Here is a 72,089-nt window from a genome sequence, read left to right as displayed (position 1 = left end):
CTCAACACTAATCTTTATTATATAACTCACGGACTCGATTACATAGAGAGATCATAAAGCAAAACTCAAAACTAGATCATGCCATAAACTTTATTCTACTAGATCAAGATACTACTAATAGGATCAAACTAAGAAAAACGGTAAAGATAGGAGATGTGGTTGTGATACGATACAGGTGCACCTCCCCCAAGCTTGGCAGTTGCCAAGGGGAGTGCCCATACCCATGTGATCATGTCTCCTTCTTTGTTGTTGGTGTAATATTCTTGGCGATGATTCCTCTCAGGATACTATTCTCCTCCTCGAGCTTGTTGACTTGCTGCTTGAGGTCCATTATTTCCTTACGAAGCTTTCCTATAACGGCTAAAGCTCCTTGCACCCAGGGGTGTTTCATAGCTGCGGGAGAACAAGTGACACTCCTCTTCATATTTTCATAAGAAAGAAAATCTAACATTGGAAGGGATAACCGAGTTTGGAATTGCTGAGCTCTGTAATTCTCCCATCGTGAACCCAGCTCAGAAGCGAGAGGTGGCTTCTTGATCCTCCATGGCATCTACCCTCGTCAAGTCAGCCTCCATCTCTTCCTCTGTTGCTGGCCCAAAGTGGTCGGCATCGCTGTTTGCCCTTGGTTCCGATGCCGGATGAGACACCTGACTCTCCCCAACTGACTCTTGGGAAGACATCTTGCTCTAAACTGCAGCAGCAACAGCTCGAAACAAAAACAGAGGATATTTGCGTGATACGGGAGTCAAAACCTTCGGGAGTATATATAATGAATTTTTACCGACCAAAATACGTAACGTGCAAGAAAACGGAGTCTCGAAGGCACACGAGGTGCTCACGAGGTAGGGGGCGCGCCCACCACCCTCGTGGGGTCCTCGTGTCCTTCCCGGACTGCTACTTATTTTTCTATTTTTCTAAATATTCCAAAACAGAGAAATATTGCCTTAAAATTTGTTTTGGAGTCGGTTTAGTTACCGTACCACGTACCTATTCCTTTTCGGAGCCTAGAACGTTCTGGAAAGTGTCTCTTATGTATTCCTCCGGGGTTACGGTTTCAATAACATTGGTTTCAACATTTATAGGATTACCTGAGATATAATGTTTAATTCTTTGGCCGTTTACCACCTTCGGATTTGTGCCTTCGAAGTTGTTGATTTTTATGGCACCGGAACGATAGACCTCCTCGATAACATAGGGGCCTTCCCATTTAGAGAGAGGTTTTCCTGCAAAAAATCTTAAATGAGAGTTGTATAGCAATACATAATCACCTACGTTAAACTCACGCTTTTGTATCCTTTTTTCATGCCATCTTTTAACTTTTTCTTTAAACAACTTGGCATTTTCATAAGCTTGGGTTCTCCATTCATCAAGCGGGCTAATATCAGATAACCTCTTCTCACCGGCAAGTTTAAAATCATAGTTGAGCTCTTTAATAGCCCAATATGCCTTATGTTCTAATTCGAGAGGTAAATGACATGATTTTCCATAAACCATTTTATATGGAGACATACCCATAGGATTCTTATATGCAGTTCTATAGGCCCATAATGCATCATCATGTTTCTTGGACCAATTCTTTCTAGAACTATTGACAGTCTTTTGAAAAATTAATTTAAGCTCTCTATTGCTCAATTCTACTTGATCACTAGACTGCCGGTGATAAGGGGATGCAATTCTATGATTAATATCATACTTAGTAAGCATTTTACGGAAAGCACCATGAATAAAGTGTGAACCACCATCAGTCATTAAATATCTAGGGACTCAAAACCTCGGAAAAATAACTTCTTTAAGCATTTTAATAGAAGTGTTATGATCAGCACTACTAGTTGGAATAGCTTATACCCACTTAGTAACATAATCAACAACAATTAGAATATGTGTGTATCCATTAGATGCAGGAAAGGGTCCCATATAATCAAAGCCCCAAACATCAAACGGTTCGATAACAAGTGAATAATTCATAGGCATTTCTTGACATCTACTAATATTACCAATTCTTTGACATTCATCACATGATAAGACAAACTTACGGGCATCCTTGAAGAGAGTAGGCCAATAAAAACCGGATTGCAATACCTTATGTGCAGTTCTATCTCCAGCATGGTGTCCTCCATAGGCTTCGGAGTGACACTTGCGTAGGATCTGTTCCTGTTCATGCTCAGGTACACAACGTCTAATAACACCATCTACTCCTTCTTTATAAAGATGTGGGATCCCAAAAGTAATGTCTCAAATCATAGAAGAACTTTTTCTTTTGCTGGTATGTGAAACTAGGTGGTATGAACTTAGCAACAATATAATTAGCATAATCAGCATACCATGGAGTACTACAAGAAGTACTTATAACATTTAATTGCTCATCAGGAAAGCTATCATCAATAGGTAGTGGGTCAACAAGAACATTTTCTAACCTAGACAAGTTGTCTGCAACGGGGTTCTCAGCTCCTTTTCTATCAACAATATGCAAATCAAATTCTTGTAGCAAGAGAACCCACCTAAAAAGTCTAGGTTTAGCATCTTTCTTTTCCATGAGATATTTAATAGCAGCATGATCAGTGTGAATAGTTACTCTAGAATCAACAATATAGGGTCTAAACTTATCACAAGCAAATACAACTGCTAAAAGCTCTTTTTTAGTTGTAGCATAATTTCTTTGAGCATTGTCTAGAGTCTTACTAGCATAATGGATAACATTTAATTTCTTATCAACTCTTTGACCTAGAACAGCACCTACAGCATAATCACTAGCATCACACATAATTTCAAAGGGCAAATTCCAATCAGGTGGCTAAACAACAGGTGCAGAGACTAATGCTTTCTTAAGTATCTCAAATACTTCTACACAATCATCATCAAAGACAAATGGTATATCCTTTTGTAATAAATTAGTCAGAGGCCGAGAGATTTTTGAGAAGTCCTTAATGAACCTCCTATAAAATCCAGCGTGACCTAGGAAACTTCTTATACCTTTGATGTCCTTGGGACATGGCATCTTTTCAATAGCATCAACCTTGGCTTTATCAACTTCAATACCTCTTTCAAAAACCTTATGCCCCAAGACAATTCCTCCATTAACCATAAAGTGACACTTTTCCCAATTCAAGACAAGATTAGTTTCTTCACATCTCTGCAAAACTCGATCAAGATTGCTCAAGCAATCATCAAAAGAGGACCCATAGACGGAAAAGTCGTCCATGAAACCTCACAAATCTTTTCACAAAAGTCAGAGAATATAGCCATCATGCATCTTTGAAAGGTAGCAGGTGCATTACATAAACCAAAAGGCATAGGTCTATAAGCAAAAGTACCAAAAGGGCATGTAAAAGTAGTCTTTGATTGATCTTTAGCCGACACAGGTATTTGAGAGAAACCAGAATAACCATCTAGGAAGCAATAATGTGTATGTTTGCATAATCTTTCTAGCATTTGATCAATAAAAGGTAATGGGTAATGATCTTTCTTAGTAGCTTTATTTAATTTGCGTAAATCAATTACCATCCTATAACCTGTAATAATTCTTTGTGGAATTAATTCATCTTTATCATTAGGAACAACAGTAATACCTCCCTTCTTAGGGACACAATGGACAGGGCTTACCACTGACTATCAGCAACGGGATAAATTATACCTGCCTCCAGAAGCTTGAGTATTTCTTTTCTTACCACTTCTTTCATCTTAGGATTCAGGCGTTATTGAGGATCACGAACTGGTTTAGCATCCGCTTCCAAATTTATTTTATGTTGACATAGAGTGGGCCTAATGCCCTTAAGATCATCAAGAGTATATCCGATAGCAGCACGGTGCTTCTTTGGAGTTTTCAATAATCTTTCTTCTTCATGCTCTGAAAGGTTAGCACTAATAATAACATGATATATCTTGTTTTCATCAAAATAAGCATATTTAAGATTATCAGGCAACGACTTACACTACTGGAATCAGCTACTTTGCCATCTGCCAGCTCTTTGCCGTCAGCTAGCGGACGTCAAAGAAGCTCTTTGCCATCAGCTACCAAAAAGCAGAGGCAAAGAACTGGCTGATGGTAAAGACCTAATTTTCCATCAGCCAATTCTTTGCCGTCGGCTAGCAAACGGCAAAGAATCTTTGCCGTCGGCTAGCAAACGGCAAAGATTCTTTGCCGTCGGCTAGCAGACGGCAAAGAGGGAGGGGCCCCACTGACGAGCTGCTTAAAAAAACCTAGCGGCCCCCCTCTTTGTCGTTCGCTAGCGGACAGCAAAGAGCAAAACAGCGGACGACAAAGGGGGGCGGATGGCAAAGAGGGAGGGCCCCACTAACGTTAACAGTCGCGCCCCACCCTGCCCCCCTCTCTCTCTTTCTCTCCCTAGTACTCGCCGCCGCCCCGTCGCCCCACCACCCCGCCGCCGCCCCGGTGCCCCCCCGCCCCGTCGCCCCCGCCGCCCTGCCGTATGGGCGCCGCCACGCCCCGGTGCCTCGGCACCCCCGCGCCCCGCCGCCCTGGCCGGGCCCGGCCCCGTCGCCACTGCCGCCCGGCGCCGCCGCCCCAGGCCGCCCCGCCCCCCTCCTCTGCCGCCCCAGGCCGCCCCGCCCCCCTTCTCCGCCGCCCCAGGCCGCCCCGCCCCCCTCCTTCGCCGCCCCAGGCCGCCCCGCCCCCCTCCTCCACCCAGGTGAGCTCTCTGCCTCCTCTTTTTTTTCCTTTTTTCTGTTTTTTTAGTTTTAGGTTTATGTTTAGTTTTGATTTAGTTTTAGTTTTAGTTTTAGGTTTAGTTTTAGTTTAGTTTAAGGTTTAGATTTAGTTTTTTCCTTTTTTCTGTTTTTTTAGTTTTAGGTTTAGGTTTAGTTTAGTTTTAGGAAAGAAGAAGAAGAGAAAAAGAGGAGAGGAGAAGAAGAAGAAGAGGAGGAGGAGAAGAAAAAAGAAGAAGAGGAAGAAGAAGAAGAAAAAAGAGGAGAGGAGGAGAAGAAGAAGAGGAAAAAGGAAAGGAGGAGGAGGAGGAGGAGGAAGAAGAAGAAGAAGAAGAAGAAGAAGAAGAAGAAGAAGAAGAAGAAGAAGAAGAAGAAGAAGAAGAAGAAGAAGAAGAAGAAGAAGAAGAAGAAGAAGAAGAAGAAGAAAAAGAGGAGAGGACACCGAGACCCCGACCCCGACACCCCGACCCCGACCCTGACCCCGACCCCGACCCCGACACCCTGACCCCGAGCCTGACCCGACACCCCGACCCCGACACCCCGACCCCGACCCCGACACCCTGACCCCGAGCCTGACCCGACACCCCGACCCCGAGCCTGACCCGACACCCTGACCCCGACACCACACCCCGACCCCGAAACAGCACCCCGACACCGACACGGCACTACCCCGACATCGACACGACACCCCTACCCCCCGACCCCGAAACAGCACCCCGACCCCGACACGGCACCCCGACACCGACACGACACCCCGACCCCAGACACCTCCTGAAAAGGTGTTCTTTGGCCTTCCAGAGGCCGACGGGGTCATATATTTGTGAATTATTAGTTAGGTCATATATTTTTCGATTTTGTTATGAAAAACATCATATATAATTGTGTTGATCGTGTAGTTTTAAATGTGCAGTTGTTTCATCGGCGAGGTTTGGTGTTCGACGACCTCGCCGTGCGATTGACGAGCTCTGCCCCTTCGTTCGTGGGTGAGCACAAATGACAAGTCCTCCTCCCCCATTAATTATTTGATCTATTCTGATGAAACTTGATAGCTAGCTATATATGTGTCTTGAATCATCAGTATGCGTAACCAATATGTGTCTCCTGTTCGAAAGTGTCATAGTTATAAATATGCATGCATTTGCATATTTATAACCTTGATTCTTTCGAATTGTCCAACGCTATCCATGGACAGCCCGAGTATGTGTAGATTGGGTTCGTTTTCCCATATGCTTTGCTCCGAATCCGACGCATAAATTTCGTCAGTGCCTCCCCTGTTTTTCTCCGGGTACACATCCTCTCTGTTTATTGCAGAGACGTGTATCAGGAGAACAGCGGGGAGGTGCTGCCGAAATTTTGCGTCGGATCCGGAGCATAGCATGGGAAAATAAACCCAATCTACACATACACGGGTGGGATTAGGACCTATCATTACCCATTAGAGTGTAGGTTGCACGGACGTAATAAAATTGACAAAGTAGATCAACTGATGAATATATACATGGTGAATTACATATATAATTGTTGTGTGTCCAGTAGCTCTGAAAGTCAAGATGAGTGACCGTGCGTGGATGTATACCGGTCACACTGGTCAGAACAAATGGAGCGCTGAATGGTTCACAAAAACCAAGGGGTTTGTGCAAGCCGCATTTGCAAATGGCCAAAAGAAAACCTGGTGCCCCTGTTTCCGGTGCGGCAATTGGGAAAAGAAGACAGAGGCTGAATGGGCAAACACCTGCAAAAGAGTGGTTTTACGCCCGATTATACGGTGTGGACATTTCATGGTGAGTCTGCCCAACGTGACCGAGCTGAGGTGGATCGTCGTCGCACCGACGAGCATGGTACCGGGATGGAAAACATGGTGCAAGACTATGATGATGCTCAGGATTCGGACGAGGAGATGGAGGAATCTGCAAAGGCCTTCAATGAAATGTTGGAGTCTTCAAAACGTCCGCTCCACGAGCACACTGAGCTTTGTCAGTTGGATGCCATATCACAAGTAATGGCTCTGAAGGCTCAGTTCAACTTGGGCAGAGAATGCTATGACGCAATTATGACAGTATTTGGACGCTTTCTACCCAAAGGCCATGTAATGCCTGCAAACCTGTACCAGTCGGACAAAATCCTCCGTGCACTGAAGATGCCCTATGAGAAGATACATGCCTGTGAGAAAGGATGTGCCTTATTTAGGCTTGACTATGCGGACTTGAACTATTGTCCCATTTGCAAGTCTTCCAGGTATATTGTGGTAGACAATGGTATGGGTGAGAAGACACAGACCAAAATCCCCGTTAGTGTTCTTCGGTATATGCCAATCGTACCAAGACTTCAACGTCTTTTCATGGTCGAAGAGATGGCCAGACAGATGACATGGCACAAAATAGGCAAAAGAACCGAACTAGATGCAGATGGGAATCTGATGATGGTACACACATCGAATGGTGTTGCGTGGAAAAAGTTTGATGAATTACATGCTGACAAAGCGGCAGATCCAAGGCATCCTCGAGTCGGCATCAGCACGGATGGGTTCAGTGTGTCTGGTATGATGGCAGCCCAATACAGTTGTTGGCCCGTATTTGTCTTTCCACTCAATCTCCCCCCGGACAGATTATGCAAATAAAGAATATTTTCCTGACGTTGATAATTCCAGGGGCCAACTATCCGGGGAAAATATGAATGTGTACATGCAGCCGCTTAAGGACGAATTGCAAGAAGCCTGGGATAATGGGTTCAAGACATACGATGCCTATAGCAAACGGAACTTCATAATGCGTGTCTGGTACATGTACTCGACGCATGACTTGCCGGCGTATGCGCTATTCGTTGGCTGGTGTGTGCATGGAAGGTTCCTGTGCCCCACATGCAAGGGAGCTCTTGAGTTTCGTTGGCTTCAGGTCGGTCGCAAGTTTTCTTGCTTCGACATGCATAGACAGTTCCTGGATCCTCGCCATAAGTTCAGGAAAGACAAGAAGAACTTCATCAGGGGTAGAGTTGTCAAAAACTCTCACCACCTGCATTGACAGGCCAACAGACCCCGGATCAGTTAAACACTCTCGAGCCAGATCCACAGCGTCCAAGGTACTTCAAGGGGTATAATAATAAGCACGCGTGGACTCACAAAACATGCTTATGGGATCTGCCTTACTTCAAAGACCTCCTTTGCCCACACAACATCGACATGATGCACATTGAGAAGAATATCGCTGAGGCACTTTTTGGTACATTGTTCGGCATAGATGGGAAGTCAAAGGATAATACTAAGGCTAGAGTCGATCTGGAGGCGCTATGTGATAGGTCATTACAAAACATGAAAGAACCGAAAGGAAAGCAGAACTGGACGAAGCCAAAGGCATGGTTCAATCTTGGAAGGCCAGATATGAGGGAAATTATCTTGTGGGTGCAACAGCAGTTGATGTTCCCCAATGGGTATGTAGCGAATCTAAAGAGGGGAGCGAATCTTGATAAACTGAAGATATTTGGTCTCAAGAGTCATGATTGGCACATATGGATTGAGCGGGTAATGCCGATGATGTTGCGTGGCTTCATCCCTGAGGATGAATGGCTAGTACTGGCAGAACTCAGCTATTTCTTTCATGTTCTTTGTGCGAAAGAACTATCGCCTGGCGTGCTAGAAGAAATGGAAGAGTTGGCGCCGGAGTTGATCTGCAAGTTAGAGAAGATCTTTCCATCGGGCTTCTTTAATCCAATGCAGCATTTGATTTTGCATCTCCCGACCAAGGCAAGATTGGGGGGGGCCCGTGCAAAATCGTTGGTGCTACCCAACTGAGAGGATGCAGAAGACGCTTCGAGAAAAATGTAAAAATAAACATAGAATTGAAGCATCGATGGCTGAGGCATTCATCACAGAGGAGGCGGCAAACTTCGTAACAGCACACTACGAAGCCAAAAATTGTCATTTGCATAATCCGAAGCCTCGGTACAATGCTGACGACCCTAAAAAGGGTGGATCCAACCTCAGCCTATTCAAAGGGAATCTCGCACCAGCTAGTGTTTCACATCCAGTATCTTTGGATAACAAAGAATGGCGGACCATTTCGTTGTATATCTTCAACAACCTGATAGAAGTGCGGCCGTACATCGAGTAAGTTCTCGATACATTGTTTCGCACAAAGAACATGAAAGAGGATTATGAACCTCACATTAACCCAGACACATATGAAGGAGAATTCTTCCAAGAGACACGTCTTTTCAAAAAGCATTTCAAGAACCGCTATACTTCACCCCAAAACATTGAAGTAGACAGCGACAATGAATCCGACATCACCCCAGAGGAGGAACAAGAAGAGCCGGAACAAGAAGAGGTTACTGCTGCGGATGACCTGTCAATGCTTGACCGATTACGTCAAGGTGGCCTTGCACATGTTGATGCCAATGAACCCTATGAGCCCATCATTGATTATAGTGATGATGATGATTATGCATTTATTGATGATACTGATCGAGATTATTAGTAGTGTCAGGTATTCAATTTTTTTATGTTGTACTTGATGATGATACACTTAAGTGATATACATATTATTATTCATGTTGGTACTTTTTTATGTTGTACTAATTTTGTTTATTCTTTGTCATGGCAGGTGTTGAAAGATGGTGGGCGCTGGTCGGGAGTGCGCCGAGGACCCTTCTTTGTCGGTGCGTGGTGCGAGGTCTTCCATTCCACACGCACCTCTCCGCCGAGCGTTGCTGGACAGTATGGCGACACCGCCGGGCCCTTCTTCGTCGACCGCGGTGCCCAGCAGGGGACGAGGTAAGAAGAAGAGAGGAGGTGGAGCACGTGGTCGCGGGAGAGGAGGTAGGGTGACTCTTACGGCGCTTTCCTCGCTGCCGCCCCCAGCTGTTTCACCCGAGCACGTGACTGCTAGGGTGGACTTGTCTGAGGAGGAGGCTGCACGGACTCCGGTCCATGAGCCTCTGGTCCATGGGTCTTCGGCTCATGAGCCTCGGGTCGACGGTCCTTCGGCCCACGAGACTTGTGCCCATGAGAACCCGGAGGAGCACACATCTGGATGGGGTAACTGGTCGGGTCAGCCTGAGGAGCCGAGTGGCCATGCTGATGATGGCGGGGAGCCGAGTGGCCATGCTGATGATGGCAGGGAGCCGACTGATTTTGAAGAGGAGGGGGAGGAGGGGGGCAACGTCTACCAGCATGGTGCTACACGGCTCCCGTCCGTGCCGGCGACCCGCAAGCAGAGGTTGTTGATTTTCCCTGATGGGGAAAGGTAAGTGCATTTAATCTTTTTGTACCTTCTGCATTCACGTTTCTTCAAATAACCGATGTGTTGGCCTTCTCATGCTGCAGGGGTTGGGACCACCATGAAAGTGTCCGCCGGCCCAACTCCGTCCTTGGAGTTCTGATTCGGAAAAACTTCCTGGGGTTTGTCATGTTGCCTGGTGAGGGTCGGCTTCCAGAGGTTGGATTGACTTGGGAGCACTACTTGGCTGCCCCGGCCCCGCCGGGTGAGATTATCGACGGTGTATTGTGCGAGACGAGGGCAGACGTGGTGATCAGAAAGTTCTGGGTAATTTCTCCTTTACACAATTAAAAATCTTCAACTAGCTAGTTATTAATTGTACTAATCAATATTGTCTCATTTGATTGCAGACATTCTACAGTTGTGAGGAGGGATACGAGGAGGAGGCGGCAGATGTTATCCACAAGGAGTGCAAGCGCCTACTTCAGAACTTACGGCATGAGGTTCGGGTGCAGGCTGTTCGAGACTACTACGCCGGGCGTGGTATCAAGAAGCCCAAGCAGGAGTGCCGTGATAAGTTCTTGAGTAAGGAGCAGTACGTGAAGGTAATTCTTAAGGCCTTGTACTTACTTCCTTCATTTAGTAATTCATAGCCGTAGCGCTCAAGTTTCTATTTGCTAACTTAGGCCCCTCCAAGATGGTGTGTGGATCGGATGGATTGTTGGGAGGTGTTGGTCAATGCGTGGTGCTCAAAAGAATGGCTGGCCACCCACAAAGAGGCCAAGGACAAACATGCCCAAATGGAAGGTGTGCCACACCACCAAGGCAGCTCCAACTTATTTCAGTACGGGCGGAACTGGGTATGTGGTTTGCTTCATGATTCATGCAATTCATTCATCATGCTAGCTTTAGCCCTTTAATTACTAATTTACTTTGTTTCTCTCTTTCAGGCACGCTACAATAAGGCGGATAAGGTGCCAGAGGTGTACGACCTGTATGCCGTGGCCCACACTGGCCCTTACATCTGACCTCGATGATCCAAAGAACTTCACCAACATCTCCGCCCATGACAAGCTCGTGCAATATAGAGATCAGGGGAAGGCGAGGAAAGGGGAGGACTTTAACCCGAGCCAGGGTCCCATTGATACAGAGCTGCTGATGATATCTGGTGGCGGGAGGTCCCATGGCTCCATAGCCATGGGAGATGGACTTATCTGTTGTCCTAGCACTCTCCCGGAGATCAAGGCGCGCTAGTCGAGCTCCGCTCCTGAGATAAGGCCTCGTGAACGGCCAGTCCAACTCGCCTTCAAGGTTAGTTATACGTACTCAGCTATCTTTCTCCATTACATTGTGTGCGCTTCCATCAGTGATTACAAATGGTCATGTGAGTGGTGTTGCAGGCTGCTATACAGAGTGAGAGAGATAGAACGGAGAAACTTCTGGCGGAGGCGGCGGAGAGGCAGCGGGAGTTGGAGGAGAGGACGACAAAGATGTTGGAGGAGGAGAGGGCACGGAATGACATGCAGGCAAGGGCCATGTACGAGCTCCTTGTGGTAAGTTTCTTCTGCAGATTACTTGCTAGTCTTAACATTTGAGTCTCATTACTAACTAGTATGACTCTGTTGTGAAAACTAAATGTGCAGTCTGTGTGCGAGAAGTCCGGTCAGACCGCTCCGCCGATGCCAGTGATTGCTCCTGGGAGCACGATGAGTTTAATTTGAATGGCCATTACTTGCTAGTCTTAACATTTGAGTGTCATAATGCTAACGAGACATTGGAAATGATCTTTGGTGCAGCTTAACTCCAGAAACGCATCGCATGATCCTTCTCCAGCTACCGGCGCGAGCCAGCCCGCTCCTACACCTCCGTGATCACGGTAAGTTTCTCTAGTGTTTTGCTTAACAAATGCATAAAGACCTAGACTTAGCTTTATTTCCTCCAATATGCTTACCATAATGACCTAGAGTTAGCTTCTTTTCCTCCAAAATGACTTAATAAGCTTACTGACCTCATAAACCATCCATTCTACCTAAGTTAGCTCTAAAATGACTCATTTTACCTTAGTTAGCTTACAAATGATCCAATTTATCCAAGTTAGCTCTAAAATGACCCATTTTACGTAGATTAGCTCCTAAATGATCCATTTTACCTACGTTAGCTTTAAAATGACCCATTTCACTTAGGTTAGCTCCAAAATGACCCATTTCACCTAGGTTAGCTCTAAAATGACCCATTTCACCTAAGTTAGCTCAAAAACAATCCATTTTACCTTAGTTAGCTCACAAACTTGGCATTTCACCTTAGTTAGCTCATAAACGACCCATTTCAACTAAGTTAGCTCCAAAATGATCAATTTCACCTAGGTTAGCTCATAAACGACCCATTTCACCTAGGTTACCTCATAAACGACCCATTTGACCTAGGTTAGCTCATAAATGCCCCATTTCACCTAGGTTAGCTCAAAAATGACCCATTTCACCTAGGTTAGCCCATAAATGACCCATTTCATCTAGGTTAGCTCATAAACGACCCATTTCACCTAACTTAGCTCCAAAATGATCCATTTCACCTAGGATAGCTCATAAACTACCCATTTCACCTAGGTTAGCTCATAAACGATACATTTCACCTAAGTTAGCTAATAAATGGCATATACTTCTTCTTCTAGTCTTCTTCTTCTATTCTTTTTCTTCTAGTCTAATTCTTCTTCTAGTCTTATTTTTCTAACTTTCTTATTTGTCATTTTGCAGGTTTCATTCACTTCACGGAAGCCAGCTTCCTATGATGGATTGCTTGCTTTTTCCTGTTTTTTCCTTTGATGCACTTCTTGTATTCTGCTCGCTTGCTATGATGAAACTTTGCATATTGTAATATGTATGGATCGATGGAACTATGTGCAACCTACTATGTATGTATGGATGGATATATATGTGCTGGATATTTATTATGTTGGATACATATGTGCTGGATATTTATGTGATGGATATATATGTGCTGTGATATATTTGTTGTGATAATTGTTGGATATAAGAAAAACAGAATAAAAAGAGGCAGTGCAGGCTCTTTGCCGTCCGCGGCAGACGGCAAAGACCCCTTTGCCATCGGTGGCAGACGGCAAAGGGGGCACGTGGCGCCCACCTGTGCTTCCTGGGGGATGGACCATTTGGCCAATTTGCCTACCGTGGCGGACGGGAAAGCTAAGCTGATGGCAAAGACTTTGCCTTTGCCGTCCGCCGGGCGGACGGCAAAAAAAAGCGGGCGCTCACGTATTTCTGACGTCATCTGGTGGACGGCAAAGAGGCGCTCAAATTTGCCGTCCGCTGGCGGACGGCAAAGGCCGCCATTAGTCGCCTAACGGAGTAACACTGGCGGACGTGCAACATTTTGCCGTCCCCCCTCTTTGCCGTCCGTCGCTGTAGGCAAAGGGCTCTTTGCCGTCCGCCATAAAAAGCAGACGGCAAAGGACCTGTTTGCCGACCCTATCTTTGCCGTCACTGTTTGCCGTCCGCCGCGGACGGCAAAGTGCTTTGTCGTCAGCCGTCCGTGCCTTTGCCGTCCGCCATGGCAGACGACAAAGTACTGGATTCCTGTAGTGTTAAGCTCAAACACGGGATCACCCTTGGGTGGAGGGGGATCCCCTAGGATTTCAACAGGCAAATTGTGTTGCAAAATAGGTTCCTGTTTAAAGAAGACTTCATCTATTTCCCTTCTTTCATTCATAAACATATCATTTTCAAGGTCTAGCAAATAATGTTCTAAAGGATCACTAGGAGGTACAACAATAGAAGCAAGACCAATAATTTCATCCTTACTAGGCAATTCTTCTTCACGATGTTGTTTACTAAATTTAGAGAAATTAAACTCATGAATCATATCACCCAAACCAGTAGTAACAACATTCTTATTGCAATCTATCTGTGCATTAACAGTATTCAAGAAGGGTCTATCAAATATAATGGGACAAAAGCTATCTTGTGGGGAACCAAGAACAAGAAAATTAGCAGGATATTTAATTTTCCCACACAAGACTTCAACATCTCTAACAATCCCCACTGGTGAAATAGTATCTCTATTGGCAAGTTTAATTGAGACATCAATATCTTCTAACTCAATGGGTGTAATATCATGCATAATCTCATTTTATAAGTCAATAGGTATTGCACTTGCACTAGCACCCATATCACATAAGCCATGATAACAATGATCTCCTATTTTAACAGAAATAAGAGGCACGCCTACCACAGGTCTATGTTTATCTTTAGCACAAGGTTTAGCAATTCTTGCGGTTTCACCGCTGAACTGAATAACATGCCCATCAATATTATTAGCCAAGAGATCTTTAACAATTGCAACATTAGGTTCAACTTTAATTTGCTCAGGAGGTGTATAAGTTCTAATATTTCTTTTACGGACCACTGTTGAAGCTTTAGCATGATCCTTTATTCTAACAGGGAAAGGTGGTTTCTCAACATAAGAAGTAGGAACAATAGGATCATTATAAGTGACAATCTTTTCTTCAACTTTAATAGGTGCAGCTAATTTTACTTCTATGGGAGGATGATATTTAAACCATTTCTCCTTAGGGAGATCAACATAAGTAGCAAAAGATTCGCAGAAAGAGGCTACTATCTCAAAGTCAAGTCCATATTTAGTGCTAAACTTACGGAAAATATCGGTATCCATAAAAGATTTTACACAATCAAACTTAGGTGTCCTACCTGACTCCTTACCTTCATCGAGATCCCAATCTTCAGAGTTGCATTTAATTCTATCCAATAAATCCCATTTGAATCCAATAGTCTTCATCATAAAAGAGCCAGCACAAGAAGTATCGAGCATGGTGCGATTTTTTTCAGAAAGCCGAGCATAAATTTTTTGAATAATTGTTTCTCTTGGAAGCTCATGATTGGGGCATGAATATAACATTGATTTAAGCCTCCCCCAAGCTTGAGCGATGCTTTCTCCTTCGCGAGGCCAGAAATTATATATATAATTGCGATCACGATGAACAAGATGCATAGGGTAATATTTTTGATGAAATTCCAGTTTCAATCTTCTATAGTTCCATGATCTCGTATCATCACATAGCCTATACCATGTCAATGTGCCTCCCTTCAAAGATAAAGGGAAGACATTCTTCTTGACAACATCATCGGGTATACCTGCAAGCTTAAATAATCCACAAACCTCATCCACATATATTAGGTGCTCATCAGGATGCTTGGTTCCATCTCCTGTAAAAGAACTAGCTAGCAGTTTTTCCATCATACCCGGAGGAACTTCAAAGGGAACATTTTCATTATCAATAGGTTCCGTAGGTTGAGGAGCAACTCTTTGCTCTACTGGTCGGGGTGAAGATACCTCGAACAAGCCCTTCAGAGGATTACTTTCCATAGTAACAGGTGACAGTAAATTTCAGCACACTATATAAATTTTTCCTTACCAAATTCCACCTACCAAAGGCGCTTCACTCCCCGGCAACGGCGCCAGAAAAGAGTCTTGATGACCCACAAGTATAAGGGATCTATCGTAGTCCTTTCGATAAGTAAGAGTGTCGAACCCAACGAGGAGCAGAAGGAAATGACAAGCGGTTTTCAGCAAGGTATTCTCTGCAAGTACTGAAATAAGTGGTAACAGATAGTTTTGTGATAGGATAATTTGTAACGAGCAAAAAGTAACAAAAGTAAATAAAGTGCAGCAAGGTGGCCCAATCCTTTTGTAGCAAAGGACAAGCCTGGACAAACTCTTAAAATAGGAAAAGCGCTCCCGAGGACACATGGGAATATCGTCAAGCTAGTTTTCATCACGTTCATATGATTCGTGTTCGGTACTTTGATAATTTGATATGTGGGTGGACCGGTGCTTGGGTGCTATTCTTAATTGAACAAGCATCCCACTTATGATTAACCTCTATTGCAAGCATCCGCAACTACAACAAAAGTATTAAGGTAAACCTAACGATAGCATGAAACAGGTGGATCCAAATCAGCCCCTTACGAAGCAACGCATAAACTAGGGTTTAAGCTTCTGTCACTCTAGCAACCCATCATCTACTTATTACTTCCCAATGCCTTCCTCTAGGCCCAAATAATGGTGAAGTGTTATGTAGTCGACGTTCACATAACACCACTAGAGGCTAGACAACATACATGTCATCAAAATATCGAACGAATACCAAATTCACATGACTACTAATAGCAAGACTTCTCCCTTGTCCTCAGGAACAAACGTAACTACTCACAAAGCATATTCATGTTCATAATCAGAGGGGTAATAATATGCATATAGGATCTGAACATATAATCTTCCAGCAAATAAACCAACTAGCATCAACTACAAGGAGTAATTAACACTACTAGCAACCTACTAGTACCAATCCCGGACTTGAAGACAAGACTTGGATACAAGAGATGAACTAGGGTTTTGAGATGAGATGGTGCTGATGAAGATGTTGATGGAGATTGCCCTCTCCCGGTGAGAGGAGCGTTGGTGATGATGATGGCGATGATTTCCCCCTCCCGGAGGGAAGTGTCCCCGGCAGAACAGCTCTGCCGGAGCCCTAGATTGGTTCCGCCAAGGTTCCGCGTCATGGCGGCGGAGTCTCGTCCCGAAAGGTTGCTTTCTCTTTTTTTCTCGTTAAAAGACTTCATATAGCAGAAGATGGTCATCGGAGAGCCACCAGGGGGCCCATGAGGTAGGGGTGCGCCCTGGGGGTGGGGGCGCGCCCCCCACCCTCGTGAGCAGGGTGTGGGCTCCCTGGTCTTCATCTTTGGCGAGGATTTTTCATTATTTATTATAAGATATTCCGTGGAGTTTCAGGACTTTTGGAATTGTGCAGAATAGGTCTCTGATATTTGCTCATTTTCCAGCCCAGAATTCCAGCTGCCGGCATTCTCCCTCCTTATGTAAACCTTGTAAAATAAGAGAGAATAGCCATAAGTATTATGACATAACGTGTAATAACAGCCCATAATGCAATAAATATTGATATAAAAGCATGATGCAAAATGGACGTATCACTCGGCAGCTTCATCTTTAGGTAGGCTTAGTGGGGGACCGCCATGAATTTTGTGAGTGCGGGCCGGCCCAGCAATGCGTGGTACGCGCTGGACAGGTCCACCACCTCGAACCAGATCGGCTCGCGTCGGAAGTGGCTGCTGTCGCCGAACAGGACGTCGAGCCGGACCCAGCCGATTGGGAAGCAAGAGAGGCCGGGAACGGTGCCGTGGAAGATCGTCCGGGTTGGCTCTAGGTCTTTGGCCTCGAGGCCGAGCTTGGTCATGGTGTCACGGTAGAGGATGTTGATGCTGCTGCCACTGTTGATGAGGACTCGGGAAAACTTGCACGTGCGCCGAGGTGCGATGATGGTGGGGTTTAGAACGAGGGCGTAGCCACCCGGGTTCGGCATGACCGCCAGGTGGTCCTCTCGGGTCCATGTGACCGGGCGCTCCGACCAATGCATGTATTCCGGCTTGGCCGGGACTACGGTGTTCACCTCCTGCCGAAGAGGCGCTCACTGCGCTTGTCATGGTTGAGGCTGGTGAAGACGACGTAGGTCGCGTTCTGAGCCGGGTAGGCGTCGTCGCGCATCGTGTCGCCAGCTGGTGGCGGTGGTGGAGGCGGAGGCGGCTGACCCGCTCCTAGAGCCGAGGCCGGAGGAGGCGAACGTCGCCCCTCATGATGCGCTTGGTGATGGCGCACTGTCGGAGCGTGTGCGTGGACGGCCTCGCGCCGCTGTGGTGCTTGCAGGGAGCGTTGAGCATCTCTTCGGAACTCATGGCGGCTTGCCATGCCATCTTGCCGGTTTGCCGGCGTTTGGCAGCCGCGTCGTTCGCGGGCGCCTGCCCGGCGGCCGTGACAAGCCGGTTGTCGTAGCGCTGGGCCGGTTGGTCTGCCTTGTGCTTGTTTTGTTGGTTGTGCTGCTGCCGGCTTCCTTCGCCGGCCAGCTTCGGGGAGGGGGGGAACCGGCTTTGCTTTGCCGGCTTTGTCCAGCGCCACCTAGATCTTCATGGCGGAGTCGGCGTTGGCGTACTTGTCCACCGTCACCATGAGCGCGGCCATGGTGGCCCGCTCGGAGTGGAGGAGCTTGTGCTTGAGGAGGGTGCCGTCCCGGTACCCGTTGACGAAGTACTGAATCGCTTGGACTTCATGGACGCCCTCGCAGCTGTTCCGGAGCTCGGTCCAGCATGCAAGGTACTCGCGGCCGGTCTCCACCGGGCCCTGCACGCACATGGCGAGCAGACTGGGGCGGCCGGGCCGCTTGTAAGTGCCGGTGAAGTTGCGCACAAAGGCCTGCTCGAAGTCGAGCCACGCGTTGATGCTGCCCGCCGGCGGACTATTCAGCCAAGTGCGGGCCGACCCCTGGAGCATGAGAGGCGCGTAGCGGACGGCGAGGCGGTGGTTACCGCCGGCGATGCCGATGGCGATGGTGTAGTCGGTGAGCCAGTCCTCCGGCTTCACGGTGCTGTTGTACTTGGGGGTGTCGCGGGGGAGCGTGAACCCTTTGGTAAAGGGCTCACCCCGGATGCGCGGCCCGAAGCACGCCGGCCCGACGGGGCCGGTCTCCTCCAGCTCTTGGGAGAGGGTGAGTCGGCCGAGGCGGTGGCGTGCGTCGGTGTCGTCGATGGCGCGTGGGCCCAGCCGGTCGATGACCGCGCCGCGGGGGGCCGGGTCTGCTCCAGCTGGACGCCGGCCGGGTTGGAGCAGAGGGTCGAGTCGGCGTCGGACCTCCGAGACCGGCTCGTCACCCAGGCCACCGGCAGTCATCGGGGCGGGGTTGCGTCGGGTCCGGGTACGGCCGGAGTGCGCCTCGTCAGGTGGCAAAGATGCGGGCGGAGCCAGATCCGGCCGGCGTGGCGAGCTAGTTGAGGCAGTCCTGCTGCGCGTTAGCCGTAGCGAGGAGGTCGTTCACCCTCTTGAGGCGGTCCTGCAGCTCTTCGCTTGCGAGCTGGTCCAAGCCGATCGCGGCTGCCTGGGCAGCGCGCATGTTCTTCATGGGAGTCTCGTAGACGGGAGGGATGGCACCGAAAGCGCGCCCGATCGCGCCACCCCGGGTCCGCATGTCGGCGACCCGGCTTGGCTCGGGCGCGGCAGGCATAAAGCCGTAGGCGGCATTGCGCTCCAGCTGAGCGGAGTCAAGGCGACGCTGCGTGGCGGCGAGCGTCCCGGTGAGGTCCAGCAGGCGCTGGCGGTCCTCGTTGAGGCGAGTCCAGGCCTCGGCGATGTTGGAGGCGTCGATGTCGGTGCCGATGGGGACGCGAAGGCTCTGCATCTGGCACGCAGCGGGTTGGACGGGGTGGCCCGTTCCGCTGCGGCCTTGGCTTCGGCGGCCTTCCTTGCCGCGCTCGACGAGGAAGAGGTGCCGGTGTCGGTGACGAAGACCTCCATGTAGAGGTCCATTGCCCCGGCGGGAGCGCTGCCGCCGAGGGAAAGGGGAAAGTCGGAAAAGTCAAGTACCTAGCTGGGGTACTCGTCGGCCACAGGCGCGTCGGAGATGCGTAGCACGGTGAAAGAGGCCGCGAGCGCGTCAATGACGTTGTCCGCCAGCGTGACGGGCTTGTCGGAGTCAGAGAGGGGCCCCGCCTAAAGCATTCTCCCGGCCAGGACCTCGAACTGCCCCACGGTGGGTGCCAACTGTCGTGGTGGGCGGACGGCAGATGCCAAGGGATGGCTAAAGATAGAAGGAGGCTCAAGGGCACTGGTGGGCTCCAGAGGCGAGGTCGGCATGAGCGAGCGCGGGACACAAGACATACCCAGGTTCGGGGCTCTCCGGAGAGATAACACCCCTAGTCCTACCGAGTGTAGTTGATGAGTATCAGTACAGGGTCACTCCTAGAGCTGTATGGAGGAGGAAGGGAGGCGAGCCAAGGCTTAGGCCGCTCCCTCTCCTTGGGGGTTGCTTGCTACGTGTGTGTGGATGAGTGATCGCCTGTGTGAGTGAGAGAGTTGCCTGTATGCATGAGGGCTCCTGGGGGGTTTTATAGGTCAACCCCCCCCCCTAGGGGTACAATGGTAATGTTACAAGGCCGTGGAGCCGGGTTGTCATCGTCCGGGAAGCCGGTACTGGGACCCGCCAGGGGTTAGGGCTCGCCGGGTTCTCCGGACGCGGGGCCTGCCGGGTACGGGGGCACTGTTGGTCGTCTTATCGATGGTCAGGGAGTGGCCGGGTTGAGTCGGCTATAGTGGCACTCCGTCAGGTCGCCGCTTGCTGGCGTCATGGGTGACGACGGTTGCACTGTTGCCACGCCAACCCTGGTCAGCGGGTAGGTGGGGCACTGGTGCCACGCCCCGGCTGACGAGAGGCATGGGCAGGGCACTGTTGCCTTCGTCATCGGCAGGTGGAGACTCGTCCCATCGTACGGCCGGATGGGACGGGAGCTGACTCGTGGCCGGGTTGGGGAACACACCAAGGGTGGCGCTGGCTTGTTGGAGAAGTCTTGAGTTGGTTGTTGGGGCCGAGTCGAGGAGTCTGGCCGGGTCAAGGAACTTGGCCGGGTCGAGGGACTCGGTCGGGTCGAGCGACCCGCCAAGCGCTAGCCGGATTGAGGGGCGATGCTGGCCCCGCTGTTTTTGAAAAGGATCCGGGTTCCGTTGCCTGCCCAGGGTTCATCCCCCTGACATCCGGTATTTGGGAGTTGTATAATCTCGTAGTCAGAGGAACATGTATAAGTCATGAAGAAAGCAATAGCAATAAAACTAAACGATCATTATGCTAAGCTAACGGATGGGTCTTGTCCATCACATCATTCTCTAATGATGTGATCCCGTTCATCAAATGACAACACATGTCTATAGTCAGGTAACTTAACCATCTTTGATTAACGAGCTAGTCAAGTAGAGGGAGAGAGGTCACTATGTTTGTCTATGTATTCACACATGTACTAAGTTTCCCGTTAATACAATTCTAACATGAATAATAAACATTTATAATGTTATAAGAAAATATAAATAACAACTTTATTATTGCCTCTAGGGCATATTTCCTTCATCTTCATGGGCAGATTTTTTCCTATACACCGAATAAGTGGAGGGAGAGAGGTCAAAGTAACAATTATGACAACGACAAACTCCGCTTTAATAGTAGATATATGAGTCAAGAACCTATCAAAACCGAGTGTCCCCTTCGATTTTTTAGACATTGTGTCCCAGCGATTGTTGGTACTATGCAACGGGTCAATATGGGACGGCTCAGGAGTGAGTGAGTGTAGGGGCGCACGTTTGCCAATCACCCCACGCATAGCGCACATGGGAAAAACTTATGGCACGATGGTATGTTTCAAATGTACCTATATTTTTTTCATGCTATTAGATTATCATTTTTACATACTTTTATATAATTTTATAATATTTTTATGGACTAACCTATTAACTTAGTGTCAAGTGTCTGTTCCTGTTTTTTTGCTTGTTTTTTATTTCACAAAAAATAATACCTAGGAAGGTCCAACACGACGCCAGTTTTTGACGATTTTTTATGGACCAAAAGGAACACTAGAAGCTTCGAGAGACGTCGAGAGGAGGCTTGAGGGGCCCATAGGCCAGGTGTCGTGGTTGCACCACGTGAGCTTGTGGGGCTCCGTGCATTGTTTAACCTAATTCCACCGCCAATTCTTATAAATAATGAAACCATCCATCATTCCTTCAGAAGACTTTTATCGCCGCCACAAGCCTATATTCTGAAGATATCCTATCTGGAGCCATGTTCCAGAGTTCCGCCGGAGGGGGAAGCCATTGGAGGAGGCCTCTTAATTAATCAACCTTGCCGCCTCCATGATGATGTGTGAGTTGTTCAGTTAGGACCTACGGGTCCATAGGTGTTCATCGGTGTTAACTTATATCATGTCATAATCTTAGGTTAGCTTTATCATTTCTAGAACTTATGATCCTGACATATTTTTGTCTTAACTTCATATTCTGGATTTTAGGTTTCAGATGTCTGATATTCTAGATGGTCGAGTGCATTAATATTTTCACAAAAAGAAGATTCAGTCTTCTATTTTCATATGCGAAGGTTGTCAGCACAATTCCTTAGTCCAGTAATGAAAGTCTTCGTCTACATGTATTTACTTCATAGCTCTGCAATGTTGCTGATAGCTAAAGCAGACAAGCACCAAGGGTGTTAAGTATATCATTAGTTGACCATGGCTATCTGATTCTATGTGTGTGTTGCTACAATTAGCAACTTTGGTTTAGATTGTCTTCTCTTTGAGATCCTGGACCAAGAGGAAGTTATGGCTTACACTTGTTCTAGGTTCAGCTACTTCGGTTTGGACTGTAATGTGTGGGAGTGAGCCCACTTTGAGTTCCGGAGGAAGCTTGGGGTTGTTAGATGGCGCTTGCACAATAGCGACATTTCTTATGATGAGCCCCATTTGAGACCTGAATTATACTCTGTTCGCCATGCAAATTCACATTGATGATAGATATGAAAGGGACATTCGATGACTGACAAATAAATTAAGTTGTACAACATCAATGTTTATATATGTTCTATGAGCATCCTAACTACTCAATCAAATAAACTATAAGTGGTACAAATGTACGACATCAACGTTGACCATATTGCAGTTTTTTATGCACGCTATAATGTACTCATGGAGCATTTTATCCATGCCATAATATCCGCGCGCAGCGGAGCGCGCAATTCTACCTAGTAAAATCTAAAACCATAGCTAACAAGGCACTTTGCATATCCATAAACAATTCGTTCCTAAACATTTCGCAAATCACATGTTTAGGAGAAACCATAATTTCAACCATGAATGGCTTTGAGACACATATGTACTCCATTCTTTGATCTTGTAGGAGAAACACATAACTTACGGACAGATGCAGTTACATGAACAAGAAGTGGCTCGAGGTAGTTGACACCGGTGCTGCCGGGAATGAGTAGCTTGCCCCCAGTAAAAATCCTCCGCGTCTGCAATGCCTGTGCCAACTCATGGCATTCCTGCTACTGGTGAGGGGTGACCTCCATGGGCAGCACGGAAGAAAGAGACTCATGTTGGAGGTTGAGAACCAGGGCCTACACGAAAGCAAATCAACTCGACAGCCACAAAGAGAAAACAAAATACTTGCTACATCGAACATGCCTGCTGACCTGCAACATTGCAGCCGCTGCAACTATCCTCTCCGTCTCACATGACTTGCACGCCCAGATCTGGAAGGAGAGAAGCTGGAAGAACTACAGCTACATGGCGCCGGGGCGGGCGGGTGGGGTGGGGGCGCCCAAGTCAACTCCGGCTGTCGCTGGGAAAGAGATGGTACGAGCCGACGGCGAGTAATTTGGGAGATTCACGAAGACTCTGTTTCCTTCACGAGAGAAGATCTGTTGTGTATCGGATGTCCCTGATCCAGAATTCTGTCTAAATGCCGGGCGTTTTTGTAAACGTGCAAGTGGTACGGGGCAACTTCTCTTCATCTCAGCCATACGTTACGTATTGAACGGTGCAGATGATGTGCAGACAGACACACCATCACCACCAACTCGCTTTTTTATAGGAGTAGAGAAGTAGAGATTAGCTTTTAATCTTGTAACTAGAAAGGACAAGGGGACCGACAATCCTCTTACATCGTTGGGTGCAAGAATTTATTTTATTTGTGTGCAGGTGTTGCTTATCTTGCTAACTTGAAGCTCCCACCGGTTCGATAAATCCTGATTCTTAACTAAGAAAATCCTGTGCTGCTATCTACATCTTCCTTCCTCTTTGGGGAAACCCAATGACTCCTACGGGAGTAGCACCCGACCCAAGTATAGTAGTCGTATGAGCATCTACCGGTTCTATCTCTATTTTTTGACCTTTTTGTATTTTTCTTTTATTTGAATTTTTCATATCTTTTTTCCCATTTTATTTTTATTTTAATTCGTGAACATATTTTTAAATACATGATTTATTTAATTTTGAGAATATTTTTTAATATACCCGAAGAGTTTTTAAATTCATGAATAACTCTATGTAATGGGCATTCTGAGAAAGCTAGGAACATTTTAAAATTCATGAATATTTTTATATATTGACGATTTTCTTAAATTCTTGACTTTTTAGAATTAATTAATATATTATTTATTAAAAAAATTAGAACATGTTTTGAATTCGCTAACATCTTTTATAAAATTTCAACCTTTTTTAATATTCGTGAACTTTTTTGAAACTCTTAAAAAAATTAGATTCACCAGTTTAAAGTTTTTTTGAAACTCACCTTTTTAAAGTTTTGTGAACACTTCATAAATCTTGTGAGTTTTGTTAAATGTATGAACATTTTTTATCTTTGAGCTTTTTTATAAAATCCGTGAAAATATTCATGTTTACAATTTGTTATAAATCTATAAAGAAATTCCAGTAGCTGATTTTTGGAGGGAAACTGTTTTTTTTGAAGGGTTTGGAGGGAAACTGGTTAAGATGCTAGAAGAGAGAAATTGAGCGAAAGAAAGTCGCTCAAGCATGTTCGATAGATTCCCTGCATGAAACACCGAGTGGATCGGCCCACGTATAGAGCTCTGTGTTTTTCCCTGACATATTTGCCGCAACAATGAGTGATCCTCATACAAGGATTTTTTTTTTGAATAGGGAAAGGCGCCATAAATATATATCAGCTCATAAACAGTTTACAGCATGAATTACAACGCCCTGTAAAGGAGAATATTGAAATTTTTGAATTACAGGACATGGCCTATTTCTATGAGCTGAATTAACACAACTAAAGATAGGTTCAACCAAGTTGTTGAGTACCTGATGTGCACAGTTTGAGAAACTCCATTTAGCTCTCTTGAGATATGAAATACTTGAGGTTGGAGTTCTTTCGTGGTATGAATGTAATCTGCAAGTTCCTTCCTGATTTCCCAACCAACTTTACATGAATCAATGCTTCTCTGAGCTGCTGCTCTTGCCAGGATCAGGTTATCAGTGAGAAAGGAAACCTGGATGATGTTGAGATGATTAGCAATCTTTGCTGCAAACAAGAGAGCCCATGCTTCAGCCTGCAAGGGAGAAGATGTTGTAGTTGTAGAGGCTTGAATCATTATGGTGTAGCTGTCACTTTGCTCAACGCCTTGTATATATATTCCTATTCCTGTAGCCAGTGCACCTGTATTCCCTGGAACTTTTGTATTCTCCCAGGAGGCATCATAGAAAACCTTGGTATCTGTAATAAATAAATCTGATTTGATGGTTTCTCCTTGTTTAATGATTTGAGTTGGAGCTGCTGCAGTTCGTCATAGTGATGATATGTTGTTCCTACTCTGTATACTTCACCAATGCTTGACTTGATATAATTGATTTTACTGCCTGGAAGATCTGCTTTGGCTCGCCTGGTTTTCTGCCAAACAAATTGTCATTCCTGGATTTCCATAAGCACCACAAAAAGGTAAAAACATTTTCAAGAGAAACGTAGGGATGTTGCATAGAAAGAATGGCTTGTATAGCTTCAGTTATGTTCCTGCAATCTTGGATGACAATATCAATTCGAATTAGCCATGGCTCTGAGAACCACGCAGCTCTAGCAAAGTTGCAGAGGAAAAATAGGTGAATGTCATCCTCTTTAGAGTCGCATCTAGAGCAGTATTTACTAATATGACTAGTGAATCTACCCGCTCTCTGACCTGTAGGGATAGCTCTTCTAAGAATTCTCCAAGCAAAAGTTTGAACCCTTGGTGCCATGGTCTTTCTTTTCCAAACTTGTTTGAGAAGGAGCTTTACCTGTGTAGATACTTGCCTTGGCCTAGGCTCACCCTGTTCCTGCATAACTTGCAAGCAAATCTTGTAGGCCGATTTAGAATTGCACTTGCCATTAGGAGTGAGGTCCCAACAGAGTATATCCTTATCATCACTTTGAATAATAGGAGTTTGTTTAATGATAACAGCCGTCGGCTGATCAAAAAGCATGTCAATGAGAGCATTGTCCCATATCTTTTGGTTTGGGAGCCATAAATCTTTAATCAAAGCTGGGTATTTAAAATGGTCATCCTGAATAATTAAATGATCATAGATGCTTTGCCAAATATGACACCATGGAGTGCTCCAAACAGAGATGTTCCCAGAAGTGACTTGATAAAATGAATGAGCTTCGAGAATGGGTTTAACCTTTAGTATAGAATCCCAAAAGACTGACTTGGGAACATTAGGGTTGGCTCTCCAAAAGGCTGAATCAGGGAAATACTTGGATTTGAGGATTTGGTGAAGATGATCATCATGATTTTCAGCTATTCTTCATGCAACATTGACAATTAATCCCTGATTAAGAGCTTGCAAGTTTCTTCCTAGACCACCTTCAATTTTAGGGGAGCAAATATCTTTACAGGCTCTAAGACATAGAGATTTGGTAGTGTGCTCATCTCTGATTCCAGTCCACCAGAAGTTCCTAATGATGGCAGTTAGCTTAGAGATAAACCTTTTTGGGGAAAAGGATGTTCGACATATAATAGATTGGTATGGATGCTAAAACAGAGTTAATGAGGGCGAGCCTGCCTGCATGTGTTAGTTTGTTAGCCCGATAGCCACTCAATTTTGAGGTAAACTTGTGAAATATAAAATTATATGCTGAGGATCTATCTTTCGCAGGAAGAATCAAAGGATGGCCTAAGTGGATGGACCTTGCATCAATATCTGGGACTGGAAAGATAGTTTTGATGGCTAGATAGGTTTCAGGCTGAACATGTTTGCTAAAAATAATGGTTGTTTTAGACCAATTTGGCGTTTGACGTGAGGCTTTGCAGAATTTTTGGATAATGGATTCCATCATAGTAGCTTCAGGAATGGAGGCTTGGCCACAAATGAGAAGAACATCAGCTAACAAAAGGGAGTGAATGGGAGGACAATTTGGTCCAAGGGTAATACCTGCTAGCTGGCTTTACCTCATGGTATGTTGTAGAGAGATGGAAAGGTCATTAATGGCAAGCACAAAGAGGTAGGGTGATAACGGACACCCTTGTCTGATACCCCTGGCATTATGAAATTTAGCATATGATTGGCCATCAATAATGACGGAAAAGACAAGGGTAGAGATGCAAGCATGGATAAGACTGACAAAATGATTATGCAACCCTAAACGAGACAAAGCATTGACAATAAAGTTCCATTGAGGGAGTCCTGGATTAGGGGGTGTCCGGATAGCCGGACTATACCTTCAGCCAGACTCCTGGACTATGAAGATACAAGATTGAAGACTTCGTCCCGTGTCCGAAAGGGACTTTCCTTGGCGTGGAAGGCAAGATTGGCGAAACGGATATGTAGATCTCCTACCATTGTAACCGACTCTGTGTAACCCTAACCCTCTCCGGTGTCTATATAAACCGGAGGGTTTTAGTCCGTAGGGGAGAACAACAATCATACCATAGGCTAGCTTCTAGGGTTTAGCCTCCTTGATCTCGTGGTAGATCTACTCTTGTACTACCCATATCATCAATATTAATCAAGCAGGAGTAGGGTTTTACCTCCATCAAGAGGGCCCGAACCTGGGTAAAAACATCGTGTCCCTTGTCTCCTGTTACCATCCGCCTAGACGCACAGTTTGGGACCCCCTACCCGAGATCCGCCAGTTTTGACACCGACATTGGTGCTTTCATTGAGAGTTCCTCTATGTCGTCACTTTTAGGCCCGATGGCTCCTCTGATCATCAACAGCGATGTAGTCCTGGGTGAGACTTTTCTCCCCGAACAGATCTTCGTCTTCGGCGGCTTCGCACTGCGGGCCAATTCACTTGGCCATCTGGAGCAGATCGAAAGCTACGCCCCTGGCAATCAGGTCAGATTTGGAAGTTTAAACTACACGGCGAACGACCGCGGAGACTTGATCTTCAACGGATCTGAGCCACTGCCAAGCGCGCCACACTGTCACGATAGGCACGATCTAGCTCTGCCGCCGAACAGTGCCTTGGAGGCCGCACCTGTGTCCGCTCCGACCCTTAACTCGGAGCCAACCTCACCAATCGAGGATGGGTGGTTAGACACCGCCTCGGGGGCTGCAATCTCTACGGCGATCAAGCCGAATACCAGCCTTGTCCCCTGCGAAGCCCGTGACCCCAAGGCGCCGGACTCCTCTCTGGACTTCGAACCCTCCGCGCCCCTACCAATCGAAGCCAATTGGGCGCCGATCATGGAATTCACTGCCGCAGATATCTTTCAGCACTTGCCCTTTGGCGACATTCTGAAATCACTCAGGTCTCTCTCTTTGTCAGGAGAGTCCTGGCCGGACTATGACCGGCAGGATTGGGATGCGGACGATGAAGAAATTCGAAGCCCGCCCACCACCCACTTCGTAGCCACTATTGATAATTTAAACGACGTACTCGACTTCGACTCCGAAGACATCGACGGTATGGACGACGATGTAGGAGACGAACATGAACCAACGCCTATAGGGCACTGGACAGCCACCTCATCTCATGATGTGTACATGGTGGACACACCTAAAGGAAGCGACGATGAGGAACACAGGGATGCAATGAGGGATCGTTCTCTCGAAAAGCAATCAAAGCGGTGACGTAAATGCCGCTCCAAGCCCCGCCTCGACAAAGACAGCAGCCACACAAACCCAGCCATAGAGCAGGACGAGCCAGCGGACAACGAACATGCCCTCGAGCAAACATCCGAACAGAGCAACTTGGATAAACAAACCGAACAACCGGTCCCCGGCGAGAACAGCATTCCGGACGACCTTACGCCGGACAAGCTCATGGAGCAGAAGAACCTTCACCAAAGGCTCGTTGCCACTGCGCGTAGCCTGGAAAAGCAGAAGCGGAAGCTTAAAACTGCGGAAGATGCACTCAGAATCAGATGGAGCAAAGTACTCAACACCGCAGACAAATACGGCGGCAGTCGCCCCACCAAGAGCTATCCGAAGCGAAAGCTACTGCCTAAATTTGATGAGGAGGCCTTAGAGCCCCCGCAATCAAAAAATAAGAAAGCCCCCGGGTCGGATAGACGACCCCATGGCCAGCATAAAGCAGCAAGCGGCGCCGCATACAAGCCGGCACGCGACCCACTCAAGGATTCACATCAAAAAGATGGCCCAGCTAGATATCTATGGGCCAAGAAAGCAAGCTCTCGTAAGCAGTGCAACACAACCAATATCCGAACATCACGGCACATCCAAATACAGGGGCGCCGCACACCCCCTATGTTTCACCGATGAGGTTCTGGACCATGAATTTCCAGCGGGATTCAAGCCCGTAAACATAGTGGCGTATGACGGAACAACAGACCCTGGAGTCTGGATTGAGGATTATATCCTCCACATACAAATGGCAAGAGGAGATGACCTCCACGCCATAAAATACTTACCCCTCAAGTTTAAAGGGCCTGATGAAGCTATGGACCTAGGGTAGGGTCATGGACCTGTCCTAGCTGCCCTACCCAAGGACATCTCTAGAAGAAATCGCCTTTCAATCAACTTGAAGGTGCCCCACTCGACAGACTCGAAGACACTCGACCAAGAAGCAATCACTCGACCAAGACCCAACCACTCGACGCTCAGGGAGACCTAAAGGCGCCCCGCACACTAACAGTCGGTCATTAAGTAGCTTTTATGGTCATCATAGCACTTTATTACTAGCGTTACTAGTAACGCCCTGCCTTAATGTACATTAAACCCTTCGTAACATGGGCTGGCCGGGGTCCTGGCGCACTCTATATATGCCACCCCCTCCTCCAAGACAAGGGTTCGCACCTCTGTAACTCATACACACATAATCCAGTCGACCGCCTCCGGGCTCCGAGACGTAGGGCTTTTACTTCCTCCGAGAAGGGCCTGAACTCGTAAACCTTGCGTCCTTACAACCTCTTCATAGCTAAGACCTCACCTCTCCATACTTACCCTCCTACATTACTGTCAGAGTTAGGACCACGACAGTGGGCGCCCACCTTGGGGCAGGTGTTTTAGCGTTTTGTTGGAGGAGTTGCGATCTTTTCCGACCTGAATCATCATGGTTTTCGACGGAGTTTTGGTGGAGGGCCGCAAGATCCGTCTCGGCGCGCTCACGTTCATCGTCGACGACTCCGCCTGGCTTCAGGAGGCTCCACTCGACATGGACGCACTCCCTGTCCGCGGGGCAACGCACTTTCGCGCGTGCGTCCACGGCGTTCTCCTGCGGCAACCGTCGACCCCTTACCTGTCGGCTCCTGTGCTGTCCTCCCTCCCCGTTTCCCGCCGGCGCAAGCGCTCCGGTCGGTCGAGACTTCAGCGGTGGGTGAGACACGCGGTGGCCCGTCAGTCGGCCATCCCTCAAGTCGCGGCGATCAAGCCCGACGGATCCCTCTACAGCCTGTTTGACTGGCTCCGAAGAGACCGCATCCGAGTGCGACAGCAGCGATCTGGTAGCAGAAGTTCTGATGGTCGATGGACCGCCCAGTTCCCCCGGTTTTACCCGCACCGACGGAGGCGTGGGAGGAGGCGACCCGTCGCGTCCCCATGAGGAGTATCTTCCCGAGCCTCTCACGGCGCTGCAGAGAGAAGAACTTCGCCGCCGGAACATGGATGCGCTGCACACTCCTATCGTTGGAGAAACCCCCGAGGCTCGCGCCTTGGAGGACGCGCGCCTGGCAAACTTGGCTGAGCGCACTCGACTGGAGAACCTCCAGCGAGCACTCGACAAGCGGGCGCGACAACGGGTTCCCGAATCCAGTCGACGTCAGCTCTTCCCGCCCCCGCAGGTATATCGGACTCCGATTCAGAATTTAGCAGCTGCGGCCCATATAGCGGAGTCGATTCAGCCTTCCCAGTCGGAGGCTGGCAGAGGCTTGCTGCAGATCAGAGCATTACTCCGGGCAGCAGGAGATCAGAATTCCGCTGTTTCTCAGTCGCGGAACAGAATTCACAGCAGATCCGTTGCTGCGGACACGGTCCAGTCGGCTCACAGCCCGAGATCGCCCCCGAGGCGTGAGGGACGTGGAGACCGGCGTGACCAGTATGGGAACCATGAGCAGTATGATCACCGAGTCGATCGTGATGGTCGACGTCGAGTGCCCACGCCTCCCGCGAGGAGCGGGTCGTATGTGCCTCGCCAGCAGGATGACAGGCGCCCTCATAGTGGTGGGCGAAGGATTCCAGTCGACCCTAGAGGGCCAGGCTTTGACGCGAGATCCATCCTCGTCCAAGGTCTGGTCGACAGGAACAGGGCTCACCGAGAAGGCCACGACAGAGATGCGCCTGCCAGCAGCAGAGTACATGTTTCGGGGCCAGAGTGCTTTAGTAGAGCCATCAGGGCTGCTGTGATTCCTCCCAATTTCAGGTTGGCGACTGGAGTCAGTAAGTTCACTGGCGAGTCCAAGCCTGATACTTGGCTTGAGGACTACCGAGTGGCCGTCCAGATTGGCGGCGGCAATGATGAAGTGGCCATGAAGCACCTGCCTCTCATGTTGGAGGGCTCGGCCAGAGCGTGGCTAAACCAGTTAGCACCTAGCAGCATTTACACTTGGGAAGATCTCTCCCGAGTGTTCGTCACCACATTTGAAGGCACATGCAAGCGACCGCAGGACTGACGGAACTGCGGTCCTGTGTGCAGAAGCCGAATGAAACTTTGAGGGATTACATCCAGAGATGGATCACGTTACATCACTCGGTGGAAAATGTGCCTGACCACCAAGCAGTTTGTGCCTTCAAGGAAGGCGTCAAGTACAGAGAGCTGAATTTGAAATTCGGTCGAACCGGAGATATGTCCCTGAATCGGATGATGGAGATTGCCACCAAGTACGCTAATGGTGAAGATGAGGATCGACTCAGGAAGTGGCAAGCTCAAGTCAGTCGCCCAAGAAACCGGAGGCAATTCCAATCGGAAGCAGAAGCGGAAGGCCGAGCCAGCGGCTCCCGGGGAAGCTTAGCTTTGGCCCAAGGAAAGTCTAAAGGGAAACCTAAAGGGCCTTGGAACCCCAAAAAGGTTAAAGACCAGGAGGGAAATGATGTGTTGGACTTACCGTGTCTCGTCCACACGAAGAAAGATGAAGAGGGTAATTTTATTTACCCGAAACATACCACTCGGCAGTGTCGACTCTTGATCCAGCAGTTCCAGGGCAAGCAGCCCAAGGGTAAGGAAAAGGAGTCAGACAAGGTCGAGGACAAAGAGGACAGTGATGACGGATACCCTCAAGTCAATTCCACCCTGATGATTTTTGCTGATGTTGAGAGCAAAAGTCGACTGAAAGTTATTAACCGAGAGGTGAATATGGTCGCTCCGGCGACACCTAGTTACCTGAAATGGTCTCAGACTGCCATAACATTCGACCAGTCCGACCACCCAACGCACATCGCCACCCCTGGGAGGCAAGCTTTGGTGGTCGACCCAGTTGTTGAAGGCACTCGACTGACCAAAGTCCTGATGGATGGTGGCAGTGGTTTGAACATATTATACGCTGAGACGTTGAAGGGGATGGGCATTCCGATGTCCAGACTCAGTGCCAGCAACATGAGTTTCCATGGAGTCATTCCTGGGAAGAAGGCTGAATCACTCGGCCAGATTGCTCTTGATGTGGTTTTCGGTGATTCCAAGAATTACCGCAAAGAAAAGTTGACATTTGAAGTTGTAGACTTCCAGAGTGCCTATCACGCTATTTTGGGCAGGCCGGCTTATGCACGCTTCATGGCCCGACCATGTTACGTGTATCTCAAATTGAAGATGCCTGGCCCCAAAGGTGTGATCACCATTACGGGCAATCGGAAGAAAGCGGAAGAATGTTTTCAGAAGGGTTCGAAGATCGCCGACGCACAGATGGCAGTGGTGGAGTTGCAGGAATACCAGAAGACTGCAGACCCGAGTGATCTGTTGCGAGCCAAGAAGCCCGCTACAGAGTCAGCTTTCCAGTCGACTGGCGACACGAAGACAGCTCACATCCACCCGACCGACCCCAGCGCCGCCCCGACTCATATCTCGACAACACTCGACTCCAAATAGGAAGAAGCGCTCATCCAGTTCCTCCGTGAGAACTGGGACATCTTCGCATGGAAGCCTTCTGACATGCCTGGTGTTCCCAGGGAGCTGGCTGAGCATCGCCTGAGAGTCGACTCAAAAGTAAAACCTGTCAAGGAACATCTTCGACGGTCCGCCGTCCAAAAGAGAAAAGCTATTGGCGAAGAGGTGGCTCGGCTCTTAGCAGCGGAGTTCATCCGAGAGATCTACCACTCCGAGTGGCTCGCCAACGTTGTCATGGTCCCCAAGAAGGACAAGTCACTTCGCATGTGCATTGACTTTAAACATATCAATCGGGCCTGCCCGAAAGATCATTTTCCTCTCCCCCGCATCGACCAGATAGTCGACTCGACTGCGGGATGTGAGCGACTGTCTTTCTTAGACGCCTATTCCGGGTACCATCAGATCCGTCTGTATGGACCTGACGAGATCAAGACAGCTTTCATCACTCCATTCGGGTGCTTCTGTTATGTTACCATGCCGTTCGGCCTCAAGAATGCCGGAGCCACATTCATGAGGATGATTCAGAAGTGTTTACTCACTCAAATCAGTCGGAACGTGGAAGCATACATGGATGATATTGTGGTCAAGTCACGGAAGGGTTCCGACCTGCTGACTGACCTTGCTGAAACCTTTGCCAACCTCAGGAGGTATGATATCAAGCTTAATCCATCAAAGTGTACATTCGGAGTCCCTGGCGGAAAGTTACTCGGTTTTCTCGTTTCCGAACGGGGAATCGACGCCAATCCAGAAAAAGTTGGCACTATACTCCGAATGAAAAGCCCTGTGCGAGTGCACGACGTCCAGAAGCTTACTGGTTGTTTGGCCGCCCTAAGTCGATTCATATCTCGTCTCGGTGAAAAGGCATTACCTCTTTACCGATTGATGAAGAAGTCCGACAAGTTCGAGTGGACTCCCGAAGCTGATGCAGCGTTTGCAGAGCTCAAAGCTCTGCTCTCCACCCAGCCGGTGCTTGCTGCCCCAATCAGCAAAGAGCCTTTGCTGCTTTACATTGCAGCCACAGGACAAGTCGTCAGTACGGTACTTACGGTCGAGCGGGAAGAAGAAGGGAAAACCTTCAAAGTTCAGCGCCCAGTATATTATATTTCTGAAGTCTTGACCCCATCGAAGCAAAGATATCCTCACTATCAGAAGCTTGTATATGGGATTTATATGACCACCAAGAAAGTTGCTCACTACTTCTCTGATCATTCCATTACAGTCGTCAGCGACGCTCCATTATCAGAGATCCTGCATAACAGGGATGCAACTGGTCGAGTGGCAAAATGGGCGATTGAACTCCTTCCCCTTGATATCAAGTTTGAGGCAAAGAAAGCTATCAAGTCCCAAGCAATCGCAGATTTCGTCGCCGAGTGGATTGAACAGCAGCTGCCGACTCAGATTCACTCGGAGCATTGGACTATGTTTTTCGACGGCTCCAAGATGCTGAGTGGTTCCGGTGCCGGAGTGGTGTTGGTCTCCCCCAGAGGAGATAAACTCAGATATGTTCTTCAAATCCATTTTGATTCCTCCAATAACGAGGCAGAATATGAAGCACTTTTATATGGGTTGCGCATGGCCATCTCACTCGGCGTCCGTCGCCTCATGGTCTATGGCGACTCAGATTTGGTGGTTAATCAGGTGATGAAGGAGTGGGATGTCAGAAGTCCAGCCATGACTGGTTATTACAATGCAGTGAGAAAGCTGGAGAAGAAATTCGAGGGGTTAGAGCTTCATCACATACCCCGACTGAAAAATCAAGCAGCTGATGATTTGGCAAAAATAGGTTCCAAAAGAGAAGCCATTCCCAGCAATGTGTTTTTGGAGCACATCCACACACCATCAGTCCAGGAGGATCCCTTCACGGAAGAGGCCCCGCAGCCAAAAAGCGCCACGGATCCGACTGAAGTTGAAGTTCCAGCTGTGGTCGATCTGATAATGGAAGTGCTGGTTACCACTCCCGTCTGGACAGAACCGTACATCGCGTACATCCTAAGGAAAGAACTCCCAGAAGACGAGGAAGAGGCTCGACAGATCGTCCGTCGATCCAAGGCCTTTACAGTCATAAAGGGACAGTTATATAGGGAAAGCGCGACTGGGGTCGGCCAGAAGTGTATCACACCAGAAGAAGGTCAGATGATCCTTAACGATATCCACTCGGGGACCTGTGGTCATCATGCGTCCTCTCGGACCATTGTGGCTAAAGCATACCGAGCGGGGTTCTACTGGCCAAGGGCCAATGAGATGGCTAAAGAGATAGTCGACAAATGTGAAGGGTGTCAGTATTACTCCAATATGCCGCACAAGCCCGCGTCAGCCTTGAAAACCATTCCACTCGTCTGGCCCTTCGCTGTTTGGGGGCTGGACATGGTTGGGCCACTGAGAACAGGCAGGAGCGGCTTCACTCATGTGCTGGTAGCAGTCGACAAGTTCACCAAATGGATTGAAGCCAAGCCTATCAAGAATCTCGACGCTTGCACCGCTATCAGTTTCATCAGAGAGTTGATATTCAGATATGGAGTTCCGCACAGTATCATAACGGACAATGGGTCAAACTTCGATTCCGACGAGTTCAGGGCCTTTTGCGCCTCTCAGGGCACTCGGGTCGACTATGCTTCGGTTGCTCACCCCCAGTCGAATGGACAAGCAGAAAGGGCAAATGGCCTAATTCTCAAAGGACTGAAGCCCCGATTGATGCGCGATCTCAAGCACGCAGCAGGTGCATGGGTCGACTAGCTCCCATCAGTCCTCTGGGGATTGAGGACAACGCCGAATCGATCGACCGGAAGAACCCCATTCTTTCTGGTCTACGGAGCCGAGGCAGTCTTACCGAGTGACCTGCTTCACAACGCTCCCAGAGTCGAGCTCTACTCAGAAGATGAAGCAGAACAAGCCCGGCAGGACGCAGTCGACCTCCTAGAAGAAAAAAGAGAAATGGCCCTGATCCGATCGACCATCTATCAGCAAGACTTGCGTCGATTCCATGCCAGAAACGTGAAGAACCGAGCCTTCCAAGAAGGAGACTTAGTCCTTCGAGTGGATCAGCAGAAACCACACAAGCTTGCTCCTACTTGGAAAGGCCCCTTCATAGTCACCAGAGTCCTCCACAATGGATCATACCACCTCTACAATGTCGATCGCCAGATTGATGAGCCACGAGCCTGGAATGCGGAGCTGCTCCGCCCCTTTTATACTTGAATTCTCACTCGGACGAGATGTAATAAGAAAAACTCCTATAGTTTATTTATCAAAGACAAGAGCGTTATAATTTTCCCAGTGATTATTATTGTTTTTGTTTGCGTAAGAAATCCCCCGGTGGGTGGCTTAGCTGCGAATCCGCTTCGCCTAAGTTTGAAAAATCCTACCGAGTGGAGAGGAATCCTCCCACTCGGAGGTTTAGCTGCAGTCCAGTACTCGCCTAAGTTCTCCCACTCAGAGACTTAGCTGCAGTCAGGCACTCGCCTAAGTTTGAAAAAATCCTACCGAGTGGAGAGCAATCCTCCCACTCGGGGGCTTAGCTGCAGTCCAGTACTCGCCTAAGTTCTCCCACCCAGAGACTTAGCTGCAGTCAGGCACTCGCCTAAGTTTGAAAAATCCTACCGAGTGGAGAGCAATCCTCCCACTCGGGGGCTTAGCTGCAGTCCAGTACTCGCCTAAGTTCTCCCACTCAGAGACTTAGCTGCAGTCAGGCACTCGCCTAAGTTTGAAAAATCCTACCGAGTGGAGAGCAATCCTCCCACTCGGGGGCTTAGCTGCAGTCCAGTACTCGCCTAAGTTCTCCCACTCAGAGACTTAGCTGCAGTCAGGCACTCGCCTAAGTTTGAAAAAATCCTACCGAGTGGAGAGCAATCCTCCCACTCGGGGCTTAGCTGCAGTCCAGTACTCGCCTAAGTTCTCCCACTCAGAGACTTAGCTGCAGTCAGGCACTCGCCTAAGTTTGAAAAATCCTACCGAGTGGAGAGCAACCCTCCCACTCGGGGGCTTAGCTGCAGTCCAGTACTCGCCTAAGTTCTTCCACTCAGAGACTTAGCTGCAGTCAGGCACTCGCCTAAGTTTGAAAAATCCTACCGAGTGGAGAGCAACCTCCCACTCGGGGGCTTAGCTGCAGTCCAGAACTCGCCTAAGTTCTCCCACTCAGAGACTTAGCTGCAGTCAGGCACTCGCCTAAGTTTGAAAAAATCCTACCGAGTGGAGAGCAATCCTCCCACTCGGGGCCTTAGCTGCAGTCCAGTACTCGCGTAAGTTCTCCCACCCAGAGACTTAGCTGCTGTCAGGCACTCGCCTAAGTTCGAAAAATCCTACCGAGTGGAGAGCAACCCTCCCACTCGGGGGCTTAGCTGCAGTCCAGTACTCGCCTAAGTTCTTCCACCTAGAGACTTAGCCGCAGTCAGGCACTCGCCTAAGTTTGAAAAAAACCTACCGAGTGGAGAGCAATCCTCCCACTCGGGGCTTAGCTGCAGTCCAGTACTCGCCTAAGTTCTCACAAACACGTCTCAATCCTCAAGGACGACGAGGGGCAGGTCGACTGCCACCTTCTCCTGGAGAGCTTCGCCACAAATACAATGCGCGATTCATCCCGCTCTACAGTAACGAAGTACGAGTCGACTGCCACCTTCTCCTGGAGAGCTTCGCCACAAATACAATGCGCGATTCATCCCGCTCTACAGTAATGAAGTACGGGTCGACTGCCCCCCCCCACCCTTCTCCTGGAGAGCTTCGCCACAAATACAATGTGCGCTTCGTCCCACTCTGCAGTAACAGGGTGTGGGTCGACCGCCGCCCGCCCCTGGGGAGCTTCGCCACAAATACAAGGCATGGGTCGACTACTTCCCCCTCCTTCGGAGTTGTGCTGCGAATACAGAAAGTTGTCTCGAATAAAGGTTGGGTTCACTCAGCAGGAGATTCATAAAGATATTCAATGGTAAACCAAGTTCAGATAAAATCCTAAAGATTCTGGATCACGGATCGAGGTACTCGGGCATGCGACCCGAAAAAGTTTAACGGTTAGAAAAACCACTCGGCATTCCGAGACAAATTTAAGGTGGGACATAAGAGTTTGTTCACTCCGCGGGAGGAGGGCTGGCAGGCTCGACGAACTCATCCAGGTCGACACCGTCGGTTATCCGAGTGGCTGCAGCGATGAAAGTCTCCATAAAGGTTCGGAAGTCATGCTTCTGGGTGTTGGCGACCTTGATTGCTGCCAGCTTGTCTTGTCGCACCTCCTTGAAGTGGACACGAACCAAGGACAGAGCCACATCAGCGCCGCACCGAGCAGAAGACTTCTTCCACTCCTGCACTCGGTCAGGGATTCCGTTAAGACGAGTCATCCGAGACTCGAGATCATTTTGGAGCGTAGCCTCTGGCCAAAGTGTCGGGTCGATCCGTGACATGGCGACCTTTAGTCGAGCCAAGTAGTCCACGGCACCGTCAATGCGAGATTCCAGTCGGAGCAAATTCATGGCAGCTTCATCTTTCACGGGAGAGTTGATTGGATCCAAACCTGGTTCGATCCGCCCAGTCTCCTCTTCAAAGTTCTGGCAAAACTCTGCATTCACGATCCAAGGATAAGTCAATTTTTATACACTGAGTCGACACAAGAAAAAAATCAGTCGGAACTAAATGTGCACCTTCAAGCTTGATATATAACTTCTTGGCAAGGCTCCTCAGGTAGCTCTCCAGATCGTCCCTCCTACAAGCAACGCCTTCCATCTTTTCGCTCAGGTTGAGGTTCTCCTTCTTCCAACGTGTGCACTCCCTGTTGGCTTCATTCAGAGCAGTCTTCAGCCTGGTATTCTCTTCTTCCAACTGGCCGACTGAAGCCAGCTTCTGTTCGGCCAGAGCGGTCCTGTCGTCGGCTTCCTTCTGGGCAGCAGACAAATCCTGATCCTTTTTCCCCAAAGCCTCTCTCTCAATTTTTCTGCAAAGAAATGATGATTGATTCAGGAATAGCAGAAGGGGGCTCGGGCCTAAAACTGACCAATCAACAGACTTGTCTTATCGGCAGCGCCGTCTCTGACCGTCTGCAGTTCTGTCCTGGCTAGCTCCAAGTCAAGTTTCAGTTGAATCTGCTGACTTTCCAAATCAGCGAAGCGAGCTCCAAGATCACAAGATTTCTGAAACCAAAGGGGAGAAATTATTCCACATCAAAAAACAACAAATACTAAGACTATAGTCGACTGCCCGCAGTCCACCATAGTCTCGGGGACTACACCCAGTGGGTGCACTTTGTGTGCCCCCACCGGTTCTGATCCCACTCGACCGGCCCGCCGGAGTCGAGTTCAAAAAAAAAAGAGAGAGAGAGAGAGACAGAGTAGAACTCAGACCACAGTCGACTGCCAGCAGTCGACCGCGGTCTCGGGGACTACACCCAGTGGGTGCACTTTGCGTGCCCCCACCGGTTCTGATTCCACTCGACCGGATCGAGCGGAAGAAACAAACTACCAGTTCGGTTTTACTCGACAAAATACAAAAACTACGGTCGACTGCCAGCAGTCCACCGTAGCCTCAGGGACTACACCCAGTGGGTGCACTCAGCGTGCCCCCACTAGTCCAAAAAATTCAATCGACACACCCAGTGGGTGTACAGATGAAAATATTTTCAGAAAGAATCTTCAGATAGCATATCCTAACAGAACAAGCGGCGACCAACTAACCTGAACATTGCTCTGGAGAGCCGAGCTGGCATCATAGGCGGCTTGGCTGGCGTCCCGCACCGTCTTCATCTTCTCCATCATAATGCCCGCCTAGCATATGGCTTCCCTAGCAGCATTCACCTCGTCCTCCGGGACATGATGAGTTGCAAAAAGTGAAGGCGGGTCGACAGGGACCTGAGCAGTCGAAGAAGAAGGCAAGGCGCTCGACAGGGGCTCCGCGAAGGTAACAGAACCCCGGTTGACGTCACCAGTGTCCTGAACGACTGGTTCCGCCCTCGGCGTCGACTGCAGCGCCTCACTTACAGGAGCTCGCCTACTCTTCCTTGTCAAAGACCTCTCGGGCTCTTCATCATCATCAGGGAGGTCAATAATGTTGGGAGTTGTACAAAGTTCAAATTGCCAAAATCACGTCACCCAGTGATGCACGATGCAGTTGAATCGACCAAAGAAAGATAGTATGGCAGAAATCATACCCGGATTAGAAGTGACCGCATCCTCCATCACCTCATCATCATCCTTGTAAGCTGAGGTCCCGGAAGTGGCAGCGCTAACAATTCCAAAGCTCGTCCAGTTAAAATAAGAAAAATAAACAGCGCGGAGCATCGAGTGAATACAAGGAGAAACACTCACGCAGAGGCGACAGGGATATCGATCTTGATCTTCGGCAGCGCCTTCCGAGTCTTCGGTTCTGCAACTTTGGGGTGCTTTGGCGCCTTCTCAGTCGTGGTTGGTGAAGAGATCCGAGGACGCTTCGAAGACTGGCCAGCCTGAGCAGTCGCCTTGTCGCGGGCACTCGGCCGATCCTGGTCAAGCTTGGATCGCCTCTCTATGCGAGGAGGCGGCTCGACTTCTTCCTCATCACTCGAGTCGTCGCTTCCTCCATCCCCTTCACCATCGGAAGTCCACCCGCCACTTTCGCCACCACTCGCCTCGCCTTCCAGAGCTTGCTCTTGCTCCCCGTTGGGCATTGAATACATTTCAATAATGGCCTGAAAGAAAGCAGGGAGAACAAAGTCAGTCGGCGCAATACAGGCAGCTACGCGAGTGAATTCAGATTACAAGCGAAAACTCAGAATCAGACCTTCTCTGGTGCATGAGACTGGTCGAATGGAGGGACTCTCCTGGCTCCCCTGGGGTTGTCCTTGTTCCCGGTAATGCTCGACAACCACTTCTCCAGCGTGTCGTCATCGACCTCCTCCGGGTGGATCCGAGTGGAGTCTTCTAGACCCGAATACATCCACATCGGGTGGTCTCGGGCTTGGAGAGGCTGGATGCGCCGCTGAAGGAAGACCTCCAAGAGATCCATACCAGTGACCCCATCACGAATGAGCTGGGCCACTCGGTTGACCAACACCTTCAAGTGCGCCTTCTCCTCCGGGAGCACCTTCAAAGGGGAGGGTTTTTCCACTCGGTCCATGGTAAAGGGAGGGAGGCCAGTCGATTGCCCTGGCGTCGACTGGTCTTTGCAGTAGAACCAGGTCGACTGCCATCCGCGAACTGAATCGGGAAGAATCATGGCCGGAAAGGAGCTTTTTCCCCTCGTCTGGATGCCAAGGCCCCCACACATCTGGATCACTTGGGTCCTCTCGTCACTCGGATTAGCCTTTTTCACTGTCTGGGAGCGGCAAGTGAAAATATGCTTGAAAAGACCCCAGTGAGGTCGACAACCCAAGAAGTTCTCACACAAGGAAATGAACGCGGCAAGATAAACGATTGAGTTGGGGTAAAATGGTGGAGTTGAGCCCCAAAGAAGTTCAGAAACCCTCGGAAGAAAGGATGAGGGGGCAAGGAAAACCCACGGTCGATGTGGGTGGCAAGAAGAACGCGCTCACCCTCCCTGGGTTACGGCTCGGATTCCTTCCCCGGAAGCCGCGCCGAGTCGTAGGGGATCAGCCCTCGCTCGGCCAGGTCGTCGAGGTCCTCTTGGGAGATCCTCGAGTGGATCCAGTCGCCCTGGATCCAACCCCTCGGCAGGCCAGTCCGCGAAGAAGATCCGCCCCGGCTCGTCGCCTTCCCCTTCGATTTTGCCGTCGCCTTCTTCGCCCGCTCCAGAGCCGCTGTCCTCTCCTTCACCATTATCGCCGACGAGACGCGTGTGGTGCGGTGGTGCTGGGGCGAGAACGAGCACAGCAGAGAGGCGTGAGGAGGAGAAGAAGTAATGGGGCGCACTGTTCGGGGGACTCAGGTCCAATGCCTTATATGAGGCCGCTTCCGAGTGGCTGACAGGTAGGCCTAGATGGCTCCGTCAAATCCCGTAACGACCGCACGAGCGATACGTGGCAAAAAAGGCGGCGCGGGGATCGAGGCGATTCCGCTCTATCCCATCTGGTTACTGCGGCCTCCCCTGTCCCGCGCGCTTCCCAAAATTCGGATTCCACTAAATCCGCGGGCAGCAAACAAACTTGTCAGACTAAAAGATCTCCTCTGCACCATCACTCGGAGCCTTACAGATAAAGAAACTCACTCGACGAAGAATTAAGAATGGATCAAGGCGACTAAAAAGGAAGTTGCTGTCATCACTCGGGTCCATTGATCCAGAGCAAGATATGCTCACGGCATGAAAAATGAGTCGGAGAGGTCCTCAACTCCTTCCCCACTCAAACCTCGATCCATTCGGGGGCTAATGATGAAGCTATGGACCTAGGGTAGGGTCATGGACCTGTCCTAGCTGCCCTACCCAAGGACATCTCTAGAAGAAATCGCCTTTCAATCGACTTGAAGGTGCCCCACTCGACAGACTCGAAGACACTCGACCAAGAAGCAATCACTCGACCAAGACCCAACCACTCGACGGTCAGGAGACCTAAAGGCGCCCCGCACACTAACAGTCAGTCATTAAGTAGCTTTTATGGTCATCATAGCACTTTATTACTAGCGTTACCAGTAACGCCCTACCTTAATGTACATTGAACCCTTCGTAACATGGGCTGGCCGGGGTCCTGGCGCACTCTATATAAGCCACCCCCCTCCTCCGAGACAAGGGTTCGCACCTCTGTAACTCATACACACATAATCCAGTCGACCGCCTTCGGGCTCCAAGACGTAGGGCTTTTACTTCCTCCGAGAAGGCCTGAACTCGTAAACCTTGCGACCTTACAACCTCTCCATAGCTAAGACTTCACCTCTCCATACTTACCCCCCTACATTACTGTCAGAGTTAGAACCACGACAGGGCCAGCTCGGCATTGGCTCAAAAGCCTTCCCGAAAACACCATTGGAAGTTGGGGAGAGATCGAAGACGCTTTCCGGGCAAATTTTCAAGGGACCTATGTCCGCCCTCCGGATGCAGACGATCTAAGTCACATAACTCAACAGCCCGGAGAGTCAGCCCGGAAATTCTGGAACAGATTCCTTACTAAAAAGAATCAGATAGTCGACTGTCCGGACGCCGAAGCCCTAGCAGCTTTTAAGCATAATGTTCGAGACGAATGGCTCACCAGACACCTCGGCCAAGAAAAGCCAAGAACAATGGCCGCATTAACAAGCCTCATGACCCGCTTTTGCGCAAGAGAGGACAGCTGGCTGGCAAGATGTAGCACCAGCGACCCAAGTACATCCAAAATTAGGGATGGAAACGGAAAACCGCGACGCAACAAGGACCAGCGCCGGACTAAGGGAAGCAGATCGGAGAGCACGACAGTCAATGCCGGATTCAAAAGCTCTCACCAGAATCAGAAAAAGCCGCCCCTCAAGGATAACAGAGACGAGCTATCCAACTTAAACAAAATCTTGGACAAGATATGTCAAATACACAGTACTCCCGGAAGCCCGCAAACCATACCCACAGACATTGTTGGGTTTTCAAGCAATCCGGCAAACTCAACGCCGAACACAAGGGGCTCGACACACCAAGTGAAGACGATGACGAAGCCCAAAAGCAGAGCTCCAGGAAACAAAAGAATTTTCCACAAGTCAAAACAGTAAACTCACTTCACATAACAAAACGAGCGGCGCCCATAGAGATACGCGCCATACGGCCTATCCCAAAGGAGTCTCGCCACTGGTTGTTAAAACCGATCACCTTCGACCATCTGGATTACTCTAGAAGTATCCGGAACGCAAGCTGGACTGCCTTGGTATTAGATCCAATAATCGGCGGACTCCACTTTACAAATGTCCTGATGGATGGCGGCAGTGGTCTAAACCTGATATATCAGGACACAATCCGCCACATGAGGATAGACCCAACAAAAATTCGCCATAGCAAAACCTCCTTTCAAGGGGCAACGCCAGGCCCGGATGCCCATTGCATGGGTTCTCTCCGGCTAGAAGTTATGTTCGGCTTCCCCGACAACTTCCGTCGTGAAAGGCTAACCTTCCATATCGCCCCATTTTCAAGCAGCTATCAAGCACTACTGGGACGCGAAGCTTTCGCCCGCTTTAACGCAATTCCGCATTATGCATCTCTTACGCTTAAGATGCCCGGTCCACGAGGCATCATCTCATTAAAGGGAAAGCATTGAGTGTGCCTCCCGCATGGAGGATTGTGCGGCTGCCTTAACAGCCCCACAATAAAACGGCTTCACTAGCCAAAACATCTAAACAGGTCATTAAGACCATGGACACGGCTAGACGAGTCCAGCATAAAAATATCATTGATAAAGGCTTAATAGCCGTATACCCCTGTACTAGGGTCTCCGCACATATAAAATAAGAGACAATCAAGCTCAATTTTACCCATTTCAATTTATACTTTGTTTATTTAGTATAACTTATGTTCGGCACGACCTTTCTTCAATTAAGTTCCTCTCTTTTACAGATGAACACCGTGCTACGCCCGTCTAGGATATGGCACAACGGAGACACAGGCGCAGACGTGCAGCAGGGACCCGTTCCAAGGATTCTTTTCAGATTAAGACCCTGCGTTAACCTTTTTTACTGTCTCTTGTTGATACACATCCCTTGATTTTTTTGGTATAACCAAGGAGGAGGCTGGCGTCTTGGCATGTGGCCACGTCAGAATTTTGCGCGTACGTGGACACTAGGGGCTTATAACTAAGGGCGTTGTCCCGCCCGCCCTCATAAAGACCGAATACCTTAGGGAGTGTTCGGCGTCGTGAGTTTGGCTTTATATGCATCAGCTCCGAATCATGTCTTTGGTTAAATGTTGGGTTGCCCGGCTCCTGTGTTTTGCTGCCTTACGTTCCGCTCTATCGGCTAAGGCGGCACCAGGAGAACTACTGCGATTGTGCTCCGGTTCAGCCAGGCGAGCACCTCAGTAGAGAAAGCCGAAAACTGATTGTCATGATATAGCGTGAGACTGGTCAACCACTCGATGACTCACCGGAATCTTTAGAATTCCTCCGCATTAACGAAGGGCCGTTTCCCGGCCAGGCACATACGCGCCCCGAGTTCGGGCGAGCGCAGGCGCCACCAGGGGCTATATAAGTAGCCTCACTATCAAACTCCGATGGCTAAGTGAAAGTGTTAAAGCATTATAGTCCGATTGCCTAGTTTGCTGCGCTATCACCTCCTTTGTAGGACCAAGACATTGGATCAAGTGTGAAAACGCGCCTTCTGCGAACACCCCCGCAATATTTGCATGGGGGCTGAAGCCGACGACTGCCATCTTTCAAATTATATATATATATATATATATATATATATATATATATATCTTAAACGGCCGCACAGGAGGTGTTACAATACTTGAAGGCACAAGTATAAAAAGCTTCTACAATTTATCAAAACATTGTTTTACAATAACATATGCTATTTGAACATAACATCCTTCGAGCACTGCGTCTCTATCACACGAGCGCCTTGAAGAACTTCCTGAAAATAGTGCTCGGCAGGTACTCAACTTTCGTCCGAATCTCGGGATGCAACAACGGTGGTCTCCATCTCCGTCCAGTATTTCTTGTCCCGGGCAAGAGCCATCCGTGCACCCTCTATGCATGCTGACCTCTTCATCGCATTAATATGCGGCACCGCACCAAGGAACTGCTGCACCAAGTTGAAATAACTTTTCGGCTCTGGCCTCTCCGGCCACAGATGGCTCATGACACACTTCATGGCGAGTCCGGACAACCTATTCAGCTCAGCCCATTCGGCCAGATGATCGGCTACTGATAGCGGACACTCTGGATTATGGAAAGACCAGAAGAGCTTTTCCACTTCGCGATCTTCTTGATCTCGAAAGTGTTCGGTCGCATCTGCAGCACTCGCTGCCAAATCCAGATAGGTGTCCGCCGTACTCCACATTCGGTCTAATGAAGCATGTTTAGGATCACAGAACTTCCTCCGCAGCATAAAGGGCTTTCCAGCCGCGATCTCTCCGGCCTGACGCAGCTCCTCCTTCATAGCTCTCATCGCAGAGCGAGCATCCTTGGCATCGGCAACGGCCTTCTCCAGGTCCGTCTGTTCCGCCCGGTCTTCTTTTTCAAGAAGCTTGTAACGGTCAGCAGCGCTCTTCAGCTTCACGGCCATCTCGGCCATTTCCTTGCTTCGGCAGTGAGCAGCCTGTTCGGCTTTCAGCTCTTCAATTGCCTTCCCGGCAGCCGCATCACTTTTTTTGGCTTGCTCCTTGGCTCGGGCAAGTTCCGCCCGAAGATTCTCCATGGTAGCAGCACCATCTGCATCAAGCACACATATTGTAAGATACTGGCATAAAGCTCCTCTTACCAGGTGCCACCGGAGGAATTACATACCTTGTGCCTCGTCAAGCCGCCAGTTAACAAGCGCGATGTCGGCATCTGCCACGTCAAGTTGCCGCTTTAGCTCGGCAAATTCATTAGTCCGGCTGGACGCCGGACACTTCGCCACCTACATATGAAGGCGGCATTTTAGACCTGAGGTTATGATCCTCTGCCCGCCGTCACTTTTGACAACGCACAGAGTCTCAGGGGCTACTATCTACATAGGGCGCATCTTCTTTATGCACAACTATCAAGGAAGGGTACATTATTTCACGTACCTCAAAACCTGTCAGTAAACTCCTGACGGCCTCGTGCAATCCGCTCTCCGCGGATGAAATCCTCTCAATCACCGTACCCATCAATGCACGGTGCTCCTCTGAGATAGACGCTCGCCCTAGCAGATCCTTCAGCTCCTCCGACCGTGCACCGGACGGTGCCAGACTCGTCCGATGGCCCTTTTCGAAGGCCGGACGCGGAGGGCTTTGGGGGCCCAGACGACTACCTTCCGACCCTGCCAGATTCGGAGAAACCCTCCGCGACGATACCTCAGGGTCGCCCGCCTCGCTAGGCGGTACGGCAGGGGGAGGCGTTCCGCTCTCCATCATCTCCGGAAGAAGGTCCCCCGAAGACGAGCTCTACTGAGAAGGGCTGAGGTCCGAGCTACAAGGTAAATTTTTGGTTACTTTCCTCAGATATAAAGAAAGGATTTCTCTCATCTCTTAAAAAGAAAACCTCTCTCTACTTACGGCTCGGTGGAGGGCTGATCCCCTTGAGGGCATAATTCGGCCGAGGTATCCCCCGGCGTAGGACCCTCTGACGAGGATTTCTTCCCCCGCTTTGAGGCCATGGTCTCCGGGTCTTCAGAGGCGGTCCTCTTCTTCCCCTGAGGAGAGGAATTTTCGATTCCTCCCTTCCGAACAGCCTCCTTCAAGGAGGCCGTAGTTTCCTTGTCCCCTCCCTTGCTTTCCTCCAAAGGCACAATCTTCAACATCCTGACTAGCACGGGATCCGGCGTGGTCTCGGGGAGGGGAGCCGGACACCTGATCAGCTTTGCTTTCGCTATCCACTCATGTTTAAAGGACAACTCTTTTAGGGGCAAGTTTATGACAAATATACGGATAGCGAGTCCGACACAAGGCTACTTACTTGAGTATCCGCATGGTTGTAGCTCAGACCTGCATCCTCGGTCAAGTCCGGACACATTGCTTGTGATCTGAAGAACAGTTTATACATCTCCACGGGCGTTGCGCCCATGAAATGCTGGAGAGCTCGCGGTCCCTCCGGATTAAACTCCCACAGGCGAAGGGAGCGACGTTTGCCGGGCAGGGTTCAGCGGATCAGCATGACCTGCGTCACTTTGACCAGGCTGAGGTCTCTTTCTAAGAGATCCCTGATGCGGCCCTGCAACAAGGGCCTTGGATGGCCCCCCAGTCTAGTCCTTTATTAACCCACGACGCTAGCTGTGGTGGGGGACCCGAGCGAAAGACAGGTGGCGTCACCCACTTGGTGCCCCTGGGAGCGGTGATATAGAACCACTCTCGTTGCCATAAGCCGAGCTCCTCTTGAAAAGAGCCCTCGGGCCATGGAGCATCAGCATTCTTGCTTATAACAGCGCCTCCACACTCTGCGTGCCATCCCTCGATCATCTTCGGCTCTACTTTGAAGGTCTTGAGCCATAGTCCAAAGTGAGGAGTAACACGGAGGAAGTCTTCACACACGACGATGAATGAGGACATGTGGAGGATGGACTCCGGAGCTAAGTCATGAAATTCCAACCCATAATAAAACATGAGCCCCCTCACGAAGGGATCCGTCTGGAAGCCTAGCCCCCGACGGAAGTGAGACATGAACACCACGCTCTCACCAGGCTTGGGAGTGGGAATGGCCTGCCCTTGAGCAGGCAACCTATGCGAGATTTCGCCTGTCAAGAACCTGGCCTCTCTCAGCCTTAGCACGTCCTCCTCCGTAAAAGAGGAGGGCATCCTTCGGCCTCGAAGGTCGGAACCGGACATTGTCGAAGATCCGAAGCGCTTGAAATCTGGAGCCTTGGGTGTTGGAACTCGAGGCGAAGGGCGAACTCGTTTGAGATTGAAAGAAAGGAGTAAGACCTTGGTCTCTTTATAAGAGGTTGAATACTAAGGGCCCTCCCCGTAACCGTTTGGGACTCGCCTTTAATCGAGAAAACATGCCAACGGGCACGATTGGGTTACCCACATCCATATTGATGAAAATCCCGTAAATAAAGGGGACACGATCTCTGCTTCGACAGGACATGCCAAGGAAACCGCCTCGCTAAACGCACTGAGGTGGGACAGTAAAAACGATTTGAATAAAGGCTTCGCCGTAGTGTGATGTCACGCTACGGAATACGTCAGCAGATTAGATTTGTGTAAATATTATTCTCTCTATGGCAATATGTGGAAACTTATTTTGCAGAGCCGGACACTATCCTTTGTGTTCAAATATGAAGTACTTGGAGGAGGAACCCGCCTTGCAATGCCGAAGACAATCTGCGCGCCTGACTCGTCGTCATTGAAGCCTGGTTCAGGGGCTACTGAGGGAGTCCTGGATTAGGGGGTGTCCGGATAGCCGGACTATACCTTCAGCCGGACTCCTGGACTATGAAGATACAAGATTGAAGACTTCGTCCCGTGTTCGGAAGGGACTTTCCTTGGCGTGGAAGGCAAGCTTGGCGATACGGATATGTAGATCTCCTACCATTGTAACCGACTCTGTGTAACCCTAACCCTCTCTAGTGTCTATATAAACTGGAGGGTTTTAGTCCATATGGGAGAACAACAATCATACCATAAGCTAGCTTCTATGGTTTAGCCTCCTTAATCTCGTGGTAGATCTACTCTTGCACTACCCATATCATCAATATTAATCAAGCAGGAGTAGGATTTTACCTCCATCGAGAGGGCCTGAACCTGGGTGAAAACATCGTGTCCCTTGTCTCATGTTACCATCTGCCTAGACGCACAGTTCGGGACCCCCTACCCGAGATCCGCCGGTTTTGACACCGACATCCATTCTATACGATCAAAAGCTTTTGCAAGGTCAATTTTTATCATGAAAGCTTCCTGTTTCCAAGAATTAAGGCAGAAGGAGTGAGTAATCTCTTGAGCTATGATAATGTTGTTAGATATTCTCCTGCCTTCAATAAAAGCTTGTTGCGTAGGATGGATATAATCAGGTAAATGAGCCTTTAGCTGATTAGCAAGAGTTTTAGCAATAATTTTATAAATAACATTGCAAAGACTAATAGGCCTGTAATCAGTGGGAACAAGAGGCACTAGTTTTTTTAGGAATAAGAGCTATGTGAGTGTCATTGATATGAGATGGAAGCACACCCGAGACATAGAAATTTCTCACCATGGAAGTAACATCATCACCAATCCAGCTCTAGCTTGCAATATAAAATTCCACATTGAATCCATCTGGGCCAGGTGAAGCTCTTCTGTTCATTTCCTGTAATGTTTGCCAAATTTCCTGCTTATCTAGAATAGTATAAGTGAAGTCCTGATCTTGGTTCTGAAATGGGAACTGAGTTCCAATGAAAGGCATGCCAGTATTAGCGTTCGGAGATGAAAAAATATGCCTGAAGTAATCAACAAAAGTTTGAGCTATTTTCTCAAGGTCAAAATGAATAATATTATTTTCATCCTTAATGGAAATAATGGTATTTTTCCTCCTCCTTTTAAGTACGGCTTGGTGAAAATAAGAAGTATTTCTGTCACCATCTTTGGCCCAATGCTTTTTAGCCCTTTGACTGTAGAATTCAGTTAATCTGATCATGTTATTTTCATATTGAGAAATAAGAGAAGCCTCAAGTTTATGATCTCGAACCTGTGATGGAATCATCTGAATCTGCTGGATCTTTTGCTCCAAGGAGTTTAATTCTTGTTGGAGAGGCTTCTTTTTCCTGCACCACTTTTTAAGAGCTCCTGCAAGATGTTTAGTTCTAGCACAAAAAGGCTTATTGACAGAATTTCTCCAAACAGATTTCGCATGAGATTGAAAGTCAGATTCCATAAGCCACAAATTCTCAAATTTAAAGTCCTGCCTTGGTTTTTTGTACTGTCCATCAGTGGAGATTAAAATGGGAGCATGATCGCTAAAAATAATGGGCAAGTTGAATACATTAGTATTAGGAAAAAGCTCACACCAGTCTGGATTCACTAAGCATCTGTCCAGTCTCTCATATATGGGCTTAGAGGAAAAACGCTTGTTAGTCCAAGTGTAGGCTGGTCCACTATAACCCAGGTCAAAGAAACCACAAATTTTCAGCATAGAATGAAAGGCATACATCCGATTAGACTTAACATAGACCGAACTTTTCTCCATGTCATACAGTATCTCATTAAGATCACCCATGCATATCATCTTTCCGGGGCTATCATAAATAAAATCAACAATTTGATCCCATATCTGATAAGTCTGGCGATGATAGGGGTCGCCATATATACACACAAGTCCGAATTGCAATCCAGTAGCAGAATTCACCACAGTGGCCAAGATAGTATAAAAATTTGCTAGATGAACTGTAATTTGAACATTATCATTCCACATAAGCCACAATCCCGCAGATTTACCTCCAGATGGAATAAAAATGCTATTATTCATATGAAAACGTGAATTAAGATCGGAGGACTTAACCTTTGATGATTTAATTTCAGAAATGAAGGCCACCTGTGCTTTTGTGGAGTGAATGAGTCTGCCAAGGAAGAGCATTTTGTGGTTCATGAGGCCTCTGCCCATGCCTCGACAGTTCCATGCAATGAACTTCATGTGAGCTTAAGTACCTTATAAAGCCTTGCGCCAGTCCTCCAGCAGCCTGTCCAACTTGATAACTTCTCCAATCTGACCAGCAAAGGAACTCAACAGCAGCACCTGGGGCGGGGTGTGTGTGGGGGGGGGGGGAGGGGAAGGAAGAGATCGGATCCAGAGGGGAAAAGGGGGTGGAGGGAAGTCGAGGCTACTGAGGTGTGCTCGGCGAGGAGAACCAAGATGGATCCGGTCCTGCCGACCAAGATTCCGGCTGAGAAGATAACAAGATCTGGGATTGAGCAGCGGAAGATATGATTGGGGATGGGAAAACAGATTGGAGAACAGGAAGATTAGCTCAAGAGGATTAACGGAAGGAGAGACGAGATCAAAGGAAGAGGGAAATCGGCATCACGCCAGTCACCGGCATTCGCCGGAAAGTCTCCACGGTGGGTAAGTCTCTCGAAAGCTCGAGGAATCTCATACAAGGATTCTCCCGTCGGAAAGCAAAAGCACTTGAATAATGGCACGATAGAAAATGATTGACCAGCCAACTAATCCGTGGTTGGATGGTTAGATGAACAGTGATACCTTCAACCTTTTTGTGCGTGTTCTACCTTCATCTCATATTTATTTCCGAATTATTGCAGGATTTTCGATGATACACGTTCAGTCGGAGGGGACATTCCCGTTGAGTACAAAACGTCTTTAATGACTTCGTTAATCTCAGGATGATATGCCGTCACAGTCTCTCATAGATGCTCACAGGGATAGGGCGTGTGTTCGCAGGAGTGAGTGTACACGTGTATATATGAGTGTATGCGTCTGTACCATGTTTAAAAGAAAAATGGTTAACCAAATGCACGTATTTTTTGTGAAATTTGACCAAATGCACGTGGCACTCGGTCCTAGGCTGGCCCACTTTGGCGTTCCGTCGAGCGCTCCTCTAAGCGATTTTCTTTCCTTCCTTCTGGTTCATTGGTTTTCCATTTGTTTTCTATGAAAATACCAGTTGCTTGATTAGTTTTGACAGATTTGCATTAAAAATAACTAAAAAAAAATTTCAGCTGTTTAGAATTGTATTAGAGAATTTAAAAGTGTCTATGTTTTTTAAAATACAAAAAATAGGAAATTTTCATGTTAGAAAATTATCTAATTAGATTTTTTTAATTTTAAAAGTTTACCAACTTTTAATTTTTGTTGTAAAATCCTTAAGTGTATTTCTTAAATATGTGCGTATACTTTAAAAAATGTTGGCGAATTTAAAAAATGTTACCAAATGTTAGAAAAATCATAATTTTTCAGGATAAAAATTAAAGTTATAGAAAATAGAAAAATAGAAAAATAAATAGAATAAAAAACCAAAAAGTCGGTGAAAAGAACATAGAAAATGCCAGAAAAAATTCCGTTCACGTATAAAGAAGAAGAAACTGACCCAAACTTAAGTCTCTAGTTGGGCTGGCCCAAGCTTGTGCAGTTTTTCATTCTTAGCCTGAGCCTTTTTGATCCGGTGCGCGGCCAGGCTGAGCCTGAGACGAAATATACTCCCTCCGTCCTGAAATACTTGTCGAAGAAATGCATAAAAATAAATGTATCTAGAATTAAAGTACGTCTAGATACATCCATTCCTCCGACAAGTATTTCCGAACGAAGGGAGTATAATCATCCCATTCTCACTCCTCTCAAAGGAAAAAAACAGAGAGCATATCCCACTCGGACCTGCCTCTCTAGAAACCCTAAGTTACAAAAAGAGCGAGCGGCGGTAGAACACACACAAAAAGAGCGAGCGGCGGCGGGCGGCGGAGTGTGGAAAGTCGAGGTGACGGCGCCTCGTGAGATGGCGACGGAAGGGGACTCCGGCAAGTCTATGGAGCGGCAGTCTGAAGCTCTTTCTCGATCCCCTTAGATCCAGAGTAAGGTTCCAGTTCGTCCTCCTCGTAACATTAAGAAGGGCGAGCCCATGGATCGAGCCGTCTCTTCCCAGGAACGCAGACTCTTGAGTGGTCTGATCGCGAAACTGGATACAGAGGAGGCAAATCTGAGGGCGGAGATTAATAATTTAAGGATGAAGGTGGTGAAGGAGGGGGCTGAAACGACAAGTGGGGAGGGGTTTTCATTGGCGCTTGGGAAACCTGCATTATGGATCTCCCTCGACGGATACAGACATGAACAATATAGGCTCAGGTCTGCTAAGAAGCGAGGCATAACACCTGATTTGGTGGCAAAATATCCTGAATTAGGCAGCGTGGCGGCTAAAGTGAGGAACAGCCCAAGGATATGGTTCTGGGGACGCAACAGCAGCCTAAGGATATGGCAAACAAGTCTGGCATATTAGATGGTGGTGGTGACGATAGAGGCAAATCTCCTGTCTTAGAGGAGCAGGTGCCAATAGCCGACTGGAAATTCAAACCAGAGATGGAGGTGGATTCAGTGACAGACACCAATGAATCACCGAGGGATTTTTCCATAGTAGTAAACACGGATGAGTCGCCGACGGATTCTATCATATTAAATACAGATGAGTCGCCGACACTAGAACCAGTTCTTTCTTGTGTCCCTGATATCCAGTCTGAGGATGAGTCATCCACACTCCAGCCAGTTCTTTGTTGCGGCCCTGATATCCAGTCTAAGGTTTATGTCCTTCCTCTTCCTCCTCATTTCAGGAAGCAGGAGGATCCAGTTCCCCCTCCTAAGCATCTCTTACAATAGCAGAAGCAACCATCTGTGCATAACCACCATGAGATTTGTCCGCAAGGTACCAATGACGATGTGGCGACAACCTTGGGGCCCTGGTTCCAGAATTTGGACTTGTCCGTATCCAAATTGGTGGAATTGGACAGAGGCGAATCCCTCTCGGAGGAACAGGTCAAATTTCTGGAGACCCAGCAGCTGCCCAGGGATATGGAAAACAAGTTAGACATATTGGATGGTGGTGGTGATGAGACAGAGGTTAAGATGGGCAGAGGCAAATCTCTCAAAGAGAAACAAGTCATGGTTCTGGAGACCCAGCAGCAGCCGATGGATGTGGCAAACAAGTTAGACAAATTGGATGGTGGTGCTAATGAGCCAGAGGTTGAGATGGATGGACGCAAATCCCTCTTGGTGGAACAGGTCGAGGATATGGCAAACAAGTCGCACATATCACTCTCGGAGGAAAGGGAAACCTGGAAGCAGCAGCAGTCTATACTCTTTTCAAAGCTCGAATCCTGTGTGCAGGTGCTCAAAGAGATGATGGAGGCAGGCAGAGGCGCGGTCAACTTCTACCCTGAGATGCAGATTGAAGAGTTGTCAGCAGTGTATCACAGGACAAGTGAAGCAATTCGTAACTTGCACTTTCTTTTAAAGAGTATACCTAATTGGGTGTGGGATGAGGTGGAGGGGAAGCAAATGGCCAAGGCAGGAATGGAAGTCAGAGCGAAACCCTTCATGGAGAAGCAGGTGATTGGTCCATTGCCTCGTGAGACGGATATGGAAGGGGGATCCAGGAAGCAGCAGCAGTCTCAACTTCTTCCTTGTGGCCTTCAGATTCAGAGTAATGATCAGTCTCTTGGCAGTAAGAAGGGGAAACACGGGGGTCGTAAGAAGGGGAAACATGAGGGGCATAAGAAGGGGAAATAAAGGGTTTGTGCTGCTGCTCCATCCATGGATTTTGAGATGGAAGAGGAATCCGGGAAGCAGCAGCAGCTGCCAAGATTTCTTCCCCATGGCTCTGACATCCATAGTAGTGATCAACACATGATCGACCTGAAGGTTGACAAGCAGAAGCAGATGACTGAGGTTGAGATCGACAAGCAGAAGCCGATGACCGAGGTCAAGATGGACAAGCAGAAGCAGACGACCAAGGTTGAGATGGACATACGGAAGCAGATGGCCGAGGTCGAGATGGACGATATGGACATAGGCAAATCAGTCCAGGAATTAACCATGGAGAAGGAGGAGATAGCCGCTGAGGAAGAGGATTTTTCTTGCTACAGAAGGGCCTGGGAATCTAGACGGGGACCCGAGGGGTGCAGTTTCTTCGAAGACACAAGTGAGTTGACATGCATGCACTTTTAATTTTCTTTAGGTAGCTAGTTTTCAATTCCTCCCATCCTTTTACCTTTGGTTGATCGATCTTCCTTGTACAAGCGGCAAGGGAATATATTTGCCCTTTTGCTTATCTAAGACTAGTTCATGTTTGATTTCTAACACATGCTTCTCCTTGGTGCTTGCATGCAGCACAATTGAGCTCCATGCACTTCACACACTTGACACCTAAACCCAGCTTAGACGATGCTATCGTCGCGGAGACCTTGCAGATCCTCTCCATTAAACTAACAGAAATTAAAGGTGGCTTCAAATTGCCATTGTCTGTGTATGGTGTGGTTGCTGCTCGGGACAGTGTCGATAACAATCGCAACCTTCTCTTCGCGCACAGTAGGATAGCGCCCCAAAGAATCAGGCAACACGTACGTATAGTATCTTTGCTTTCATTTTTTTGGGGGTATATTTCTTCACATGTCTCCCTGAGTTTTTTTTTCATCTCTTGTTGATTAGTAGTTAACGGGGTGATTGACGAATGCTTGCAGAATCCATATTTGCGCTTGATTGGGCCGTCTCGTGCAATTCTCTGCAGAGACCCTGTTCGCTTTGAAATTCAGCTAAAAGTTGAACGTGGAGCAGTGTCTCGAGATAGAGCATTGATCAGCGCAACTCGCGATTTCTACGTTCGTCATCCTGGTGTGCATACCATCTGCTTCGAGAACCGCTTCTGCAAAATAGAGTTATGCGTCGAGCGGCTTGTGGAGACGATCCAGGCCACGATCTGCAGTGTCCGTGTTGTTAAACAGGGGACACGGCAGCGTGTTGAAAGTCGATGCCGAGTTTCTTGCTCGACAACATCATACTCACGCAAGATCATCGATGGTAAACCTACTTATGTTGCTAATGCCCCATCTGGTGAAGTTGTGCTGCTTGATCGTTTAAAAAAACCAATGCCCAGTGGTTCAGAGGGCTACCTTGATCTGTCGAGGCGTGTGGTCTCTGTAGAGCATGAAGGCAGCCTGAAAGTTGTCGTACAGACTTGCTCGTCATCCGGTGATATCATCGCAGAAGGACATGTCTCCTTGGCATCCGAATATTTTGGCTTCAGCCAGAAGAGATTTAACGTTGATGATGCTGAGCTGGAGGTAACCGTTGCTTGGTCCCTCCTTGTTGTGGACAAGGATGATATCTTGAGACCGGTGGCTGTTTGAAACCTCCGAGCACTGCTCACGCGGAGGCAATGTATTTATCTGAGGATCCCGGCTGGACAGGGCTGTGTGTCCATTCGGCTTGTTGAAGTGTGCTATCGGTTAGCTACATAGTATATCTGAGATGTCCAACTGTCGATTTTGGGCATCGACTATATATAATATAACTTATGTTGTGCGAGTTGACCCTGACTTCAAAGTTAATGTTTTGTTGTGTGATTGGTGTGGTATATATAACTCATGCTATCAGACTATTTTATTATCGACTGTAACTTTACAGTTATGTTGTCAACTGTATTTTGTCTTGTCTGGTTTTTGTGTATGTGTTTTGTTGTCTTAGCACATTTGTTCTGGTAGCACTTTGAACGGTTCATACAATTCTTTAGGAAACACTAATATGACATCAGATTTTTGGCGGTTTAGAGATCGGGAGCGCAAATCTTGCCGCATAGGCCCTGCCATGTCACGATTTTCAGTCATTCGGTCGTGAACTCGTGATAGCATAGGCCCTGCCACGTCATGATTTTCAGTCGTTCGGTAGTGAACTCGTCATATGTCTCAGCGCGATATTGCCCAACGTAGACATATTCTCATTTTTTGTCGGTTTAGTGTTTGCTCGGACCCATTTATGTCTTAAATTTGTGTTAGATTTAGGTCGGAGCTGGACACAAACCAGAGGTATTCTCTGTCCATTCGCATAACCTTTTTTTCTCTCTTTTCTATCTGCCATGCTCGCCGTTCCGCGCTCGGCGTGCCGTCCGCGCCGTGCTGGCCGTGCCTCGTCTCGCCTACGCGCTTCTCCATGCTCACCCTGCTGCGCCGCGCCTCTCTCTCCCCCTCGCCCTAAGCCGCGCTCGCCATGCCATGTCGCCCCCGTCGTGTCGTGCCTCGTCGCGCTGGTGTGCGGTTTGAGCTCGACCGCCGACGTGCTCCTCCGAGCTCGACCTGCCGCGTCACGCCTCCCCTCCCCGCTCGCCCTGGCCACGCCGCGCCGCTCGCGGACCTCAGAGGAGCAACTCGCCTATTGCTGCTGCCGGTCTCCCCGCTCACGGCCAAGATGCAGCGTGCAACGACCTTCCAGTGCCGCGCCGAGCCGGGCAAGCCACCGCACCCCGACCTCGCGGCGCCGCTCCTTCTCGACTACGATGCGGTCGTCCCTCCCCTGTCGTCCCGACCATGGTCAACGTGCACCGGCGCCGTTCCTCGCTGCGAGCTCCGATTGCTAGGTGTTGATGAAGTGTTGGAGCGGACACGTCACAAAATGGAGCAGCACCGTTGGGTACGAAAACTAAACACTTTTGCTCTTATTTTGGACTCTAATTTGCATGATTTGAATGGAACTAACCCAGACTGATGTTGTTTTCAGCATAATTGCCATGGTGTTCTTTTTGTGCAGAAATAAAAGTTCTCGGACTGAGCTGAAACTTTACGGAGATTATTTCCAGAATATATAAAAATACCGGCACAGAAAAATACCAGAGGGGGGCCACCAAGGCGCCGCAAGCATAGGGGGCGCGCCTAGCAGGCTTGTGGGCCCCTGGCAACTCGTGCAACCCTAACTCCAACTCCATAAGTATCTATTTGTCCAGAAAAAAATCAGAGAGAAGGAATCATCACGTTTTACGATACGAAGCCACTGCCATCATCTCCTGTTCTTCATCGGGAGGGCTGATCTGAAGTCCATTCGGGGCTCCGAAGAGGATTATTCGGCACCGTCGTCATCATCAACCATCCTCCATCATCAATTTCATGATGCTCACCGCAGGGAGTGAGTAATTCATTTGTAGGCTTACTAGACGATGATGGGTTGGATGAGATTTATCATGTAATTGAGTTAGTTTTCTTAGGGCTTGATCTCTAGTATTCATTATGTTCTGATATTGATGTTGCTATGACTTTGCTATGTTTAATGCTTGTCACTAGTGCCCGAGTGCCATGATTTCATATCTGAACCATTTTTTTTCATGAATATATTTGTGTTGTTGATCCTATCTTGCAAGTTGTATGCACCTATTACGTGTTATGATCCGCATACCCTAAGATGACAATAATTGAGATTCTTTTCGGTGATTACCGTAGTTTGAGGAGTTCATGTATATATTCACTATGTGTTAATGCTTTGTTCCGGTTCTCTGTTAAAAGGAGGCCTTAATATCCCTTAGATTTTCTTATGGACCCCGCTGCGACGGAGGGGTAGGACAAAAGATGTCATTCAAGTTCTCATTACAAGCACGCATGACTATATACAGAATACACGCCTACATTATATTGATGAATTGGAGCTAATTCTGTCTCGCCCAAGGTTATGACTGTTACATGATGAATGTCATCCAACATAATTATGCACCATCGATCCAATGGCTATGATTTTCTCATATTGGTTTTTGCTAAGTTACTTTCGTCACTGTCGCTGTTACAATTACTATAAAACTGCTACTGTTACCGTTACTATTGCTACCGTTACCGCTGCTATCAAACTATCGTACTAATGTGCTACTGATCACTTTGCTGCAGATATTTAGTTCTCCAGGTATGGTTGAATTGACAACTCAACTTCTAATACTTGCAAATATTCTTTGGCTCCCCTGGTGTCGAATCAATAAATTTGAGTTGAATACTCTACCCTTGAAAACTGTTGCGATCTCCTATACTTGTGGGTTATCAAGACCTTTTTTGGCGCCATTGCCGGTGACCATAGCCCTATTTGCTGAGTCATTTGGGATTTATATATGTTGATCACTATGAAGACGAGGGGAGGTAAGGAATTGCCATCTAGCTCTGCACCTGATTCACCTTGTATTTTGAATAGGCTCGCGACAGCACCACCTGCTGTTAATTCTGATATATAGCAAGTAATTGATGATGCTACTTCTGCTATGAATGATGCTTATGATGATTCTAGTACTATGCTTGATGAAACTGTGCCACTAGGTGAATTTTTTTATGAACAACTTCCTAAAGCTAAACAAACCGAAAATGCTAAAACTGATGAGAATTATGATTCACCTATTAGAACTAGCTCTCCTAGAATTGAAATGCCTAAGGTACCTGAGGGTTATGTTATGGATGGGGACATAGCCAGAGAATTTCTTGCTTTTAATGATAGAGAAGATTTAAGAAACTACTATGTAAGCTTAAAGAAAATAATCTATGATGAAGAAAATGAAGCATGATCCTAAGTTTGCTATTCTCCGTTCTTTGTTACTGATAAGGATTATGAATTCTCTGTCAATCTTGAGTTAATTAATTTAGTTGAATCTGATCCTTTTCACGGTTATGAAACTAAAACTGCCGCGGCACACCTTACTAAATTAAATGATATAGCCACCCTCTTTGCTCATGAGGAAAAGATTCGCTACTACTATATTCTTAAGTTGTTTCCTTTCTTGTTAAAGGGTGATGTTAAGATATGGTTTAATACTCTTGCTCCTGGTTGTGTGCGTAGTCCCCAGGATATGACATATTACTTCTCTGAAAAATATTTTCCAGCTCATAAGAAACAAGCTGCCTTACAGGAAATATTTAACTTTGTGCAAATTAAAGAAGAGGATCTCCCTCAAGCTTGCGGGAGGCTTCTCCGGTCACTTAATGTAGGATCGAAAGTATGTCTAGAGGGGGGGGGGTGATTATACTACTTGACCAAATAAAAATCTAGCCTTTTCCCAATTTTAAGTCTTGGCAGATTTTAGCAACTTAGCACAAGTCAAGCAATCAACCTACACATGCAATTCTAAGAGTATAGCAACGGAATGTAAATCATTGAATATGAAGGTAAAGAGGAGGAGTTTAGAGGGAGCAAACGCAATGTAGACATGAAGATTTTTGGCGTGGTTCCGATAGGTGGTGCTATCGTGCATCCACGTTGATGGAGACTTCAACCCACGAAGGGTAACAGCTGCACGAGTCCATGGAGGGCTCCACCCAAGAAGGCTCAACGAAGAAGCAACCTTGTCTATCCCACCATGGCCATTGCCCACGAAGGACTTTCCTCACTAGGGTAGATCTTCACAAAGTAGGCGATCTCCTTGCCCTTACAAACTCCTTGGTTCAACTCCATAATCTTGACGGAGGCTCCCAAGTGACACCTAACCAATCTAGGAGACACCACTCTCCAAAAGGTACTAGATGGTGTGTTGATGATGACCTCCTTGCTCTTGTGCTTCAAATGATAGTCTCCCAACACCCAACTCTCTCTCACAGATTTGGATATGGTGGAAAGATGATTTGAGTGAAAAGCAATTTGGGGAAGGCTAGAGATCAAGATTCTTCTGGTAGGAATGGAATATCTTGGTCTCAACACATGAGTAGGTGGTTCTCTCTCAGAAAATGAGTAATGGAAGTGTAGGTTCGTTCTGATGGCTCTCTCCAGGACTGAAGAGTGGGTGGAGGGGTATATATAGCCTCCAGACAAAATCTAACCGTTACACACAATTCACCAAACTCGGTGGGACTGAATAGTTAAACTCAGTCAGACCGATTTAGTTCAAAATTTGAACGTTAGGGTTTTCGGTGGGACCGATATGATCAACTCGGTGGGGCCGATTTCGTTAGGGTTAGGGCATAACGTAATCTCGGTGAGATCGATCACATGATCTCGGGGAGACCAATTTCAGTAAAAGGCAAACAGAGAGTTGGTCAGGCAAACTCGGTGGGATCAATTCGCTCATTTCGGTGAGACCGAAACATTACGTAAGGGAAATAGAGAGTTTGCATTGCTAACTCGGTGGGACCGATCGCTCACTTCGGTTAGACCGAAACATTACGAAGGGAAACAGAGAGTTAGCAATTCCATCTCGGTGAGACCGAGATCCCTATCGGTGAGACCGAACTGATTAGGGTTTCTGGCTATGGCTATGTCAAATGAACTCGGTGGCGCCGGATGAATCAAATTGGTGGGGCCGAGTTTGACTTTAGGTTTAGGACAAATGTGGAATGTGAGAAGTAGCTGAGGGTTTTGGAGCATATCACTAAGCATTTTGAGCAAGCAAGCCATTAAGCAACACCTCATCCCCTTTTAATAGTATTGGCTTTTCCTATGGACTCAATGTGATCTTTGATCACTAAAATGAAAATGTAGAGTCTTGAGCTTTTGCCAATGTGTGTCCTTAGTATTTTGAGGGGTCCACATATCTAGTCCATGCCATGCCAATCATTGAACTTTCTGAAATGATCATCTTGAAAGAGTATTAGTTCAATGAGCTATATGTTGTTAAGAATTACCAAAACCACCCAAGGATAGTTGCACTTTCAATCTCCCCCTTGTTGGTAATTGATGACAACATATAGATCAAAGCTTCGACAAATGATAATAAGAATGTAATACATCGTCGCTTTGAGAAGTATGTGATAAGCAAGAGCTCCCCCTAAATTTGTGCATTATTTAAAATTTGATTTTGAATTCAAATGCACAATCAATTAGGATCATGGGTTACTCTTCCATGTCACATACATCTTGGTGGAGCGCTCAAAATGATAGAATATGAAATATGCACTCATCACCAAGGCAAAGTGAATAATCATACATGAGAGATAAATAATATCATCATCCAAGCACAAACATTAACGTATGATATGATCAAACACATGACCATACAAGTATTTCACACACACATAAAGTATCATCCAAACAAGCACACAAATAAGTATCAAGCAAGTAGCAAATAAGAGGAAAAAGAAGCTCTCTCTCTCGAAGCCTATGATCTGTACACTTTCTCCCTCTTTGGCAACACATTACCAAAAAGCTTGAAAATGCATAGTGTTATGCGTCTCTCTAGGATTGATCTTCGGGAGGTGGTGTTGAGAGGACTCCAAGGACAAATGCATCTATAGAAGTCGTTGGATCTGGTGGTGTGGCAACTGGAGGGGAAAATGAAGTTGTGGCTGCATGTGCTGAAGTTGTAGCTCTAGTATCAGGCACTGGCACTATTGTAGACCTCTGTATTCTTGGCACCCTTTGATATATATATATATTTGGTGGTCTTGTCACTCCTTTTCTCAAGCTCTTCTTGAATCTTCTCCACGGAAGTTTGAATATCTGTCACTTTGACATCCATGTCATGAAGCTTTGTTTTAAAGACTCTCTCAAGGCTCTCTTGATTCTGAGACAAGGTAGCCAATCCTTTCTCAAGCCTCCAAGTGGCTAGAATAAGATAGCTAAGTTGATATTGTCTAGATTTGAGAAGGATTTGAGAGACCTCTTCAGCACTTGGAATCTTGGCTGCCTTCTCCGCTTGTGCTTTCGCCCTCTCCTCTTGAGCCTCTACTAATGTAGGATCTTCAGCATCCATGACAAATGTGTTATCCTCAAAGTCAGGCCTCAAAGGAAGGTGTTCTCTGTCCAGCAAGTATGTGCATGTGCCCATCTTGGAGTTGATGAGCATCTGGATGTGTGGAGCATACCCACATGATCTCTTTTGGTCAGCAGCTGTCCTATTGATTATCTCAACAATCAAACTCATCACTCTAAACTTTTGTGGCACATCAAACAACTGCAGCAAATTTATGGAGTGGCCTCTAATCATCCTGTGATCTCCTGATTTGGGCAACAAGGTGTGCCTCAAAATGGTATTAATAGTGGCCAGTCCAGATAGCAGAAATACACAGACCCTAGCTTTTGTGATTCTCCAAGGCCTTGTCAGGTATTTCCTTGTACATTTTGGCCATGGAGTTGTGATCTTTCTTTTTCTTGGCATAGACATCTATGTCATCCTCAAGTTTTGCAGGAGCATTGATTAGCTTGGCCCATTCATCAACTATTGATTGGTACCTTGTACCTTTAGACATCCAAACAATCCTTCCATCAGGATAGAAATGAGCTGTAGAATAGAATTGCATAATGAGCTTATCATTCCACTTAGTCAATTTCTGACCCACAAAAGTGTCTACTCCACATAGTTTGAAGCTCTCATGCACTCCAGGGAATTGATCTTCATTGTTGTCAATGTGCTTCCAATCAACCCATCTCATATCACTCACTATGGGCTTCTTGTCAAGAAGGACTGTCTCATAGAAGTCCTGTTGTTCCTTGGTGTGAAATCTATAGTCTATAGCAGTTTCTCACAACATATGGATCTGGTTGTCTCCATCTCCTTAGACCTGCATCCTTTCTGAGCTTCATATTTTCAGCCACTGGATCTGTATCATCATGATCAGGGATCTTGGGCTTCAATTTCCCGAGCACTTGAGCATCTTCTTCTTCTTCAACCACTTCAGGCACTGGGTCCTTGTTCTTCTCAGCTGCTGGTATGTTCCTGGTGCTTCTCTTTGGTGCAGACTTGGTGGCTGGAGCAGTAGCTTTGGGGGCAGTCTTTGGCTTTGATGGAGCAGCCCCAGACTTGATGGCATCCCCCATCAGCTTTTGTGCTTTGGGTGCTGGTGCAACACCCTCTTCTGCATCTTCATCATCACTTCTTCTCATGGAAGAATGTCCAAGCACCTTGACAGTGGTTGCTCTAGCCCTTTTATTTTTCTTTCCTTCTCCAGCTGCCTCATCATCAGATTGTTCAATTGTGAACTGCATGGTTTCTCCAGTAGCAAATTTCCTTGGCTTGGATGTGGGGACTCTTCTGGCAGGAGCTTTGTTCTGCAAACGAGGATTTGTTGAAGCTGCTATGCCAAACTCTTTCTTGACAACTTTCTTTTTGGAACCGACTTCTTGCTCAACAGCAACATAGTCCTCATCCTCTAAATCTGAGTTTCTCTTCTTCCTTGTCCTTGTTGTAGCTTTGGGCAGGTTGCTTGGGGTGCTTCTGCTACCCTCATCATAACTGCTAGCTGGACTAGTGCCCTCATTCATGTTCACTTGCTCTTCAGACTGGTTCTGGCTATCACTCTGATCAGACATTCTGACACTGCAAACTGAAAGCTGACCCTGTGAATAGTTATAGATGAGATAGAGTGGATGGGCATCACAAAGTGCAAAGATTTTGCAAAACAGATGAGTCAAAAACTTAGTTTTAGTTTTCCACAGAAAGCATTTTGGAGCTATCGATTTTTTAAACTCGGTGACACCGAAGCAACTTTGGAGTCTAAACTGGTGAAATCGGTCAGATCGAGACACAGTTCGATGACTCCGAGATTGCTAGGGTTTCACTGAGAGTTGAACTCGGTCACACCGATTTGCAAGTTTAGGTCAAACCGAAAATTACAAGTACAATGGCCTAAGCCAAATCGGTGAGACCGATTTCGACAACTCGGTCGGTCCGAGATGAGTTCGGCGGAAACCTAACCCTAAATTTTCGAACCAAATCTAATCTAAAGGAAGTTTTTGTTGGATAGGATGATCACATACATGGTAAGAATCATGGCATTGACCTAAGTGCAAAGAATCGGAGGCAAGGATGCACATAGGGGTCGAACTCATACCCTAACTCGGCGATGAGCTCGCTACAGCGGCAACGGCGGTGAAGACTCCCGCTGACAGCGACGGAGACCAGCGGCAGGAGGTCGCTGGCGACGAGAGGACGATCTTGAGACTCGAGTCGGCAGAGCAGGACACGCACGGGCGAATAGATTTTGGAGAATTTTCCAAAATTTGACCCGTCGGTATATATATCCCGACCCTGTCGGTGTGACCGAGTGGAACAACTCGGTGGCACCGAGATGCAGAATCGCAAGCGGTTACTGCAATTCGGTGTGACTGAACAGTTCAAATCGGTTGCATCGAGATTGAAAACCTAGATCAACTCAGTGAACTCGGTATGACCGAAAAGGATGAATCGGTCAGACCAAAATGCATAGAGAGGTTTTGGAAGTTTAATTCTATGATGAATCGGTGACTCCGAGTGCTCCTCACCCAGAGGGTTCGAATCTGACTTGATCAAACTTTGTGATGTAGCATGAATAGAGTTTGAGAGGAGAAAAGCATAGATAGCTAGAGGAAGTTCTTAGGCATTCTTGTCCATCCACTTGGCCAAAAGAAAAGGACCAAACAATCAAAACAACAAGTGGATGTCCTTCAATGAAAAAAATATGCAATCAACATGCTCACGCAATAAGATGACAAATGAAATAGGTGGCAAAGCATGCACAAACACTCTAGCATCTATCAAGCAATTGGCGATGACTAGGTCATCTATATATGAGTATATTGACTTAGGAGTCAAATGAGATCGTTTGATCATAGGTCATACTCATCGTTTAAGCACAAGTGGGGTTACCACTTTTAGATAAAGCATTGCCGTGTTCACTATTGGGGAACGTTGCAGAAAATAAAAAATTTCTACGCTTCACCAAGATCAATATATGGAGTCATCTAGCAACGAGAGAGAGGAGTGCATCTACATACCCTTGTAGATCGCGAGCGGAAGCGTTCAAGAGAACAGGGTTGATGGAGTCGTACTCGTCGTGATCCAAATCACCGATGACCGAGCGCCGAACGGACGGCACCTCCGCGTTCACCACACGTACGTTTGGGGAAGACGTCTCCTCCTTCTTGATCCAGCAAGGGGAGGGAGAGGTTGATGGAGATCTAGCAGCACGACGGCGTGGTGGTGGAAGTAGCGGTGATCTCGGCAGGGCTTCGCCAAGCTCAACGAGAGGGAGAGGTGTTACGAGGGAAGAGGGAGGCGCCAGGGACTTGGGTGCGGCTGCCCTCCCTCCCCCACTATATACAGGGCCCCTAGGGGGGCGCCGGCCCTAGGAGATCCCATCTCCAAGGGGGGGGGCAAGGCGGGGGGAGGGGGACTTACCCCCCAAGTCAGGTGGGGCGCCCCCACCCCTAGGGTTTCCAACCCTAGGCGCAGGGGGAGGCCTATGGGGGGCCCACCAGCCCACCAGGGGCTGGTTCCCCTCCCACTTCAGCCCATGAGGCCCTCCGGGATTGGTGGCCCCACCCAGTGGACCCCCGGGACCCTTCCGGTGGTCCCGGTACAATACCGATTACCCCCGAAACTTTCCCGATGGCCGAAACTGGACTTCCTATATATAAATCTTCACCTCCAGACCATTCTGGAACTCCTCATGACGTCCGGGATCTCATCCGGGACTCCAAACAACTTTTGGGTTACCGCATACTAATATCTCTACAACCCTAGCGTCACCGAACCTTAAGTGTGTAGACCCTACGGGTTCGGGAGACACGCAGACATGACCGAGACGACTCTCTGGTCAATAACCAACAGAGGGATCTGGATACCCATGTTGGCTCCCACATGCTCCTCGATGATCTCATCGGATGAACCACGATGTCGAGGATTCAAGTAATCCCATATACAATTTCCTTTGTCAATCGGTACGTTACTTGCCCGGGATTCGATCGTCGGTATCCCAATACCTCGTTCAATCTCGTTACCGGCAAGTCACTTTACTCGTACCGTAATGCATGATCCCGTGACCAAACACTTGGTCACATTGAGCTCATTATGATGATGCATTACCGAGTGGGCCCAGAGATACCTCTCCGTCATACGGAGTGACAAATCCCAGTCTCGATCTGTGTCAACCCAACAGATACTTTCGGGGATACCTGTAGTATACCTTTATAGTCACCCAGTTACGTTGTGACGTTTTGTACAACCAAAGCACTCCTACGGCATCCGGGAGTTACACGATCTCATGGTCTAAGGAAATTATACTTGACATTGGAAAAGCTCTAGCAAATGAACTACACGATCTTGTGCTATGCTTAGGATTGGGTCTTGTCCATCACATCATTCTCCTAATGATGTGATCCCGTTATCAATGACATCCAATGTCCATAGTCAGGAAACCAAGACTATCTGTTGATCAATGAGCTAGTTAACTAGAGGCTCACTAGGGACATGTTATGGTCTATGTATTCACACATGTATTATGATTTCCGGATAACACAATTATAGCATGAATAATAGACAATTATCATGAACAAGGAAATATAATAATAATCATTTTATTATTGCCTCTAGGGCATATTTCCAACAGTTTCCCACTTGCACTAGAGTCAGTAATCTAGTTACATTGTGATGAATCAAACACCCATAGAGTTCTGGTGTTGATCATGTTTTGCTCGCGGAAGAGGTTTAGTCAATGGATCTGCGACATTCAGATCCATATGTACTTTGCAAATATCTATGTCTCCATCTTGAACATTTTCACGAATGGAGTTGAAGCAACGCTTGATGTGCCTGGTCTTCTTGTGAAACCTGGGCTCCTTGGCAAGGGCAATAGCTCCAGTGTTGTCACAGAAGAGAGTGATCGGCCCCGACACATTGGGTATGACTCCTAGGTCGGTGATGAACTCCTTCATCCAGATTGCTTCATGCGCTGCCTCCGAGGCTGCCATGTAGTCTGCTTCACATGTAGATCCCGCCACGACGCTTTGCTTGCAACTGCACCAGCTTACTGCCCCACCATTCAAAATATACACGTATCCGGTTTGTGACTTAGAGTCATCCAGATCTGTGTCGAAGCTAGCGTCGACATAACCCTTTACGACGAGCTCCTCGTCACCTCCATATACGAGAAACATATCCTTAGTCCTTTTCAGGTACTTCAGGATGTTCTTGACCGCTGTCCAGTGTTCCATGCCAGGATTACTTTGGTACCTTCCTACCAAACTTACGGCAAGGTTTACATCAGGTCTGGTACACAGCATGGCATACATGATAGACCCTATGGCTGAGGCATAGGGGACGACACTCATCTTTTCTCTATCTTCTGCCGTGGTCGGACATTGAGCTGAGCTCAATTTCACACCTTGCAACACAGGCAAGAACCCCTTCTTGGACTGATCCATATTGAACTTCTTCAATATCTTATCAAGGTATGTGCTTTGTGAAAGACCTATGAGGCGTCATGATCTATCTCTATAGATCTTGATGCCTAATATGTAAGCAGCTTCTCCAAGGTCCTTCATTGAAAAACACTTATTCAAGTAGGCCTTAGTAATGTCCAAAAGTTCTATATCATTTCCCATCAAAAGTATGTCATCCACATATAATATGAGAAATGCTACAGAGCTCCCACTCACTTTCTTGTAAACGCAGGCTTCTCCATAAGTCTGCATAAACCCAAACGCTTTGATCATTTCATTAAAGCAAATGTTCCAACTCCGAGATGCTTGCACCAGCCCATAGATGGAGCGCTGGAGCTTGCATACCTTGTTAGCATTCTTAGAATCGACAAAACCTTCCGGCTGCATCATATACAATTCTTCCTTAAGAAAGCCGTTAAGGAATGCCATTTTGACGTCCATTTGCCATATCTCATAATCATAGTATGCGGCAATTGCTAACATGATTCAGATGGACTTCAGCTTCGCTACGGGTGAGAAGGTATCATCGTAGTCAACCCCTTAAACTTGTCGATAACCCTTAGCGACAAGTCAAGCCTTATAGATGGTAACATTACCATCCGCGTCCGTCTTCTTCTTAAAGATCCATTTATTCTCTATCGCTCGCCGATCATCAGGCAAGTCTGTCAAAGTCCATACTTTGTTTTCATACATGGATCCTTTCTTGGATTGCATGGCTTCAAGCCATTTGTTGGAATTTGGGCCCGCCATTACTTCTTCATAGTTCGAAGGTTCACCATTGTCTAACAACATGATTTCCAGGACAGGGTTGCCATACCATTCTGGTGTGGAGCGTGTCCTTGTGGACCTTCGAAGTTCAGTAGCAACTTGATCTGAAGTACCTTGATCATCATCATTAACTTCCTCTCTAGTCGGTGCAGGCACCACAGAAACATCTTCCTAAGCTGCGCTACTTTCCGGTTCAAGAGGCAGTACTTCATCGAATTCTACTTTCCTCCCACTTACTTCTCTTGAGAGAAACTCTTTCTCCAGAAAGGACCCGTTCTTGGCAACAAAGATCTTGCCTTCGGATCTGAGGTAGAAGGTATACCCAATGGTTTCCTTAGGGTATCCTATGAAGACGCATTTTTCCGACTTGGGTTCGAGCTTTTCAGGTTGAAGTTTCTTGACATAAGCATCGCATCCCCAAACTTTTAGAAATGACAGCTTAGGTTTCTTCCCAAACCATAATTCATACGGCGTCGTCTCAAAGGATTTAGATGGTGCCCTATTTAAAGTGAATGTAGCGATCTCTAGAGCGTATCCCCAAAATGATAGCGGTAAATCAGTGAGTGACATCATAGATCGCACCATATCCAATAGAGTGCTATTACGATGTTCGGACACACCGTTACGCTGAGGTGTTCTAGGCGGCGTGAGTTGTGAAACGATTCCACATTTCCTTAAGTGCGTACAAATTCGTGACTTAAATATTCTCCCTCACGATCTGATCGTAAGAATTTTATCTTTCGGTCACGTTGATTCTCTACCTCATTCTAAAATTCCTTGAACTTTTCAAAGGTCTCAGACTTGTTTTCATCAAATAGACATACCCATATCTACTTAAGTCATCAGTGAGAGTGAGAACATAACGATAGCCACCGCGAGCCTCAACGCTCATTGGACTGCACACATCAGTATGTATAATTTCCAATAAGTTGGTTGCTCGCTCCATTGTTCCGGAGAACGGAGTCTTGGTCAATTTACCCATGAGGCATGGTTCGCACGTGTCAAATGATTCGAAATCAAGAGACTCCAAAAGTCCATCTGTATGGAGCTTCTTCATGCGTTACCGATGTGACCAAGGCGGCAGTGCCACAGATATGTGGGACTATCATTATCAATCTTACATCTTTTGGTATTCACACTATGAATATGTGTAACATCACGTTCGAGATTCATTAAGAATAAACCATTGACCGGTGGGGCATGACCATAAAACATATCTCTCATATAAATAGAACAACCATTATTCTTAGATTTAAATGAGTAGCCATCTCATATTAAACGAGATCTAGACACAATGTTCATGCTCAAAGCTGGCACTAAATAACAATTATTGAGGTTTAAAACTAATCCTGTAGGTAATGTAGAGGTAGCGTGCCGACGGCGATCACATCGACCTTGGAACCATTCCCGACGCGCATCGTCACCTCGTCCTTCGCCAGTCTCCGCTTATTCTGCAGCTCCTGTTTTGAGTTACAAATATGAGCAACCGCACCGGTATCAAATACCCAGGAGCTACTACAAGTACTGGTAAGGTACACATCAATTACATGTATATCACATATACCTTTAGTGTTGCCGGCCTTCTTATCTGCTAAGTATTTGGGGCAGTTCTGCTTCCAGTGTCCCTTTCCCTTGCAATAAAAGCACTCAGTCTCAGGTTTGGTTCCATTCTTTGGCTTCTTCCCGGCAACTGGTTTACTGGGCGTGGCAACTCCCTTGCCGTCCTTCTTGAAGTTCTTCTTACCCTTGCCTTTCTTGAAACTAGTGGTTTTATTGACCATCAACACTAGATGTTCCTTTTTGATTTCCACCTCCACTGATTTCAGCATTGAAAATACTTCAGGAATAGTTTTCACCATCCCCTGCATATTGTAGTTCATCACAAAGCTCTTGTAGCTAGGTGGGAGCGACTGAAGGATTCTGTCAATGACCGCCTCGTCCGGGAGGTTAATGTCCAGCTGGGACAAGTGGTTGTGCAACCCAGACATTTTGAGCATGTGCTCACTGACAGAACTATTTTCCTCCATCTTACAACTGTAGAACTTGTCGGAGACTTCATATCTCTCGACCCGGGCATGAGCTTGGAAAACCATTTTCAGCTCTTCGAACATCTCATATGCTCCGTGTTGCTCAAAACGCTTTTGGAGCCTCGGTTCTAAGCTGTAAAGCATGCCACACTGAACGAGGGAGTAATCATCAGCACGCGACTGCCAAGCATTCATAACGTCTTGGTTCTATGGGATGGGTGCTTCACCTAGCGGTGCTTCTAGGACATATGCTTTCTTGGCAGCTATGAGGATGATCCTTAGGTTCCGGACCCAGTCCGTATAGTTGCTGCCATCATCTTTCAGCTTGGTTTTCTCTAGGAACGCATTGAAGTTGAGGTTGGCCATTTGATCTACAAGACATTTCGCAAAGGTTTTTAGACTAAGTTCATGATAATTAAGTTCATCTAATCAAATTTTTTTAATGAACTCCCACTTAGATTAGACATCCCTCTAGTCATCTAAGTGATACATGATCCGACTCAACTAGACCGTGTCCGATCATCACGTGAGACGGACTAGTCATCATCGGTGAACATCTCCATGTTGATCGTATCTCCCATACGACTCATGTTCGACCTTTCGGTCTCTTGTGTTCCGAGGCCATGTCTGTACATGCTAGGCTCGTCAAGTCAACCTAAGTGTTTTGCATGTGTAAATCTGGCTTACACCCGTTGTATGTGAACGTTAGAATCTATCACACCCGATCATCACATGGTGCTTTGAGACAACGAACTTTCGCAACGGCGCACAGTTAGCGGAAACACATTCTTGAAATTATTGTGAGGGATCATCTTATTTACTACCGTCGTTCTAAGCAAATAAGAAGCAAAAACATGATAAACATCACATGCAATCAAATAGTGACATGATATGGCCAATATCATTTTGCTCCTTTTGATCTCCATCTTCGGGGCGCCATGATCATCATTGTCACCGGCATGACACCATGATCTCCATCATCATGATCTCCATCATCATGTCTTCATGAAGTTGTCTCGTCATCTATTACTTCTACTACTATGGCTAACGGTTTAGCAATAAAGTAAAGTAATTACATGACGTTTATGTTGACACGCAGGTCATAAATAAATTAAGACAACTCCTATGGCTCCTACCAGTTGTCATACTCATCGACATGCAAGTCGTGATTCCTATTACAAGAACATGATAAATCTCATACATCACATATATCATTCATCATTCATCACATCCGTTTGGCCATATCACATCACACCGTATATGCTGCAAAAACAAGTTAGACATCCTCTAATTATTGTTGCAATTTTTTTACGTGGCTGCTATAGGTTTCTTAGCAAGAACGTTTCTTACCTACGCCAAAACCACAACGTGATATGCCAATTTCTATTTACCCTTCATAAGGACCCTTTTCATCGAATCCGATCCGACTAAAGTGGGAGAGACAGACACCCGCTAGCCACCTTATGCAATTAGTGCATGTCAGTCGGTGGAACCTGTCTCACGTAAGTTTAC

At 47.5% G+C, this 72,089-nt stretch overlaps 1 protein-coding gene and 1 pseudogene across 1 annotated transcript; both read left to right on the top strand.

Annotated features, from left to right (window-relative positions):
* Nucleotides 1–35,057: 35,057 nt before the first annotated feature.
* Nucleotides 35,058–53,155, top strand: LOC123191945 (uncharacterized; annotated as a pseudogene).
* Nucleotides 53,156–55,041: 1,886 nt separating this feature from the next.
* Nucleotides 55,042–56,206, top strand: LOC123186307 (uncharacterized). Its single transcript, XM_044598090.1, has 2 exons — nucleotides 55,042–55,268; nucleotides 55,389–56,206. Exons 1-2 carry the CDS (start codon nucleotides 55,053–55,055, stop codon nucleotides 56,052–56,054), a joined length of 882 nt encoding a protein of 293 aa, XP_044454025.1. The 5' UTR covers nucleotides 55,042–55,052; the 3' UTR covers nucleotides 56,055–56,206.
* The last annotated feature ends 15,883 nt before the right edge of the window (nucleotides 56,207–72,089 follow it).

Source organism: Triticum aestivum, chromosome 2A, assembly GCF_018294505.1.
Source record: "Triticum aestivum cultivar Chinese Spring chromosome 2A, IWGSC CS RefSeq v2.1, whole genome shotgun sequence".
Classification (NCBI taxonomy): domain Eukaryota; kingdom Viridiplantae; phylum Streptophyta; class Magnoliopsida; order Poales; family Poaceae; genus Triticum; species Triticum aestivum.
This window is presented reverse-complemented; position numbering and strand designations above follow the sequence as displayed.

What these genes read in the sequence shown, in the direction of transcription:
- LOC123186307 (XM_044598090.1), top strand. Translation starts at nt 55,053, where the DNA reads ATGCACTTCACACACTTGACACCTAAACCCAGCTTAGACGATGCTATC. An exon ending in CCCAAAGAATCAGGCAACAC is followed by an intron (nt 55,269 to 55,388) that starts GTACGTATAGTA and finishes GAATGCTTGCAG; the next exon opens with AATCCATATTTGCGCTTGAT.